The sequence below is a fragment of the Opisthocomus hoazin genome, chromosome 5 (genome assembly GCF_030867145.1).
Source record: "Opisthocomus hoazin isolate bOpiHoa1 chromosome 5, bOpiHoa1.hap1, whole genome shotgun sequence".
NCBI lineage: Eukaryota > Metazoa > Chordata > Aves > Opisthocomiformes > Opisthocomidae > Opisthocomus > Opisthocomus hoazin.
This window is the reverse complement of record NC_134418.1, coordinates 4,077,788-4,149,876: the sequence shown is the minus strand read 5'-3', so window position 1 is coordinate 4,149,876 and position 72,089 is coordinate 4,077,788. Positions and strand designations below refer to the sequence as shown.

General features: G+C 46.2%; 1 protein-coding gene across 1 annotated transcript; it reads left to right on the top strand.

Annotated features, from left to right (window-relative positions):
* The first annotated feature begins 21,389 nt into the window (after positions 1–21,389).
* Positions 21,390–71,878, top strand: ADRA1D (adrenoceptor alpha 1D). Its single transcript, XM_009934734.2, has 2 exons — positions 21,390–22,469; positions 67,383–71,878. The coding sequence occupies exons 1-2, from the start codon at positions 21,503–21,505 to the stop codon at positions 67,949–67,951; spliced, it is 1,536 nt and encodes a 511-aa protein (XP_009933036.2). The 5' UTR covers positions 21,390–21,502; the 3' UTR covers positions 67,952–71,878.
* The last annotated feature ends 211 nt before the right edge of the window (positions 71,879–72,089 follow it).

Sequence of the window (72,089 nt, the reverse complement as noted above, 5' to 3'; positions counted from 1 at the left end):
CATTTTACCAAATAGAAGTGGTTTCCTGCTGAAACTCAATGAGCTGGTTATTCCTGGTGCTATTGCAAGTTCTGTCAGTGTCAGCACAACGCAGCTTGCATAGGGTTATTATAGAAATATAATCCATAGTTACCAAATTGTAATCACAGTGCAAAAACTGTTAGCACCTGCTTCATCCACCACTACCTTATTAACCACTCTGATTAATATGAGCTGTTGGAAAACCCTCTGGGTACTGATGCTTTGATCTACATCTAAATATAGTCATAATTTTAGCAGCTGAATACTGAAACCCCCTGGGTCAAACAATCCCTTCGTAAGTAAAAAAAAAAGGTAGCAAGCCATCTCCTGGAGCATTAGCCAGGTTAGAGAGATATCACAAAGCAAACCGTCTAAGGTACCTGTTTTTATCACTGCCATTGTTTGGGACAAAGCTTTGCTCTACTGTTAGATATATCCACTGCAACTGGAAGATGGGTAACGTGTCCCAAAACCAAGCTGCTTTGTCTTTGGAATCTTTCATGTTTCCAAAATGCAACTTGGATGCCAGAATTCTTGGCCTCAGTGAATTCCAGTTGTTGTTCTGGGTTTTTTTTCCCGGTTTCACAAAAAAATTATTTTGCTTGATGGAATCTATTGTAAACCAACCCAAAGCAAAAATAATTACTGGTTTTTTATGCATAAGTACATAAATATATATAGTTGTCTACATAAATCCTCCTTATATGCTTTGCTGAGATTTTCAGCGTGGTGGTGGGGAGCAGGAACGACTCTTACTGAATTCAGGTACTGCCAAGTTGTTGTGATATTTTCTGGATTCCTGGATTAGAAGTGGATGTATGTAAACTGTTCTCGACAAACTCTCTTGGAACAGCTCTTGTGTACTCCAGACACAAAGTTTTTGATAACCATGGAAAAATATGTACAAAACAAGAAAAAAATGCATTTCAAACATTTTTTAATTGTTTGTGGATTGAAAAAGATTTCAGGCAACTCAGGTTACTTCCTTTCTTTAAAAACCCAGAGAGTGTTTATTCGTTTATGCATAGCATTCCTTTTTCCCTGCTAGACAGCTGATGTATATGATTTGTGTATCTGGGGTAAGTTGGTTTATCTGAGAACTTTAGATGGAATCAAAGGGCAAAATGTGTTCTGACGTTTAATTTTACAAGTACATTCGTTCTGCCAAATAATTAATACTTTAAATTCCTCCAAATGGGAAGTCATACTTTTGGGCCTGTAAGCAGACTTGTTATTCCTAACCATAAAGTCTGAAAAAGAACAGCTTTTTTTGCAGATATCAGTCCTTGTGGCACCTATAATTTACAGCATTAGTAAATACAAATGGAATTAATGCCAGGTAAGGTTTCCAAAGGGCCTGGGAATCGGATACACTTTCGAAAGACTGTTGACCATGGATCACAAACAGATCTGTTTAAGGGACATGCCTGGCACACTGTCTTGAAAATTTTTCTTCACCAAAGTAGCGGTGTTGAACTCAGCAGTTCAAAATGTCTGGGTAAGCGCTGGCAGGATTCACCCCTCCTTAAATTTCTACATTTTTACAGAGCTGTCTGAACATGTAGGAACAAGCCCTAACTACAGCTGACTTATTTATGTTGTTCACGCCAATCAAAATACTAAAGAACTTGGGACATTAGCACCCCTTTATCTCTTTGTCTGTACAGATCGCAATCCATAGAAAAGAGGAATTAACTCTTTCCCCCTTCCCTCCCATCCTTTTTCTTTCTTCAATTATTTTACACTTGTGATTCATTCTTTTCAGCATCTTTAGCTTGTATCATATGAAATTTGGCTTTCGGCATTATCATAGGATTGAAACTACCTTCATTTTCACCCCTTTGGTCCCTCTAAGAAACACTGAAAAAGCCATAAAAGCAATATTCTGTCCTTGAAGGTGTTCCAGAGCCAACTGAGCACAGCTCTGAGCAACCTGATCTAGTGAGACCTGTTCTGAGCAGAGTGTTGGACTAGATGACCTTTTCAACCCAAAATTTGATGCTACGGTTCTACGAAATTCTAACTGAACTACATTTCCTATGCTGGCCAATATCAGTAGTCTTTCCCAGTAGAGTGACTGAAACCTAAGGAATGTAGTAATATGAGTGTGGCATGGTGCTTAACTTTTAAATCCTTCTTCACCTTGAGCTATTTTTGGCCCCCTTCACAGAAGTGTGGCACTATCCAGAATTTGGGAAACCAGCTGACCAGCCAACATTACTGAGCTAAAGATAGCCCATATGTCACCCATTACCATCAACAGTCTTCTGCCATCTCCTCTCTGAATTAACAGTAGAGTTCATCACAAGCCACAAACTTTCTGTAGACTAAAGTTACCGAGATTTCTGTGCCAAAATCAATCTTAGCCCTGACCATATAATTAGACCACATTCCCATTGCCTCTCTTGGGGTTTTTTTGGTTACTATCCAAATCTAAAGTGTAATAAGAGGTAATAACAGTATCCCAAACCCTGAAAAATCTTAGCATGGAGAAAATTACATTAATTTCCAATACATTTACAGCAATATGATTCCAAACACTTTCAGAGTATTATGTCATATAAGAATGGTTTAAGTGAAAAAAAGGGTTGCTATGAACTTGATCGACTTTTACTTACTTACGGCCTGGTGCATTCTCATCTCTGAAGTGCAATTTCTTTTTCCACACCAATGTGAATTCCTGACAAATGTTTTTTGTGTGCCTGCCATGGCCCCAATTCTTCTCCACTGGCTGCTGCCACTCATCCACTCTCCTGCACCACACAGCTGACTATTCCTTCTGAAGGGCTAGAGTTTTACATTTGGCCTTATTGAATTGGACTTCATTTTTTCCAGACAGTTTTTCCAATCTGTCAAGACAATTTTGGATTTCAGTCTTGTCCTCCAGCTTATTCACACAGGTTGCAAATGCCATCAATCTGTACAATCTCAAAGTCATTAATAAAAAATGTTGACTGGTACCTGTCCTACGGCAGACTTATGCTTTTGTTTCTTAATACATTGTTTTGGTCTGATACTTCTCAGACAATAGTCTTAATGTTTTGCTATTTTTCAGTGAAATGCCAGTACAATAAATAGTACCATTATCCAACCCTTCTTTCCCAAAATTGCTTAGGAGACTAGCTAGTGAAATAATGTCCAGACCTTAAGTCACAATATTTGACATCTACAGTTTATTTCCTATCCTCCAGCATTATTGCTTTGTCAAAAAAAAATTAAATTTCTTTAACACAAGTTGTTCCTCAAAAAAAAAAACTGTTTTAGCTGTTATTCATCCCTCTGTTGTCTTCTTCACGCTTGCAGATTATTTATTTCAACATTATTCTGAAAACCAAAATGATATTAAGTCACTGTATCACCCCATCCTTTTTTCCAAAGACTGGCACCATGTAAGTCTTTTCCCACGTCACTCCCCACCCCATGTTCTCAAAGGTCATTACCATATCTCTGTGTTTTTTCCCAGCTATCTCCCAGAATAGACATAGGCAAATGTTGTCAAGTCAAGACTATTTGAAACACCTACCTCCTTTATCTTTTTTTCTCCCGTTATATCCTGACTTCTCGTTTCTTTTCATAATGTTAATTGTGCCAGACACCTAATCACTTTTGAGATAGCACTATTTTTCATGTCTTTGGGTGATATCTTCCTCTCCTTTGAGACGAGGAACAACTGTGCCATGGACATTCATCTCTTTCTTCATATACATTCAGATGTTTTTTTCTTATTCTTTGTCCATCTGATTTTTGTCCCTATATATTTGTGCTTGTCTAAAAAACTTGTCCATAGTGCTCCGACAAAGTTTCTGGATCCTGAATTTTTTCTACCCATCTCTGAGATCCCTAAAGGTCTGTTTGTCCAGGTCAGTTTCTTACAACTTTCTTAAGCCTTTTTTTATGTTGGGATAGTCTGTATGTCTTCCTTTAACAGAAATTTCTTTAAGCCTTGCCAGTTCTCCACAATTTTTCCACTTAAAATAGTTCCCTTCTGGGTCTTAACTACTTCGATTTGAGGAAATGTACTTTCCTGGAGACCATTATCAGTATCTTGCCTGCTTCTCCTAAGACCCATCCATACTCTTTCAGTTTCATCCAAGCTGTCCTCTATCATCATGTTCTCAGTCCGTTTCTACCTGTTCTATTAAAAGTCATAAGATCTCCTTTTCTCTTTGGGTGGGTTTTTTTTTAGTTGCTCATAAAAAAATTATTAACATCCAGGGTTTTTTTATATATCCTGCTGTACTCTTCTTTCCAGGCATGCCTTGTTCAAAGTCTTCCTTTCTCACATGCCCCAGTTGCTACCAATAGAATCATAGAATCATTTAGGTTGCAAAAGACCTTTAAGATCATCAAGTCACCACTGTGACTAATTCTGCAAATTTTCCAGAAATGGATTCAAAGTTGTAAAGTGAATCTTTCACACTGAGAGCTGGAATATGGTTGTGGCACCCGACCAAGTTAATAATCAGTGTTTAGCAAAGGAGTGAATTGTTGCTACACCACAGACCTTTCTACGAGCATATCAGTTCTGGCATCTCTCTTAAACACTAAAACCAAATCAAACATTGGATAAAGCCAACTGGTGCACGCAGCAGGAAAGGCTGCTTTACACAGCACTGGGGCTTTGCTGGAGTGTTTGTTGGAGTCATTCTCATCCTAGCTTTGTAGGAAACCCAAAGACTGTTCCAATTCCAGGCATCAACTCTAATTGCAGCTCTTGAATACGCAGATTTGCATAGACTGTGGTCAAGCTCCATGAAGAAGAGCTTTTTCCCAGTTTATTGGATGGATTGTTTATATTCCTTGTGGTTTATTTGTCTGCTTAATTAGTGCTTGAATATCTTTGCGTTGTTTTTCCTCTAGAAGCTGATTCTAGGGTATTTTAATATCCTCTAGGAAATTTCTTGTAATGCTTCAATTAAAAGCTTTCTCACACTTAGCTTATTTTAATTTAGGGCTCTGCATTCAAATGACAGAGGAACAATAAAAGGAAAATTGGTTGGATCCTACTATTTTGATAAGTTTAAAAGATGAACATTATTGATTGCATGGGTTATCTCTTTGGTTTCTCCTTATGTTCTGTAGGCTCAGATATATCATACACATCAACATTGTGTCTGAGCACTTCTTGGTAATGCATTAAGAAGCTATGTGACTTACACAGATTATTTATATGGTCATTGCTGTTCTCATCTTTCCCCTTCCACTGTGTGCATGGAGTCTTTTCCTGTTCTTTTAACTTATTTAGTAAATACACCATTTGTACTAGACATATTGTGATGCACTGTTGTTTAAAAAGTCAGGATTAAGGAAAAGAAGGATGGGGGTCCTTAGCTCAACAGCCTCGGTGACAACTTTTTGCTATGAACAAGAGGAGTTTTACCCAGCTCAGAAAAAGTGAATTGTGTCAGCAGAGTGAAAGCGTTAGCCAGCAATTCCATATTGTTGATCTTCTACATATTTCAGCCCGAACCCTTCTTCATCTCAGAATCCAATCACTAATTATCCTTCTGTATGATATAATTCACCATAAATGCAAACCTCCTTTTGAATCTTCCTGTTCACTTTCTGTCAGGCAAAGTGTTGCTGCCCCTGAATTTTGTTCAAATCTTACAACTTTATGAGTTTGCTAGGTGAGCCGTGCTCATCTCTTCTCCTTGATTTGAATGCATCTAGCTGAAACAGTAGTTTGAGTGGCGTGTTTATGACGATTCGTGGATGTGATTACCAAGAGCTAGAGGCAAGCATGCAATGCAAATGTGTGAAATAAATCAGCAAGTATAGGGCTGGTCAGCTTATCAAACATCATGTGGTTGAATGTCCCAGAAACTTGAATACGTGTCACACCCTGCACAGGCCTTGTCTGGCATGCCCTGCCTTGGCTACGCATCTCTATTAAATGACCATCACCATGATTTGCTACTGTGGAGCTGACCTAGTTTCTGGAGAGAAGCTCCAATTAAGCAAATATCTCAGCTGTGTATTTTTTCTTAATAGGAACATGTTACTTTGAGTACATTCTTTTGAAGGATATAGCATTGCTTTGGGAAAGTCAGTGCTGCAAAAAATCCACTCAAGCTGTCCAGCAGTTACTTAGGAATTAAGTATATCATATGAGAAGGAAACCACACATTTTCTAATCTTTGCCAAACACATGGAGATTCATCTCTCTTATGTTTCATGTCCTGAGATGACGACCGTGATAAGAATTGACTTAAATCCCACAGACCATGTTTTTGCTTGCAAATTGGCTTAAGCTCATCTCCTAATCAGGTAGTTGAACCACTTATGTTTCTTGGCTGAATTTCAATTTGGGTTCATCTCTTATGAAATTGTTCCAGTTCATTAACCAGTCTGGTGATCCTGAACCAGTCTTTATGGGAAAATACAACACTTCTAGCCAGGAAAGAGAAGATGACCAAGGCAGATTTAAGATAAGATCTTTAGACTCTTTGTCTTAGTCTTGTGACAGATCTTGAAGGCTGCTTCCCAGCAGAGTGTCCCAGATCCTCCCCGCCTCCTTCAGCTAGACATCTACAGCTGAGTAGCCACTGAGCCTTCCGTGGGGTCATGAGTGGTACTAGTACGATGGCAGGTCCACCTCTCTTCCTGACAGTGCTGGCACGTACAGCCTCGGAGCACTGAGCCCTTCACTCTTGCCCTAGGCTATTATCTGGGGTACATCAGTGGATGGATGGGGCAGCACAGGTTGGTGAGGCAAATCAACCTTAACAGGGCACTGCTGAGGGCAACAACATGGTTCTCCAATGTGACAGAGAGGCATCATAGGTGTGCCTCTGGTTAGGAAGGATTCTCTGTTGATGGTGTTCCTAGAGCTGGCTTTAAAAATGTCAGGCTTGTACAGAGTCAGGGAGAGTCAGAATATGGCATGGAAACATGACACTTCCCTTGTGTATTCCCACTGTTTACCATTGCTTTCAGCTGAGAAGGCTTCCTGAATCTGACACAATTTCCTCATTTAGTAACCTATTTCTTCACAGACTTGTGCAAACTCTCCCAGGAACCTTATAAACTTCCTGTACTGCAATATCATCTGGCAAGGAAGCCTGCTGCAGATACGGTTACCCCTTCTTGTCTTCTCTTAATCTGACATGCAATACTTTCATGCAATGGCCCCTAGTTCTTACTCCAGCAGACACCAGGAACAAATGTTCTTCTTCACCACCTCCTTTCCCCTTGATTTTTTATCATCACCTGTAAGTGTCTCTTTCCCAGACTGAGGAGTCCTAACCTACTTCATCAGACTTCATACAAAACTGTTACTAATAACTGCACGGATTTGTTGCCCTCCTCTGCAGTTCTCCTATATCTCCTTTGAGATAAGGGTGCCAAACTTACACATGGTATTCAAGATGTGGGACAATCCAGATTGTAAAGTCTTACGCACTGTCATAATGTTCTGTGTTTTCTTTTCCACTGCTAACATTTTATGGTGCTTTTTGTTTTATTCTATTCAGCTTTGGGCTGTTTTATAGAAATCCTAGGTATTTAAGGAAGTATTTATCATAACCCCAAGAGCTCGTTGCGTTTTTCAGTATCTAGTGTGAAAGGAGACAATTTCTGCAGTCCCTGCAGCCAATACCTAAAGGCATTGTTTCAGCTGAATGTATCACACTGTTCTCACTAGATTCAGCTTCAGCTTTTCCAGCATGCTGTAAAAATTCCCAAAACTAGTTTTGCCTTCATGAAGCCAAAGACGTTTTCTTAATCTGAATCCAGCAAGTTACTTTTAAAGAATTAGAGGATGCCCATGGTAGTATTCAAAAAACAATTACAAGGATTATGAACACAAAATGTTTTTTAACAGTAAAATGTGCCATCAGCTCCCTTCTTTATCAGTTTCATACGTTTTAAGTTTCATTGCATCAATACAATAAAAAGAAGATGATGCCTGCTGGAAACTCAGGAGACCAGAAGTCTGTTCCAAGTGTCACCAAAGTCCTGCTCCCTGGCCTGTGGCAAATTTTTGTATCTCTGGTTTGTCTCCAATTATTTATTTATTCTATTTTCAGGGGAAATCCTGAGGGGAAGAGGTTAGCACATATTCTCATGTAAGTGCCTCACTCCTCTTTCCCCTGCACCAACATGAAGAGTGGCCTTGCTGGGACCATAAGAAGGCCTAGAGTCTTTTCTCTGACAATAGTAAGCTGCCTAGGAAAATGTGTAACAGCAGAGCAGGTAAGTAGTAATACACCTACACACCGTCCAGAGTCTATAGTTGTATTACTCTTCCTCCAACCAGGGGCAGAGGTGCCTCCTCTGTGTTTGACACCCTTAACAGCCCTTTTTCCCTCCTCTAGCTCATTTCTTGGCAATTTTGGCTGCATTTTGCTTTAACAGCTAATCTGCAGCCAAGACCGTATCCATTCTCAGACACCTGTAACCTGGCAGTTGTGCCACAGTGATGGCACTGCCAAGGTGTAGCCATTGTGCAGGAAAATCCAGAGTTTCTCACTAGCATGGTGCTGCATGCAGCTATATCATAAAACAAGAAGTGATCAGAGGTGGGTCACTGGTGTACAAAGGGATTTGCATACACTGACAAGCTGAAAATAATAGAATGGGTGCCAAGAGCTCTCCTAAACAAATTATTTTCCTGGCATTCAACAAGCTATCGGCATTCATGCTAATTTTGCTTACTTTCACCCTCTCATCTGACCCCTCACTGCTGTGCGAAGGTAGTCCCATTACATGGAATTATTTGGATGTAGGAGGCACCCCTGGATGGTGAGGAGCTGAGCTGTGGTCTTTGTTGGCTCTAGCAGCTGGCTGTTTTATTCTTCGTAAACAAATATGACCTAAGGCAAACATTGGTTTTTCACATTTTCTCCAGCAAATATGGCTTTAAAAGTGGAGGGGGGAAACAAAGTCTAAGAAAGCCTCTCAGCTGTCAGTAACTTCTGTGTTAATTTTTAATGTTTTATTTTCCCTCATCCTGGAAAGAAAGTGGAGCAGTAGAAAGCACTAATCTCCAACTGCAGTAATTTCCTGAATGCCAGAGAACTGCTGTCAAAACCAAGGATTCACTCACTGCTGAAACATCTGTATTACATTACTCTACTTTCCTTTTTGCTCCTGCATCGTGGCCTGCAGTCAGCCGCTGTTCCAAACCAGAAGCTGGAAGCAGCTGCAGACTTCAAAACCTTTCCAGGCTTCCCCTGTCTAACACAGTTGCAGTGTAACTTTCACAGTAAAGGCTTCTTTTTGGATTGTATGGATGCTTCTTTATCCAAACACCACAAAGCAAAGAGTAAATCTTGTTTCCTTCCTGGAACAGAGCTGGAAAAAATCTGCGCTGGGTTCCTACCATTTTTTAATGTGGCCTTACTGATTTCTTTTTGCCTCAATTTCCCGGTAGTTGCCTTTAATCTGTATCATTTTCTTCCACTGACTCTCCAAATGCTCATAACACACACTTTTCTGGAAGTGCACTTTTCTTCTTTTCCTCTCTGTATATTTATATTCTAGTCCCTACTAAAAATAATGATGATAGTTTCAATAATGACTGATCTTTCTTGACCTGATTTAGCTCTTTAGGTAGCTGACGCAAGAAGATTATTCATTGTCTTCTCCAAAGTAATTTCCATGAGTCTTTGGGAGTCATGTCTTCTGTCTGATTGACTCATTAGATTTCAAGTTCCTTAATAGCCAAGATCAGAAGGATTGATTTGGATAGTACATTGAGGGAGTTTGCTCCTGACTTGCATGTCAGACCTGGATTTCTCTTGAGAGGTAGCAACGCATACAGAACCCACGGATTTTTCACCAGAAGAATGCATGACCCTAGCAATTGCCCTGAGATATTTATTTTGACACCTGTCATGTTGCTGGCATGTTGTGGGACAACTACCTTCTGTCAGTGTCACCACAACAAGGACTCTCTGGCATGCAAGGAAATGCTCAAAAAGCAAAAAGAGGGGTGGTACAGGGGACAGCCCCAAGCAAAGACAAACTCTGTAAAATGATGGTTGCACAGTGAACATTGCCAAGATATCTTCAGACTCTCCTTCATTCAATTCTCTCAGTCTTTGCAGCCTGCAGCCTTGTGGGGCACCTGAGCCCGCCTCGCCAGGGACCTTGGTGATCTGGGAAATCTAACAGTGGAGACAGAAAATTTGTCTCCTATCCCTGAAGGATTTTGGTTAATATCTTTGTTTCTTTGTCTTTAACTGGGGGATAACATGTAATTTCTGAAATTCATCTCTAACTCCTTCCTTCCAATAGGGACGTGTAATTTGAAAGACACATTAAGTGAGGCTTGCTCTTCATCACTGGGAACAGAGATCTGATGCCACATCGGGGGTTTGGATGTCCCACTCTCCTCCCTGGGAGATCAGGAATTCAATTACCAGGTGGTTTCTTGAAAAGGTGCAGCTTCAGAAATACCCTGGTAAAAAGCTTACCCAATAGTGTAAAAGTGAAGCACCTTGGAGCAGCACAGAAGGAGATGACTACCTCCCCTTCTCCACAGCAGCCCGGTGTCACTACCACTGGTACTGTTGCTGAACTTCCATGGGGTTTGGGAACCACTTGGAAGATCTCCAAACCCTATGGAAGTTCGTTTGAAGAAACAGGGCTCGTACGAAGATGCAAAGCCACCAGTGAAGAAATTCGGGAACCGCAGCTTGGTACAATGTCGTATCTGAAGAGACATCCTTACAGTGGACAACAGGGAAGTCTGATTCAAGGCATCTCATTTAAGCCTAGCAAGGGCATCATATGTGTTACATCCCTGGATGGGCATTCACCTGGTAAATACATCTGCGTATGGTCACTGGCTGCCAAAGCAGTTGCTCTTTCAAGCTGTGGAGTCCCAGGCGCATATTTATCTGTCACCGTCCATTCTCTTCCCTGGCTCTGCTTGCTAACAGAAAGCTCTGCCCTGGAAGGCCAAGTTCACTGACTGCAATGACAAAGCAGCACAGAAACACTTGGTGACAACTGATAAGACACTGATGCTGCCACCCAAATAGTCCAGCCATAGCAGTAAGGTGATTCCTTCAGCAAAACCTGTCTTAATGGGGCTACTCTGACCTAGTTCACCTCCAAACTAGAGAGCTATCAGTGGTGTTTTCTTGCTTTTACTAGCCAAGATGAATCTGATGTTCCCTTCTGGCCTCTAAATCAGAATGCAGCCATGCAGTCACTTTAGAGCCAGGGGGAAGAGAACAAGCCTATCCTACATGTGTCATGCTAAAAGCAGACATCTGGTTAATGCTTTTACATGCACGTTGCTATGCCTGTTGCTAAATTCATGACCACTTTTAACCCTGTAGGTTGCATCAAATTTCAGCGTTTGGACCAGTAGCTACAGATACTATTCTCCTCTTCTTTTATTAACTTTGAATATTTATACATGTACAACCTCTTTATTGGAAATCATATTCCCAGACTAGGAAACTGCCAGGTTGACATCACTCACAGGGACACTGTTTGTTGCTTTAAGGAGCAGATTTACAGAAGCTAAGCTGAACCACGTGAGAGTTCAAGCAAAAAGACGCAGATATGCATTTCTGATCTTTCATGGCAAGGTCAGGGAGGGCTGAGCTGATCAACAATGTGTTGAAACAGGGATGAGGAGATGTCCTCCTCCTGCTGTCAGTGCTGCCATAGGATTCCACTTTGCAATGGATTACATTGGATCAGAAGGAAAAAGTGAGGCATACAGAAGACATGTAACTCTCTCTGACCCTAATTACCCATGCTATAGACCCCAGAAAGTCTTTAAGATTTTGAAGCAATGAGGTGGCTGACCTGAGTCCAGACTTTGCACACTCCCAGGTAGCACATGAGTTCCCGAAACGGCCACGTTTGGAGAACAAGCACTGGGTAAGCAAGCAGAACCCGGGCTGGCTGGTGTTGCATGTCACCAGGACTGGCAAGAAAAACCTCTGCCAGGAGGGATTTTTGTCTCAGCCAGACGAAGAAGAAAGGCAGCTGAGAAGCATCTTGGTATATAGGGCCAAATTTCTCAGACGATGTGAAATATGATGGTGCCATTCTTTCTGTGAGTGTCAGAATCTGTTCCCAGAGGGCTGGTAACTGTCCTTATTTGTACTGAGAGAGACTACAGGAACAAGTCTTTGTTAGGCATTGCCACTCGCTGTTGGCATTAAAAGCAAGAATAAGAATGATGCATTGGGAGTTTTATCCCCCTGCTCCCTTTGCTTGGCAAACATTTCACGGATGCAAAACACTTGTGTGCTTTTAGCTAAGTACAAGCTCAACTTCCACCATTAAAAATTTGGCATCTGTACGGTATTAAATTGAAAAGAGAGCAGAAAAACCACCACCGGCAAATAGGAGACAAACAAAGTTAGCGGCTGGAGAAATTAATGCAAGAGACATTTTCTTCCAGGTGAGGTTTTTGCGGTAAATCACCCTCAGGTCACGGCTCTGCCTACGCCCTGTGTCGTTGCCTACAGGTAGCCAGCTTCAAGCACTCATTTTATTGACTCCTACCTCGAGGTGGACATGAGGTGAAGAAGCCAGTCAGGGGGTGAACTTGCTTAATGCCACACAAATAAATCAGCCCAGTATCTATTCCTCATCCTCTAATATTTTAGGTGGTTTAGAAAAGAAACCCCAAAACCTCACACACATCGAACCCAGACCTTTTTAGCCTGTCACGAGGTAGCTGCTGAAGTAATTTGGGTTATTTCTAACCAAAGGCAAAGTTGAGGAGCAGCACAGAGTTTGCAGAATTGAATTTTAGTCAAAGCCTATGCTACTCATTTTCATGCCATGTATTTATACTTGTTTGTATTTAATTGTGCTAAATTAGAGCGTGGGAGCCTGGGAGGTCCCTGTGTTCACTTAAGCAAGCAAACAAGCTACTGGGAGAGATTACAATGTGACCTGAATTTACAGAAATAATATACATTTTGTTGTATTTCTACGTATATATTCAAATTTCTATTTATATTCATATTCATGTTTATCATAGAATCACAGAGTCATAGAATTGTTTGGGTTGGGTGGGAGCTTACAGACCATCCAGTTCCAAACCCCTGCCATGGGCAAGGACCCCTTCCACCAGAGCAGGTTGCTCCAAGCCCCATCCAGCCTAGCCTTGAACCCTGCCAGGGAGGGGGCAGCCACAGCTTCTCTGGGCAACCTGGGCCAGCGTCCCGCCACCCTCCTAGTACAAAATTTCCTTCTTCTTCCTGATCTAAATCTACCCTCTTGCAGTGTAAAGCTATTAGTCCTTGTCCTGTCGCTGTTTGCACTTTTGAAAAGTCCCTCTCCATCTTTCTTACAGACCCCATCATCAATTTATGCATCATGCAAACTGAACTACAAAAAGGTTTTAGACTGTTGGGCTTTACTGGACTCAAGATCATTGCCTTGATTCTAATGCACACTCCTGGCCTGGACTAACACACATAGATCAATTCACCCTTCTGTTGACAGCGTAACACCATGACCAGCCGGTGTTAACCCCTGCCCTATGTGCTTCTATCCTTGTGGCCACACCACTTTCCCCCTCCTCCTTCCCTGCCGTCCCCTTTGTCCCATCCTGTTGTGATGACACATGGACAGGTCTATAGCAGGACCAAGCTTGGAGGTATCTTCACATGAGGGCACCGTGCTGGACACCACGTCGTCTCCAAGCCCGAAGATCCTCATGCCGTGCAAGTGTCCCGTGCTCCTGATTGCCACAGGGAAGTCCTCAATCCAAACAGAATCACAGAATCACAGAATCACAGAATGGTAGGAGTTGGAAAGGACCTCTGTCGGTCATCTAGTTCAACCCTCCTGCCGAAGCAGGGTCACCTACAGTAGGCTGTAGAGGACCTTGTCCAGGCGGGTCTTGAATATCTCCAGAGAAGGAGACTCCATAGCCTTCCTGGGCAGCCTGGGCCAGTGCTCCGTCACCCTCAGAGGGAACAAGTTCTTCCTCATGTTCAGATGGAACTTGCTCTGCTTCAGTTTGTGTCCATTGCCCCTTGTCTTGTTACTGGGCACCACTGAAAAGATCTTGGCCCCATCCTCCTGACACCCACCCTTCAGGTATTTGTAAGCATTTATAAGGTCCCCTCTCAGCCTTCTCTTCTTCAGGATGAACAAGCCCAGCTCCCTCAGCCTCTCCTCGTAGGAGAGATGCTCCAGTCCCCTCCTCATCCTCGTAGCCCTCCGCTGGACTCTCTCCAGTAGCTCCTCATCTTTCTTGAATTGGGGAGCCCAGAACTGGACACAGGACTCCAGGTGAGGCCTCACTAGGGCAATGTAGAGGGGAAGGAGAACCTCCCTCGTCCTGCTGGCCACACTCCTCTTGATGCACCCCAGGATCCCATTGGCCTTCTTGGCAGCCAGGGCACACTGCTGGCTCATGGTTAACCTGTCATCCACCGGGACACCCAGGTCCCTCTCTGCAGAGCTGCTTTCCAGCAGGTCCGCCCCAAGCCTGTACTGATGCATGGGTTGTTCCTCCCCAGGTGCAGGACCCTGCATTTGCCTTTGTTGAACCTCATCAGGTTCCTCTCTGCCCAACTCTCCAGCCTATCCAGGTCACGCTGAATGGCAGCACAGCCTGCCAGTGTATCTACTACTCCTCCCAGTTTGGTGTCATCAGCAAACTTGCTGAGGGTACACTCTAACTCTTCATCCAGGTCGTTGATGAAGAAGTTAAACAAGGCTGGGCACAGTACTGACCCCTGAGGGACACCACTAGTTACAGGCCTCCAACTAGACTCAGTGCCGCTGATGACAACCCTCTGAGTTCTGCCATTCAGCCAGTTCCCAATCCACCCCACCGACCACTCATCCAGCCCATACTTCCTGGGCTTCCCCAGGAGGATATTATGGGAGACTGTATCAAAAGCCTTTCTGAAGTCAAGGTAGACAACATCTACGGCTCTCCCTTCACGCCAGATCCTCTTTGCTAACCCTCCGTTCCTCCTAGCACTCCTGACATCTCTGTTTCTGTATCAAATTTCTATATGTCCTGTTTGTTTAAACAGCAGCTGTTATAACAGTGATTTTCTCAGGTTTTATCGTTATCTTATGGTTGCAGAATGGAACAACATCTCTTTGTGGGCAAAGTCCTAGTCTGGCCTCCGTTTCCAAAAGCTGCTGCTCAGGACCTTTATTTACGAGCAAAAGAGTCAACCATGAGGCAGACCTTCACATATCAAAGGGGTTTTGGTTCAGGGCTCAAACCGTACCTGCCGTTTGAGGCAGCTGATGGTCTGAATTTCTAACGGGTAGGAAAAAATACAGTAATGGCAAATAAATGCTGACGTTTGGGGGAAGTGATATTTCTCAAAGGAACAAAACTGCCAAAAGAAATATTTTTCTGTGATAACAGAGAAACCCTTCATTGCAATTTTGACCTTTTGTAGCATTTTTATTTATATATTTACTTCTGCTGTGATTTATCTTTTATGCTATTATTTATTCTATTCTGTACATCAGTGACTGCTCTTTTTACATTGTCATAAGCAATTGTTTTGCTAATTGCTAATTCTGCTGGTAATTTCTGAAGTAATTGGCCTTACGCTTTGCTCATTCCCCCCTGAAAAATAGTGTTTTGAAATGCGGATCTAAAATGTTCTGCTTGGTATTGAAGTATTTTATTATACGGCTCTTAACAGAGCAGAAGCCAAAAAAGCACATCCCTGAGGAATGCTTCATTTCGAACGCATCAACATTCTCACTGAAATAACAAACATGTCCAACCCGCCCTATAAACCACACTGATCCGCCTGCTCTGTCTACCCATCCCACCTGCCTTGGCTGTCCAAATCTCAGCATGGCACTCAGTGCTGTTCTCCTTGCACACAAAGAAATAACCTGGCCTCTTTCCTTGGCTCCTGTCCACTGTATTAGACTGTATCTGAGATCTGGGGTGGAGGCTTGCTCCTCCTGAAGCACCCATAGCCCAGGTGTGTTGATAGGCACCAATTGCTGATGGCCTGGAAGATGCTTTGCCACCTCATTTCATGCCACTTCTCGTTTTGAGTTTGGAGGGGCACCTGTTCACTTCAGTCTCGCTCCCCCACTTGCTGTGTCAGCTCTTGCACCCAGGAAGCCAAAATAATTTCTGCTCCTGAGAATCTTCACTTAATCAGAGCCAGGCTCTGTAAAAGCATCTTCATTGCACTAATACTGTGGTCAGAAATAAGGAGTTAATGTGCTTGGTAACCCTTTTCTTTTCCATCCTTTTTTTCTTTTTCACTTTATTTTACCTTTTTCTATTCAATTGCACCAAATTAAATTAAAACTCGTAAGAGGAAGGCAAGAAATTACTCTCTGCATTAGCTGCCAATAAGCCACGAAATAACAGCAAAGGAACTTTTGGCTAGACCAGGGGAGACTTTCTAACCGAGAGCATAGGGAGGCATTGGAGTCCACTGCAAGAGGAGGAAGCCACCATGAAGGGTGGGTTTGGAAGAGGCAATGCCATCCTCAGTAAAGCAGCTTGGGCCAGATCACCACTGGCTCTCCTGCATGTGGTCTGGGGACCATTGAGGGCCACCAGAACCGCTGTAGGGTAGCAACCAGTTAAAAATCAAATGAAACCCAAAGCAGACATGTTCACATGCAAAGGGAAAAATGCAAACATAGTAAATGGTGTTGATGTGAGAGTTGCTGGGATGATTCGGGGAAACAGGAGGCAAGGGGAAAGGGAAGGTGTAATACATGTCTGGGGAATTTTAAGTAGGCATTACAAGAGCATTGTCTGATTTTCTTTTCCCCCTTTTATCTGTCAGCTAATGTAAGTTATTTCCTCTCCTTATCCTTCTCGCCTCATTAATTAAGATATAAACATTCAAAGAGCAGCCTGATTTTTCCTAGTTTTCATCTAAAATTGCGACAACACAACAATATCATTAAAATGCACATTCATCACACAACCTTCACAAACCTGACTTACATCAACAAAAAGACTTCCCGCACTGGTCTAAACAACATCATCACCACACCAACAAAGGCAGTCAGTTTATGAACACTCCACCCCTCGTCCCTTCACCTCAATGCAAAGAAAAATCCCCCACAACTGTAATGCTCTCTGGCAATGTCCAGTCCGTGTTTTGCCCGTTACCTCTCCCAATTACTGCGCTTCTCTGGAATTTCTGAAGAGCACCATGCTGGACGCCACAATGGATGGCAGTAAAGGTTTGAATCATTTCCTTCAATCACTTTTAGCCCATTTTTTAATATTCTTGAAGACCTGGGGGCAGCTGGACTCAGGAGCCAGCAGAGCTAACTAGCCTCCAGCTGGATACGGCTTCAGAGGGACACACGGTGAAGACTGATCCCGGCTTCCTAGAGGATCATTGAATCACATGCCCTCAGCAAGGCAAGCCTATCTTTACAATCACTTAAATGTTATCATTCCAGCACTATTCCTCATTGAATGTGACCGGGAACCATCCCTCCCAGCTCTGGACCCGGGAGATTCTGCAGGCAGCCGCACCGCAGCTTTGCAGAGCAAGGGTGCAACCAAGGCACAGCTCTCCTTGATGTGCCCTGTATAGACCTGGAGTAATTGCAAATGTTGATCAAACTCCTTTAAACTGTGGTCTTTTGCACCAAAAAATTGCCTTTCCTTTTTCAAGACTCAGGTATAATGGTTTCTCCATCTCTCAGGTATAGTGGATTCTCCTCTGGAGATATTCAAGACCCACCTGGACAAGGTCCTGTGCAGCCTGCTCTGGGTGACCCTGCTTTGGCAGGGAGGTTGGACTGGGTGACCCACAGAGGTCCCTTCCAACCCCAAACATTCTGTGATTCTATGATAATATTTGATTAACACTGTTTATCAGGTGTATGTGTCTTTCTTTGCATTTAAACAGCCCCGTTCACACCACCATATGGCACTACCCAAGTCCTAGGATAAACTCAGCCCCAAAAGGGTAAAAAAGAGGTAGGAAAGAGATAAAACATGCCAAGAGGGGAAGGAACTGTACCTCCTTCCAGCCCAAGCCCAACAGATTGGCAAGGTCCCAGGCGCACGCAGATCTCCGTGTGTGTTTACTTCAAGCCCTGCAGTTCTTCCACGCAGACCTGCCCGAAGACTTTTATTTGCGTTGAAGTGTGTTAGTATAAACCTGCTCCTCGTTAGTTTAAATTCACCATAATAACCCTGTTTTAGTCTGAAACAAGGAGACAGATGCAAAGCAATGAGTTAACTGGATCTTCATGAGTTGATGTTGGCTAGCTGAGCTGCAGTGGTGGCACAGGATGTGCTCTCTCCCTGCCCTGGTTGGGAGGTCAAAGGCATCAGTGCAATCCCAAAGGTTTTATGCATGGTTGGGGCAGGTCGGTCAGCCTGGAGCAGCACATGAGGCGGCAGCCCCAGCCTTACTCCCATCAAAAGGTGCAGCTTCAGCTCAGCTATCCCATCCCTGAGTCCCATTCGAACCCTGCGGTTCAAGCCAGCTCCAGCCTGTCAGCCAAGTGGGCAAGTTGTCTTCGGAGAGGTCAGGAGATGAGCGGAGCTCATGCAGGGAGGACAAGACGCAGGGCAGATGCAACCTTCACCCTAACAGCATTTGCTACCATGTCATTTGGGAGGAACCTTTCTTTTCTGATCAAAAAGGTGATTAAAATTGCACTGTACATGAGAAGCTCAGTCCAGCCTTAGCTTTGGAGAAAGGCACGTTTTCTTTATCTCTGTGTGTCACTGGATAGATTAGATGAGATATATTTATCTAGACAGCAATCTGTGTAGCTGCAAAGACACAGCTACAAAATTCCATGGGTTGAGATCATCCCATGTTGAGTTTAGCATCCCAGCACTTCATTTTGGTGGCTGACATGTTTTCATCAAAACATAAGGAATATGAGTAATTTGACCTCAAGTGTTGGGTGTTTGGGATTTTTTTTTTTTTTAATTCACATTAAACAAAATTTAAAGAGTTTGTTTGGTTTGGGTGGGGTGTTTTTTTTTAGGCAAAACTATCCTTTTGAACATTTTTCTTGTATAGTATTTGTTACTGTTTGCTTGTGTTTTCCAGTTGCTCTACTTTGCTTGTTCCCAGCAGGGTCAAAAACCCAGCTCTAGGAAGGCGGGAGAAATCTCAAAGAAGAGAAAAGTGCATGAAAGAAATAAGGAAGATCAAGAATGTGTCATTTTCCTGCAACAATTGTCAAGGAAAATAAGGGAATAAATGTACTTTTACAATTTTTTGTCCACTCTCATACCCAGTGAATCAACAACAGATCTCCCAGGCTCTGACAGAACAGCAGTTGAATCACCACACTGTCCACTTGGGCTGCCCTTTCAATTCATTATTTAAGAAAGAAAAGTTGAATAATCGTGGATAAACACACTCCAGTGAAATATTTCCTGTATACAGCAGAAAGGAGCCGAGGGAGAGCCCCTGTTCAACACTGGGGTCAGTCCCATTGCAACGTATGGAGGCAGGAGAGTGGGGTCACTGGGAAGAAACCAGTGTAAACAGGATCTGCTTGTATCAGTGGGAAAAAAACCAACCCTGTTTAAATTAGCCAGAAATATGCGCCTATATGTTTTAAACCCAAGCTGCCATTTTCAAGTCTTGCAGCAGGGTTAAGTCACAGCTGCAGAGCTGCTGATCACACACTGTCCCTGGATGCAAGACACTGGTTGTCTCTTCTGCTTTTGGAAGGATCTAGAGACGAGCAGCCCATGATGGCACCTCGTGCAGACACCTGGGCTGCAGCTCCAGGATGGGAGGACCAGGCTTAGCATGGGAGGGATGCTTGCTGGAAGCCCTGGATGCAGGGCAAGAGAGGGGACCTGCCAGCGTTGCAGAGCACCCTCCTGGTGGGATGCTGGGGCTGGGGAGACCTGCCAGCCTTGCAGAGCACACTCCTGGTGGGATGCTGGGGCTGGAGGGACCTTCCAGCCTTGCAGAGCACCCTCCTGGTGGGATGCTGGGGCTGGAGGGACCTTCCAGCCTTGCAGAGCACACTCCTGGTGGGATGCTGGGGCTGGAGGGACCTTCCAGCCTTGCAGAGCACCCTCCTGGTGGGATGTTGGAGCTGGGGAGACCTTCCAGCCTTGCAGAGCATCCTCCTGGTGGGATGCTGGGGGGAACCTGTCAGCCTTGCAGAGCACCCTCCTGGTGGGTTTCTGGGGCTGGGGAGACCTGCGAGCCTTGCAGAGCACCCTCCTGGTGGGATGCTGGGGCTGGGGGGACCTTTCAGCCTTGCAGGGCACCCCCCTGGTGGGTTTCTGGGCCTGTGGGGCCTTTCAGCCTTGCAGGGCTCCCTCCTGGTGGGATGCTGGGGCCAGGGTCCACAGCAGGGGTGGTGTCCCGTGGGAAGTTCCCCCCCGCAACAACGCAGCTCCAGGACCCCGGGGAGGGGGGGGGGGGGGGCGCCGGGCAAACCCTGCGCTCTGCTGCCGCCTGGCGGCAGCGGGCGGAGCGGCGGCGGCCGGCTGCACCCCCGGGGTACTTCCCTCCCCTCCCCCGGGGTGTCTGCACCCCAGCGCTGCGTGACCCCCCCCCCCACGAGTGGATGCCTGCCCGTCCCTGGGGGTGCCTGCTCCCCACCTCTGGGTGCCTGTCCCCCAAGTGCGTGCCTGCCCTCTCCGTCGGTTCCTGAACCCCGCAGCGGCGACTGCTCCCCCCGCGAGGGGGTCTCTGCCCCCCATGTCCGTGCCTTCCCCCGCCCCCCCCCCCATCATTTGCCTCCCTCCGCCCGGTCTAAAGCTCCCGGAGCTGCTGCCGGCTTCCCCCTGCCCCGGGCTCGCCTCGTCCCGCAGAGCAGCGCTGCCACCTCCTCCTCCTCCTCCTCCCCCCCCCCCTTCCTCCTCCTCCTCCGGCACCTGACCGCGGGGCTCCCCGCACCCCCCCCCCCTCCCCCCCGGCCCGGCCCACCCGTCCCTCCCTCCCCCCGCCCCTCCGGAGCTCTCCCGTGCGAGCGGGAAGGCGAGCGGAGCCGGCGAGAGCTACCGGCCGCTGCCCAGCGCAGCCCCCCGGAGCATGCGAGGGCAGAGGGGGGGCACCCACCTCGCTGCCCCCCCGGGCGGGCCGCCGGCGGGGCTGAGCGGCGGAGAGGGCCGGTCCCGGGGAGGGGGGCAAGGCGGCCGGCCGGAGTGAAGAGGGCTGGGGGGAGCGAGGAGCAGCGCGTCCTGCCTTCCTTCCACCCCTTCATCCCTCCATCCCTCATCCCTGCGTCCCTCATCCCTCCACCCCTCCATCCCTCCTTCCCTCCATCCCTCCACCCCTCCACCCCTCATCCCTCCACCCCTCCACCCCTCCATCCCTCCACCCCTCCACCCCTCCATCCCTCCATCCCTCATCCCTCCACCCCTCATCCCTCCATCCCTCCATCCCTTCACCCCTCCATCCCTCCATCCCGACTGAGGACCCGAGCCTTGCCCCCGGGGCGGAGAGCGGGGAGTTTGGGGGGGGGAACGAGGTGCTGAACAAGTCTCAGAGGGGGCTGCGAGGATCATGCCGGGGGGGCTGCGCCTCGGCGTCGCTTTCTCCTCGCCCTCCATGGAGCCCGGACCTTTTCTACGATGATTTTCCCTGAGCTGAGCAATGGCAGCTTGAGTGGGAACCGGACGGGACAGGGCAGCCAGGGTGGAGCCAACTGGTCCTGGGGGCTGCAAGGTGAGGAGACCCTCGAGGGCAACGGCACCACACTGACTTTCGCCTTGGACGCGCAGACGGTGGGCATCGGGGTCTTTCTGGCCGTCTTCATCCTCTCAGCCATCGTGGGGAACATCCTCGTCATCCTCTCGGTGGCTTGCAACCGGCACCTGCAGACAGTCACCAACTACTTCATCGTCAACCTGGCCATCGCCGACCTGCTGCTCAGCACCACCGTGCTGCCCTTCTCGGCCACCTTGGAGGTGCTGGGCTTCTGGGTGTTTGGACGCATCTTCTGCAACATCTGGGCAGCCGTGGACGTGCTGTGCTGCTCCGCCTCCATCATGAGCCTGTGCATCATCTCCGTGGACAGGTACATCGGCGTCAAATACTCCCTCAAGTACCCCACGATCATGACCGAGAGGAAGGCGGGGGTCATCCTTGTGGTGGTCTGGCTCTCCTCCATGGTAATCTCCATTGGGCCACTGCTGGGATGGAAGGAGCCACCGCCGCCAGATGAGAGCATCTGTAGCATCACAGAGGAGCCGGGCTATGCCCTGTTCTCATCCCTCTTCTCCTTCTACCTGCCCCTCATGGTCATCCTGGTGATGTACTTCAGGATCTATGTGGTGGCCAGGCGGACCACCCAGAGCTTGGAGGCCGGGGTCAAGAAGGAGAGGAATAAATCCATGGAGGTGGTACTGCGCATCCACTGCCGCAGCGTGCTGGAGGAGACTCTCTCCAGCACCCGGAGCAAGGGGCACAACTTCAGGAGCTCCCTCTCCGTGAGGCTCCTCAAGTTCTCCCGTGAGAAAAAAGCGGCCAAGACTCTCGCCATCGTCGTGGGTGTTTTCATCCTCTGCTGGTTCCCCTTCTTCTTCGTTCTGCCTTTCGGTAAGTGACCCCGTCCCCCATCCCAGCCCCGCTGCCCACGGCAGAGCCCCCGGGAACCTGCTCTTTGGGACAAACTTTCAGGACACAACTCATGCATGGAGGTGAGGGATAGGCAACTGAATTATAGGGGAATAAACCAACAACGAATTAATTGAATTAATTAACACTTATTCAATATTTATTAATCAGTCATATAATCAATCAAAGCAATGAATAAAATAGCAGCCTAATAATTGGTTTAATTAATTCATTCTGCATTCAGCACATTAATTAATGAAGTTCAGGCTGCGGAGGAAGCAGCTCTGTTGCTAACAGGCTGTAATTACGGCACAGCGATCTCCAGAGAGCTTTGCTGTCCCTGCCCCCCGGCTCGCTTCCTCCCAGTTTGGGGGACGGCACCTGGATCTGCCTCTGTGGGCCCAGGGTTCCCACCTCTGCTGTGAACTGGTGACGGTGCTGGAGAGGAGTGAGGTTTGATCCCCCCGAGGATGTTGTCAGAGTCTGAAACTCAAAGTCCCACCAACTTCCCGGGATGCCAATGTTGTGCAGGAACCTGCAGCGGGACCAGGTCTTACCCGCAAGGGTGATGCTCCTGGGTGATTTCCCGGGACTGACCCACCTCCCGCAGGAGCTGTGCCCTTAGCTTCTGGTCACTGGGTGCTTGTTTGGGGTTGCCTTTCTGGGTTGTGCTCTAAAGTTTTGGCAAGTTGTCTGCCCGGGTGAGAAGGATGTAGCCCTCTGCGTGCAGAGGACGCTGTGCGGGCACGGAGCCCACCGGGGAGGTGTGATGTCCAAAGCAACGTCCCCTTCCAGCACCAGTGCTACCCGCGGCCCATGCCCTTCATCACCACCTCATCTAACAACAGGCACCCAACTCAAGGGACCCGATTAACCCTCTGGAGTGGTGCAGCTAAACCTAGGGGGGGAAAAAAAGGGATTAAATTAACTTCTGAATATTGACGATGGCCTTTGTGCGGAGCTCAGCAAAGCAGGGGAGTCTGCCACTCCATCTGCTGGGTGGGATCCACGTCCACCGGGGACTTGTGTCCGCATAACCCTGCAGCCGGGGAAACATTAGAGCTGGTTCTGCACTTTTTCTCAAGATTTTTCAAAATCCTCTTGCTCGAGGCTGCCTCTCCGGTCAATGAAAACAGCACCATGATCACAGGACTCCTTTTGACCTGCTGAGGTTTTGATCTCCCTCCAGCGTTGTAGCTGTCCCCCCGGGGACACCCGGAGCCCAAGGCTGTCAGACACTTCATTAAGGCCACTCAGCCCCCAGCCGCCCTCCTGTGGGATAATTCACCCGGACCGACGGTGCCATGGGAGCTGAGGTGTCCCTAGGGTGCTGGATCAGGCTTGTGGGTGTCTGGGTCTCACCATGCTGCTGCACCATCTTGTACTTCTTCTCTCCAGCTTCTCCCTCTAGGTTAGGGTGGTATTTGGTGAGTTTATCTCAGCTCTCCACGGGGGTGAAATTGCTGCTGTGAAGAGTTTTCACCCTCTGTGAGCTCAGAATTTCATGCTATAACTCAGGCAGGGAGCGGTAAGGCTGCAGAGAACTTCTTGCTCTACAAGACCAGAGATTAACTACCCCATCTGACCATGCCTCAGTTTCCCTTTCATTGAGCAGGTGCCTTGGGGGATCATTGTAGCCTGCAAATAAATAGTTTGGGAACTGTGGGGCTCAGGGAGATGCCGGTACCCGAAGGCTGAGCTCTCTGGGCAGCCCCAGCCTGACACTCGCCTCCTTGCAGGAACCAGCTCCGAACCTCACTCACATCTTTACACCTTACAGCTAACGAAGCTGGGAATTGGGATCCTGTTCCTCTGAGTTATTCCCAGTCCTTGGAAATAGAGAACAAACATCAGGCAAATACTTTTCAGTAGAAAAAATATTTTCGTTTCTTTTTTTGTGTGTTTTACCCTCTCTGTCCTCCCTTGCAACTCCTGAACCAACTTCTCGCTGATGTAAATCGTTACCTTTGCACTGAAGTCAAAGGACACACTGATTTACACCGGCTAAAAATCCAGACCTCATTCTTTAAGCACCTCCCGTGAACCCATTTGCTTCCTCCGAGCACACAACTTGCCCAGTTCTTTATAAACGCGGCTTTGATCTTTACTTCCTGCTGTATTATATATATAATATAAACACAGCAAAAGTTCCTTTATTTTATGACTACAAAATATGCTGCCTTTGATTTCACCCCCCCTTTTATTAATTGCAATTTCCTATTCAAATATGAGAATCATTCAGTGCCACCTAGATGTAGAACAGAAACTTCTGCAACGAATAATCTCTGATTTTACAGCTGAGGAGATAGGTCCGAAACTCAGAGAAACCAACAAAGTTCACTGTGAGTCCACGAACTGAAATACGCTGGGGCCAGTTCAGCTTGAAAAGAAGGCTGTAAATGGTTAAGTAGAATGGCTATTTTGCTTGCTTGTTAGACAAACTTCCGTGAAACGATTTGGGGTCAACTTATACCTTTATACACGTTTTAAATGAAAATGAAACACTGGTGAGAAACAAAAATCCCTGTCGATGGAAGGGAAAAATATTGTTTCAATTTAAGAAAAGGATGAATGGACGTTCATTAAAAAATGAGTACTCAGATACAGATACATTTAAAAATGAACTGTCACAGCAAAATTAAATGAATAAGTGTTCTATTTTCTTCCAAACATATGCAAATGTTTTGATTTTTATTTTCTATTTGACATGAATTTGCAAGAAGTTGCCGTTGGGTGACTTACACTGTTGGGTGACTGTTGTCTGATTATACTTTTAAGGGTTAAGTAAATTCGTCAACTGAAAAAAGACTCCCAACTCTACTTAGCATGGATTTAGCAATCACAATCTTCTGCACCAGCTCTGTCACCAGCGTCTGTGTGAGTCTGCACACATCTCTGCAACTTTCTGCAGAATAGTTTCACAGAATCACAGCATGATCGGGTTTGGAAGGGACCTCTGTGGGTCACCCAGCCCAACCCCCTGCCCAAGCAGGGTCACCCAGAGCAGGCTGCACAGCACCGCGGCCAGGCGGGTCTGGAATATCTCCAGAGAAGGAGACTCCACAACCTCCCTGGGCAGCCTGGGCCAGGGCTCCATCACCCTCAGAGTGAAGAAGTTCTTGCTCGTGTAAATTCCTCCATGTTAGTTACACAGGAGTAATATTTACCCCATCAGCACTGAGAAGCTGAAACAATCAATAATTTTAAAAAACAGGAGCTATGTGTGTGCTAAGTGTTGTCTGCCTTTTCTCTGTGCTTGAATAACCTACAAATATGCTTCTCTAAATCAGCTCAAGCTCCCCTATGCTTCCACAGCCTATTTATCAGCTGAGTAATTTAGTTCACTCTTGGGTTTGTGATACATGTCCCCAAGCACACGATGCCATCACCAGGAGTTTTAACATAATTAACGGTTTCTGTGGCTAATGAGACTCTTTAAGCAGCTGGTTGTTCAACAAGAGATGAAATCCTAATAGCCCACGTAGCTCTCGTGTGGGTTGTATCTTTTGCCGGGTGTGCAGTAGAGCTCTACTGAGCTGCTTTGGGGTTCCTGGGTGGTGGCTGTGTGTTTTATGCCAGGGGGCCTCCTCCCTTAGCAAAGACCTGCCAAGAGAACATAACAGGAGGTTCCTCAGAGGGGTAAGCCAGGAGTTTAAGGGTGCTTTGTAGGATAGGATTTATCTCCCTTTGTTTGTCTCAGACATCTGTGCCTGCTTCACAGCTAGCCATAGCATCATGGAGATGCTAGTCGGAAGGGACCTCTGAAGGTCCAACTCCCTCTCTGAGCAACACCAATACCAGACCAATCAGTCTTGTTCACCCAAAGCCTCCTTTCTCTTTCCAAGGAGACTTTCTCAAAGTGTGACTCACCTGACCTGTTTTGGACATCCTTAGGGTGAGATGAATTGTGCTGTCAATCTGCCTCTTCCTGTCCCTTGACTGCAAAAGCAGCCAGAAGCACTTAACCAGCCGATGATGTCTGCACCACAAGTATTTGCAGAGAGGTGGGATGTATTATAGTCTGGACCTTTTCAAGTCTAGTGGACTCAAGCTGCCCAGGTGAGAGAAAGCTCAATCCTGTGTCAGCTCAAACCTTAATTAGAGAAAGAGAATAGACAGAGAAACCCACTCAAAGTCACACAACCATAGAGGCTTCACTGGCTCTTCTGCTAATGGAAAATCCTGCTAAAAGTTAGGTGCTGGATTTGTCCTTGCAGCAGGGCATCTATGCAATGGGTCATGGAACCAGAACCCCCTATACAACACCTACAGATACTGTGATCTGCTTTCTCAAACCTGATCATGGAGGAAGTAAGTAAGAATAGGAGAAGGAATGGAGCCCTGCTCCCCACCCACTCTTCAGTGACTGGGGAGCATGCCAAGACAATGTGGGACCCCAAATGGGACCATCTCAGCAATGGAGGCAGATACCTCTCCATCACCACCCCAGAATCATCTAAGAGGAAACCACCACCCCCTGGGATCAAGGATGCACTAGCCAGTACCTGGGATGGTGATTTACACTCCTCAGTCACCCTTGTTTTTGAAGAAGCATCGTCTAGTCTGGGTGGTGGGCTCTCATGTTTGTTATTCTTTGGTTTTGGTTAGAAATCAAGACCTGTGTGAGGAAGGCGCAGCAGCACCCGTAGCTAGTGCCACATAAGGGTGAAGGCCACAACCCGAGGCTCCCTTCACTCTGTCCCTCCACAGGCAGCAGATTACCCAGACAAGGAACGACTGAAGAGATCCTGCAGTATGAGCAAAACCCTCCGTATTTGTGGTCTTATATTTGCCTTGGGGTGGTGACTTGCAGTGGAAGCTGGTATTCATTTCCAAGTAAGATTCAGAAAAACAGCGTACTGGCTTTTTCACCTGTATCCTGAAGGAACGGCAGCTGCTACACAAACCAGGCTCAGAAAGTTCTCCTTCAAGCCAAAAAAAAAATATTTTTGTAGATGCTGTTTTTCACAGGGCCGAAGTCCTTTCACAAAGCATTTTGCAGAAGATGGGCTCACAGAGGCATAGCAGTGCTCAGGCTTCAGTAACGGTCACTTGTAAAATAAATGATAGGGAAGACAATGTTGGTAGAAGCACATTTCAGATGAGACCAAGTCTGTTCTGGTAGAAGTGGAGGATCTAATTCTGTTCTGATAGAAGTGCAATTAGCATGGTTTCCTAACAAAAAATGGGCTTATGTCATAGCTCTGTGCCTGTGTGCATGTAAGCCTTTCCTTACCACCCAATGAACTCTTTCATCAATCTCAATCGCATTTGAAAAAGTGCTAAAAGTCCTTGATATATCAATTATAAAAATGGGCAGATGGATAAAGGAGTATGAACTTCTGTACTCTCCCTCCCAGAAGGAAGGTTGCAGAGTGAGTTCAGCCCCTGGGTAGACACCAGAAAATACTCACATGTCACACAAGATACAATTCCACAGAAACCCAAACTTCTTTAGTTTTGTTGTACATGGGAGGACCTGATCAAAAGGGTGATTTAATAGGAGAAGGATGAAAGACAGACCATTCAGTTACTTTGATTGTCAGGGCAGTCTCTAGTATCTCCTGAAATTTTCTGAATCATGGTGGAAGTGGCAGAATTGGCATGGAAAAAGGAATGGGCAACTGCTTTGGAATAATTAGGTATGGCCCAGAGCAGCAAATCAAACTGGAACAAGAGCAACTGCAATGGACTATTCCATCTGCCACACGTCCCCCATTGATCCTAGTCCACAGGAACCATACGTTCATTAAAAATGCCGACAAAGACACAGACCCAGATTCTCAAAAGCTGCTAGATACCAGGCTCCAGTTTGATATATCAGACAACATCCAGGCAAGAAGCAAGATTCTTCTCGTCTGCTATGCACCACAGGATGTTTCCAGCAAATGGGCTCATGCTGAATTAGCTTAAATTCTCTAAATCATAGGGCATGGATGGGTCTTCCAGCCCATCTCACTTTCCCAGGGAAAGATCACTTGGCCCCAAACCATTCCTGACCTGTTTTTCAAGACTATTTTTAAAGCATTGCAGTGCAGGCAAATCCATTCCTTTCCCAGGCAAATCATACTTTTTCTTAAGCAGCCCTCAAATGTGATTTCTCCTTCTTTTATTGTTGTTTTTCCAGTTCAGTGTCTGAAATTGCACTAGGGCTATGTTGCAGCCTACCAGAATGTCATTCCTAGGACATGATAGCAGGGAAGCGCGTGGTGAACATGGCACAGGGACACGTGGGGTTGTACAGCCCACGGGGATAGCACTGGAGAAGCAGTCCAGGCACAGGCGACCTGTCTGGGAGCCATCTGCATTGACTGTTGAGTTAGTACCGTGGAAAAGCAACCTGTGAGCTGGGTTTCTTTCCAGGGAGAACACGCTGGCATCCTGCAGAAGGACACAGGAGACAGTCACAAGTAGGGACATGGATAACAAGCCTGCAAGTGAATTGTTTAGCTAAAGCATTGGACGGTGTTGATTCACTCCTTGTGCCCTAGTGCAGAATCCACCAGAGTGCAAAAGAACAGGGAAACAATCTACGTGTGTTTCAAAATACCCAGCAAAATAACGATTACTTGGAGCCCCAATGAGTGTGTGTGGTTCCCTTCTTACTCGTTACCCTACGTAAAAGGCCAGAGAGAGACGGAGGGTTTTAGGACAGATTTTGCTGCCTGCCTCATTACAAGAGATGCAGAATTCTGGGCCTCAAATAATGATTTGGGCACCCAGATTTGAACATATGCTTTGCCTCTGCCTGGCCAAAGTAATGCAGTGATTCAGTAAAGTGAAAGAGAATAGGACCCAGATCTCCCATGACCTATGTGCAGGATTGTTCTGCTTCCAGTCCACCCACCACACCACCAAATAAAACTATTTAAAGCCAAATGTCTGTTTTCGTATCGCAGTGTCTTGACGTATCTGGAGGCAGTTGCTATAACGGAAGTACCACAAACAGGAAAAAAAACAGATTTGAAAAATTTAGAACTACTGTGATTCAGTGGGCAAAACATTATAAAATAAAATCTCTCAGCAGGAGTTTTGGAACCAATACCAAAATACACCATGTAACATTAAACACATCTATATTAAGCTGGGTCTGATGGTTTTATTATGCTTGCACACACAAAACTTTGTTCTGGATATTCTGGGAATAAGCTTTTAATTAGCCTGATCTATCTTCATTGATTCATATGTGGATAAATATTTTCTCATTAATTCTGATATTCTGGTTAATGAGATATACCAAAGATTGAGTAGAAGAGTGGGGATGCTCTTTGGTATGGTCATGCAAGGTGGTTGTTTAATCTCTTGCTATCGTCTTGGTTTTAGTTGGTTTTGCCACAACAAACAGCATGAACTAGGTAGAAGCAACTGTGTCAGGTTAGCAAGTAACAGTGTAAAACCCTGCCTGCAGGGTTTTAATTAGAAATGTGTTCACTCTAGTGAGTATATACAGCACTTTTGCTCAAGGCTCTTCAGAAAGTGAGTATATTTCCATGGGAAAGCAACCAAAATTATCTTCCAGTTGATCAACCAGGAGTTTCACTTGATGTGATTACTGTGCTGGATTCTAGGTAGGGCTGATTGTACCTATAAATGTTACAGGACCCTTCTGGAATAAAGTCCCAGTTTCTGGTGCCAGAAGTTGTCTATTAGGTAAAGTTTTCCATTCTGTGTCTTTGTACCAGGCTGAATTTGTTCTGCCAAATCTAAGACAAAATGAGACAGCCATATCTGGGAAAGATGAAGAGGACAAAACACAGCATTCAGTTCCTATAAGAGTTGTTACGGGGACAGCCTGGAGTTTAAAAAGCTCTAGCAGCACCATGCGTCAGAGCGAAAACTTGATGTTTCACTCCATTGGGGTTGAGGGGTGCTTTAGGTCAGGACAGGCAGAAGTTAGACAAAGCTGGCCCAATATGGTCAACATCTGTGAAGTGAGCATGTTTCTGTGGTGTTGGTGGTGACGGGCAGTTTAGCAAGACTAGAGCTTGCTGAGGAAGGACTTCTAAGAGCAATGATCTGATGGTGTCTGATGGGAATTTTTGCTCTTCTGCAGTCCCCTGAACTGCTCATTTCTGCACTGTTCCATCTTCTCCAATGTCAAGACGGTCCCTGGCACTGGATGTCAACAGTATATGATCTTCAGCCAGCTGGTGTTCAGCTTTCTACATAACCAACAATGAAAAATAGGTATTTGGAGGCTGAAGTTCAGCTCATCCTATTACTGATGTCTAAACTGGTCCGATAGATCACACCCCAAAAACACCAGTGTCTCCTCAGTGCCTCTGAGGGAGGTCAAAGATCCCGTACTCCAAGGGGCAAAGTGAACATCTAAACTGGCTGAGATAAACCTCGCTGTGAAGATAAATGTGGGACCAGTTTTGCCAAAGTCTGACACACATTGACCTGGAGCTGGAGCTGACAGGAGTTATTCTTTAAGGATGTGAAGTATTCCATAACACGGAGGGCTTAGGAATCCACACTCAAAATACAGACATATTTTGGCATCGCTTTGCAGATGGTAAAATGGCTCTAAAGCACATTTTGCTCCTTGGAGAACTGTGAAAATAAAAATAAGAAAAAGCAAAAATTTTACCATGTTTGCAAACTTTTTGGCCATAAGTGAGCTAAGTACCTTCAGATATCCATGAGGAAACAAATAGTTCTGTCATCAGCGCGAAGCTGAGCAGGGTGAGATTGTAAAGGGTGGAGCCACGGGCTGACCAGTGAGGAAATAGTGAGTAGCTCAACCAAGTTATTACTGAACTGAGCACCCACCTTCCCTGGTAACTGGTGTGGCAGGGACACTGCAGAGACAATAGAGCATGATCCTGAAATTAAACTCTTTAAATGTAAGAAACCAAGGTTTTGCAGATGTGATTTTCACTTCAAACTTGTCAATCTTTTGAGTCCTTAACTTTGCAACTTCCTTAGTGTTCATTTAGGGATTTTATTATATTAGGATACAGTACAACTTATCTGGAAGCCATTGTTTTCTGTGTTCAGTAGAAACCAGCGTTCACCATAGAGGTAAACAAGACAATTTTTAACACATAACCCAATTACAAAGCAAAGAATGTGAAAATATGTCAAAATATTTGTTCTGTGGGTGAGAAAATACAGATTTACAACAACTGAAGCCCAGAATAATTAGTTGCAAAGGCTGTGGTTTGTGCACCCCATTTTCAGCAATTAGTTTTCCATGGACACTGGTGGGATTTTGAGTGGTGCCTGCAGCAACATCTACCTTTTAATATAAACTCCCAAACTCAGGTGGCTGATGAGGACAGGAGCTGCCTGAGAAAACAGGGTGAATTTTTTAATTTTCTCTCTCCACTTACATTCAATTCAGGAAAATACAGTTCTTCCCCGGGATATCTCTATATGGTGCACGACATCGTTGGGTTCACACCTTGTATGTCTCTTACTTTTGTTGCCCTTTACATGGTGCTCCTCCTGTTTGGTCTAAATTCACTGGTATACCCCACTGTCTCCCACTCAGCCAAGATACAAGTGCTAGCCTAGGTTGCATCATGGGTTATATCACCCTCCAGACAAGCAGTAATAGGAAAACAACTGAACTGCAACTCTCAGAAGAATGACATTGTCACTGACAATAGAAAATATTTCAGGGTTTATTTGCTTGGTGTTTGGACAAAACAAGACTATAAATTGCTTCTGGCATGAAACGTACTTAGTGAAAAATCAGACTTTCCAGTTAATAGATGTTTCGACTTCTTTGACCAACCCAAGTTGTTCCATCTCATTATTCTTTTTACACACAAAATTTCAAAGTCCTCCTAAGGTATTTCAGTTTAAGGGTCCACAGTGGGTTTTTTCATCCATCATTCCTTACAGGATAACTTGACCTTTCTTGTGTTGAGTGGATTCTCTGGAGGCTGTGAATCAGCTTTTTTCTCTGAGCAGACCTTTTCCCAGGAAAGCTGATACTAACTACACTTTGTCAATGTGGTTTGCTGCTCTACTTTGTGGACTAATTATGTCCTTTCCATGTCATGTGATAATGAGGCAGGGTGAAGTGTGGTCTCATAACCCTGACATTGCCATTCGCTTTCTCTTGGGCTATTGTCAAGGCAGATCTGTTGCATGCATCAACCCAAAAGAGCTCTTCTGAGGATAGCCAGTGTTTTATTCTTCTGTGCATTGGCTGTTAAACGGTGGTGCAGGGCTGATGGGCCAGGCCTAGAGGAAGGACGATGGTTGCTGGAAAGTTCGAGGTGTTGTTTTTTCGTTCCTCACAGTGGGTGTTACGTCGGGGTTATCACTATGGCTGTATCCAACAGACAAATGCACCCATTCCAGGAAGCAAACCCTACACTTTCTCCAGCAAAGCAGTGCAGAGTGACTCACATCCACGTAACTCAGGGCTAGTTCTTTCTGGAGGAGACACATTTCCACAGTGACACAGGGTCCTCTACAGATATCATCAGGTGTCCCAGTGGCTTTAAGGCTTAGTTAGTGTTTTGGTCCATTTTTAATGCAAAAGGGTCTACAATAACAAACCAATTGTTGTCAACCTGTCAAAGAAGGATTTAGGTAATCCAAGTGCCCCACGCTTCAGCAGGACCCTGTGTAAGCGGCCCATCCAACCCTCTGTCCCACCAGGTTACTGTGTAGCATCAATGGGTGGTAACTCCCTCTGGGCAAGGTCTGCTCCGTGGAGTACATGAGATCACTCATCTCTCCATCACAACAGACCTCTTGAATGTGTCCATGGGGTTGGAAACAGCCAACCTCCTGCAGGTAATGTGGAGATTCTCGTTCACTGTAGCTTGTTTCTATGCAAGAATTGTGACGGGGGTCAGGCAAAGGAGTTGGAGATGTTGAAGGCACAGTAGGAGTTGAGGAAGAAGAGCAGGAGGCTTGGGGCATGGTGAAGCTAGCGAGGTGCTGGGAAGGCTGGATGGGAGTGTTTCTTGTCTCCAGTAGCCCTGAGGTGGAATGGCTTCACGGTTCACCTTCACCCTGAGGTGATTCCACAACAGAGGGATGGTTGAGCCCCAAAACAGAACTGATCCCTCTCTCTCCTGATGTTCAAACTCACAAGAGTGTTTCTAAAGGTCGTACGTGTTTTATGGTCTTGTTTTTGTTTACCCACCTGCTCTCAATTTGGTAGTGGCTGAAAGGGTTTGGGGATTTGGGAACGGGGGTAGTTCATGAGGAATAGCTACAGTATTAAAGTTCAGCAGCTGGCTGCTGTCACAGGAGAGCTGCTTTCTGATTTTGGCAGTTAGTTGCCATTCTTATTTGCTGTAAATGTTTCTTTTAAAACGCCGTTAAGAGCACTGACTGATGAACTCTTCCTTCTGAAGGCTTTGCCTTTTACGAGTACTTTCCATCCAGAGATCTCTCAACCCTTTGCATCTGTACCTGAACACACATCCCCAAATATCCTCTCCCTCCTCCTGCCTCCAAAGAAAATTCCAGCCACTGAAATGCAAAAATGAAGTCTCTAGTGGGTATTGATTTGTTGCATCAACTATCTGTCGTCTGGGCTGGTGAGGCAACCTGCCTGAGTGGCAGAGGTAGCATTCACATCTTCCCATGCAACATGTGCTGGGGACAACCTTATCCCAGTGGTGCCAGCTCCATAGTTCAAAGGACTAAATAGGAAGAAGGGAAACACACACAAATGTCATCAGTGAGGGAGACAACCCATCTGTTTCAACACTGTGCATCATCATTTTGGGCTAGGGAAACTGAGGCACCACTTACATACCTGTGGTCATTTGGTAGCTCTCCAGTACTGCTAACACACCAGCTACTTCTGCCTGTCCTGTTTTCTCTGTTTCAGTGCTGTATGAAACTGTCATATGGAAACAGAAGACCGTACTTCTCCCTGCACGGTAATTTATGGGTGCGATTAGCCCAAGGATGGATTTACTGGAGTGGCTGGAACAGGATATGGCTTTCTCGCTACTCCTAATGAATAGCCTTTCTCTAAGAGTGCTCCTTAGCTAAAGCATTTGGAGCCGAGCCAGAGAACCACCAGGTCCAGTGGCAGAAAACAAACTGCCAGCTAGCTAAAGAGAGGGCATTTCCTCCTCCCGGGAAGTTTCCAACCCGAGGCAATTCACAGCTCAGTCAATAAGGCCCCTGCAATGCAACATTTATTTTTACCCCTTCCAGTAGCTGGAAAAATAAAACCCCAAACATTTGCAAGGGATTCCTGCTGGGAGAAATCCCTGCCCCAGACCAGTGCAAGCTGCCTTTCCCATTGCTTGCGTACGTCGATGACACTCAGTAAAGCAGGACCAGCAGGAGACAGCAGGTGTTGGACTGACCCCAGCCAGCTCTCCCCAGCAAAAATCTACCCAAGAAGTTGTGCCTGGAGCAGTATGAACATGAGACGGTTGGTGACACCGGGGCTCAGGTCCTGCAGTCAGACCTGCGTCTCTTCTGTTCAGCAGTTTGTTTATTTATCCCAGTTAATGGGATCTGCATTTCTCCCAGTGAGATAAAGGCTAGCACAAATCACAAGGGTTATCTCACCTGATCTCCAGAATTAAAGAACTCTTATCTGCATTCCCCTGCAAGACTGTCACAGTGCAAGGTTGCAAGTGCTGAGAAAGCACAAGACAAGAGCCAACCTGCAAACCCTTCAAAAGATGTCCATGATGGAGGAAAAAAATACATACGGAAGTCCTGCATGAGATCTTCTATGCAAGGATCAGTTACGCAAACACCAAGCAGGGGATAGCACCCACTATGAAAGAAGGCTGCCCCACGCGTTGGAGCTGGAGCGGGGTCCAGGTCTTCTGCCACAGCCATGACCTGTGTGAAAGTGTTTAGATGGGGGAAAGCTAACAAAGAAAGAAACTTGTATAGAGGAAATTCATATCCGAACCTAAAACAGATGTTTCTAGTATAGAGATAGTGGGGATATCTTCATGGCAAGGTGCTCTTTGCTTATGGCAATGAACCAAGAGGGGGTTAGGGCAACATGAGCAGGAAAGGGATGGGAACCCTCTCTGCAGCAGGAGGATTCTCCGCAGCTGGGCATTGCAACCCGAGGATGGGCCGAGGGGAGGAGGTAACCACCACTGCGGGCTCATGCAACATCTCATCCCTGGCTGGTTTCCAGCTGCTGATTTCCTCGAACCAAGCCTGACAGGTCACTGGGAAATCACCCACAGGTAGTGATAGGGATCGTGAGGGCACTGGCCCCACAATTCAGGGGCTCAGAGCCACTGTCAAGACCCTAGGTCACCAGGTAAAGCTGGCAATGGTGCTATTTCTTGTCCTAGGTGAGAGCCCTCTCACCTGTATCCAGGCAGGGGACCTGATGTGTACCTCCACCCCGCAAGTAATTTCAGAAATGTACACGGGACACACATACATGCACAACACAATAGTGAAGACGCCATCAGCTGCTCACCTACCTGTCTGAGCACAGAAAGCAGAGTCCTTGGGTCCAGAGCAGCTGCCAGCTCCTGAACCTCTGCCGTTAAAGCCAAGTTCTTTAGGAGAGAGTTGTCAAACTGCATGAGAGAAGTTTTTCAGCCATGGGCTATTTCTGTTCCCAGGGTCCCTTCCATTGGAATTACACGGAAAGCTGTGAGGATGCGTTGTGAAGTCGAGCTGGCAGCCAGCCACAAGCTTGTCTGCCTCCTTCTGTATTGCACTCAGGCTGGGGATCTGGGCAAACATGACAGAATGACTTCACACCACAGGGTTTTCTTTCTGTGTATTCCTTGCTCAGAGTGCATGCAGAGACGGGGAGGAAGGAGCAAAACGCAGAGAGTTTTCCAAATGTCGCATGTGTCCCTGTCTTCTGCCTTGCAAAAGTCGAGTTATTTGGATTAATCTCACTGTGTTTTATTTCCAGTGAAACCACAGGGTTACAGCACTTCAGGGCTCTCTGCAGTTTGGTCTGTCTGAGATCCTTAACAATGCACAAGCCTGTTAGCCATGGGCTTCAGCCCCTCATGTCAGGTGCTGTACAAACAGTAATGTTATTTCTAGCTCAGAGGAGATCAAAGTGGTGGATCCAGATGGATGTGGGAGGCAGGAGAGCATCCAGTGGTACCTGTGCACAGGCAGACTGCAGTTTTCCAGGCATCCAGGCAAAGGGGTAGGAAATAGTGGTCTAAGTATTGGCAGGTACCTTCTGCTAGCCTAGAAAAGCAGACGAGGAGAACGATCCCATTCTCATTGCACCTGATCACCTCCATGGCCATTGCCCTCCCTTCCTGGGCCCCCTGCCCTGAATACCTCTTCACAAGTGCTTCCCTTCTCATCCATCCCTCCTGATAAATGAGGCATGTCTTTACTTCTGGTTTGCAGGTAGGCAAAGAGGTTAGGACAGGACTCACAGGTGACAACTGCTACATATAGTTGTCTATGGGTAGGTCTCTGCGTGTGAGCTGGATGTCTCAGCTCCCGTTATTGCCCATGCTTAGGGAGCTAGATCGCTAACCTGGTATGGAGTGCATCTTACTTCCCTAAGAGATGTCCAACGCTGTTCAAGATCTCCTAAGGTGGATGAGGCAATTATGTGGGGCTGTTGATTGCAAGACAGAACCTAGAGAAGCCCTGTGCTCTTCTAGAGGGACATCCAGACACCAGGAGGGACATCGCAGAGCATTTATCTCCAGTGGTACAAGACATGTAGGCAACCTATGTGTCTACTTTAGAATCGCCTGGATTGCACACTGGATTGCTTTCCCAAGACATTCAACAGAAAACCAGACATCCTCACAGAAAATACTTCTCGTAACCTGCCCACACAAACATTTCTTTCTCTCTCCCATAAACTGGAGTGTAGGTTATGCCCTGAAGCTTGGTATCTTGGTGTGTCGATACCTTCTCCTCAGATGCACCCTTCCACAGGCTAATTCTGAAGTTGTGTCCTGAAAATAAAATTACAGGGATCACTGCTCCTTTCTCAGATGGCGTAAGAGGAGCCAGTCTACCTTCCTTTACACCAAAGTCAAGAATTAAAAGCCACTAATGCTTCAATGCAGGAGTAGTAGGAAATATATAGAAAAGTGTTTGAAGAAAGGGCTTATTCTTTGCTGACTGGCAGAGACAGAGAAGAAAAGCTGTCCAATGACTGTACTGGGCTGACCTGTCTGTTTCTCCTGTAGGCTCCATCGCCTGGCGCGTGTATCCAGGACCCAGATAGTCAAAGAGACGGAAAACATGGAGTTATCTGCCAGTGGTGGGTTTAGCCTCTCCATTTCGGACATGTAGTGATAGTCAGGCTGGTTGGTAGGGCAGTGGTATGCACAAAGCTTGTCCCATAACATCTGTAGGTCTTTGCCCACTTGCCAACACTGAGAGGTGAGAAAAAGTTCAGAAACACACAGCATGACACACGTGATGCACAGGGTCTTCCTGGGCTTCATTAGTATTGCTCGATGACCCCAGTGGGCAGCGTGGCTACTGAATGGGTCCATGAACTTCCCCCAAAGCTCAGGGGAATCAGGACGTGGGCGGTTTCATTTTCCTGCTGCAATGACAGGGCAAGGGAAAGTATTTACACCCAAACCAGAGCTTTCCCAGTATCTGAGGCTGTGTGAGTCAAAGACAGCAAGGGTAGGGAGCTGAGTGGAGATTGTTTATGTTGAATGCAGCCATCAGCCTGTCAGGATTTATTCCACACTCCCAGCTGGAAAAGGTCTGTGCCTTTTCTCTGTGTACTCTCACTGCACACCCATCAGTAAGCACTCAGAGAAACCACAGGTGATTAAATTAGCAGCCTAATGTATGGAACAAAAATAATTTGCTCCAAAAACAGGCATTTACTGCTCAAAGGGGAACTGAGTGACTCACAGCAGAATTCAGACAAGCCATTGGAGAGTAACATAGCCAGAAATATGATCATGTCTGCCATTCCACCAAGTGCATTGGCAATCCCATAAGTGCCTGTTTCCTTTGAAGTTCTTCATCTTCTTCTTCTTCTCCCTCTTTTTCCTCCTATCGGTACCCTTCTGTGGCTCTGGTGTGCAAATACCACAGGCAGCTGTCACCATTTCAAGAAAGGAGTGACTGCCAGTGCAGATCACCGTGTTGCACGATCCCATTCAAAATCTCTTGAGCTTGATGTGTGTTCCAGTCCCTGACCTCTGCTGCCAGTGCCTTTGGGGAGACCATTCTGGATCTTATTGCATCTAACTGTGAGAAACTTTATTGTTTGCAGCAGGAACATGTCCATGCCTTGTTTGCAATCATGTAATTTTGTATCCCGTATCACCTTCTTCCTTAAGTAGTTACATTCTCTCTTTGGCTTTCACCCTGCTGGCAGACAGGTGGTCAGATGCCTTCTTCCCCTGTAGCCTCTTTTTGCTGCACTGAACAAGCAAAAATTCATCCTACCTAATGAATTCGCTTTTGCCTTTGTCATTCGTATTCTTCCACCAGTCCACCTGGATTTAATCCTCTTTAGGAGAAGATCACTGATGGTTTGGATGCTTTAGGAGACCAACCTCGTACTTTACACTCAAACTCTTGAAGTTGCATCAGACTAATGGGTGTCTAGGCAAGCAGTCCTTTGCAGTAATCCTGATGTCCCTGTTAGCAATGGTAGTGGCAGACCACACCTCCCACTTGGAGAAGAGATGGAGAAGGCAACAACCAGCCATTTTGGTGGATGTCCTCTGTGATTGCCACCATGCAACCTATGCAGCTTAGTGCTTTGGTTGTTAAGTCAACACTGGGTTTGGACTCTTCTGAGTCATGCCACAAAGATCTCCAAGGAAGAAGAGTATCTAAAAAATAAATGGATGCTACCTGCCATGTTCAAGTGCATGGTCAGGATTGTACCAGAGAATTTATTTCATAAGGCCATCTTTTCCACTGCCATTTTGATCCATAAGGGACTCTCCGAAGGACTCTCCTTCCAAACCCAGCTGCAAACAGCTCCCCAGGTCACTGGATGGGGCACACCTCAAAGCTGCGAGGTCCCCGTTAGCCAGTGCTGAAATGTGGATTATGAAATGCTGCTCCACTGCCAGATATGAGTCATGCTGCCTCTTGAACACTTGCTTATGGTCACCATGGTGACTGGGTCAAGCACCTCAGAAGAATGATCTGGGAAAGTCCATTTCTCTTTTCCCTTATTTATTTCTTGTCACTTCCAAAAGCCTGCCTCTCACCCTTCTCCTTCTCCAGCTCACAAGTGACCTGCACTTCAAGAATAAAGCAGCTTACAGGACACCAAAGAGTGTCTATTTTCTTCCAAACTGCAGTCATCAAAGAGACAATTCCACCACACACGTTTGAAAAAGGTGTCACAGTCCATGAGAAATCACTTTGCTGGTGAACAGAGAGACAAAGCGATTGGGCCAGCCATAGGTGATATCAGGACCTGATTTCCCCACTCTTCTCCCATCAGTGAGGTTCTCAGGTGGACAGGCATTGGAAGGTAGCATGGGCTGCAATAAAGCAGGCTCTCTTCAGTACAGGTGATCATGCATCATACCTCCACCAGCACTCAGCACCCAGCACCCAAGAAAAAGAAAATAGCTTTGCATCAGTCATAGGAGAGAAGGATCTCAACGTTAGAAGCTCCTCTTGGATTAAAACTTTAGGAACCTCTTTCCTTGGCTAGCCCTTTGTTTCTGCTTAGCCATGCTGTCCCATCCTTTCCCATCTACGCTGCCCAAAATGTCCCCTGGGAGCCACCTCCCTTTGCAAGCACCTCCCAGGCCCTTGGGCAGGGAGCTTTGCTTTTCTTCCTCCTACCCTCCTCACAGCATCGATCTGGAACCCTCTGTTCCTTGGCATTAGAAAAAATCCTGTTCAGGGGTCTGGCAGGCACCCAGGCAATGGCATGGGCTTTTTTAATGGCCCTGCAAAGTAAGACGCAGAACTTAGGTGTCTCCACTGGGGTCAGTGCCAGAGTCACCACTGTTATCACCCTCATACCTGCGTAGATCCTTGTACCCAGAGCTGGTTTTCTTCCTTCACAAGGTTGAAACCTTCCTCATTTAGTGGCTGTTGGTCTCCCCCCTACTCTGAATGCCTCTTTCAACCAACTCTGCTGGTGCTAGGGTGGTCACTCAAAAAAGTTTCAGCACTAGCAAGTTTTCCCTTGATTTCATCCTCTCCTAGGTGATCATTCTTGCATGTTGCTCCATCTCATTCCCCACAAATACAAAAACACTGTTGCAGGTTTTGATAGGCAAACTGGAGTTGGAGTCCTGCAGATTTTGGCAGAAACCACCAAGGCTGACACCAGTGCTAAGCAGTAGCTGTGCCTCTATTACCCCAAACACTGGTAAGGAGCAAAAAACATCCCGTTAGACAGATGTTTGCGTTAAATTTGGGAATGCCTGCAAAACCATGCAGAAAAGGCCCACAAATGAAAAGCAAACTGAGCTGTTTGCGTCCATTCCCAAACAGAAAAAAAAAACCCACTAAGAAAACAACAGAGAATGCAAGAATGTGATCATTTGGGAACAATTCATTATTTGTTATTCCTGCTAATAAAATCTATTTGTACTGCAGTTATGTCCAGGAGCATGCATGTAGGAGCTGGAATTCCCATAGCAAAATAGTAATTCCTCACTCTAAAGACTTTGTTGCCCTGGTTTTGTGGGCTTCACTGTGCAAATTGTTGACCTCTGGCCACTGTTAGTTTGGGGGATTATCACAAGTGGTGCACAGCAGATGCACAGTAGGATATCAAGCGTTAAAATGTGTATAATGAGGTCGTTGAATCACCAAAGGGAAATCCAGAAGGCTGATAATGGTCCTTTATGAGCAGGTCTGTTGAAGGAAAAGAGAGAATTGTTGGGTCAACAAAAGAAAATTAAACTCTCTTTTTCAAATTGACCCATAGTGTCCTATTTCCTTTTGTGTTTTGGTTTGGTTTTGTTTGATTTGTAAGTTTAGATGTAAGCAAATTTTAATATGAAGTACTTTGGCATGCCTGTTCCTCCCTACTCCAAAAGAAAAGTTTTGCCTAGAAAAGCTTCAATATTGAAGCTTTGCATTTATTTTTCAAACACTCTCATTCTCTCTCATCTGCTCTGGCCAAAATAATTTGACGAGTTTGCCCTCTGTGAAAATCTGTGTTTGTCTTCTCCAATCTGTATGCTTTTCAGTGAATGAAAGAGCCAACCAATATATTTTTGCACCGACATCATCAGATGTCTTTTTTTCTGGCAGGCCGCATGAGAACGGTGTCAGGAGAGATATCCTGGTACAGCCTGGAAAGCTCTTGGGAATCTCTGTGTATAAAATGGTTAAGAAGGTTGGATAATAAAGTGGACATATGTTATTGCTGTGAACAACCATGACACTTCTTGATTGTACCCATTTTTCAGTTTCCCTTTGCAGAACGAGTCCCAGACTGAAATGCACCTTTGTTGCAATGCCAAAAGCATTTTTAGGGGACCAAGTGTCCTCTTTCAAAGGAGAATCACAGATGGTTAGTAGTGGTAGAGAGCAAGAAAGGATGTCACCCAGCCCTTAAAAAAATAATCACCCTTGAGCAGGAGGGGTCAGTTTGACATTGTTGGCCTTCAAATTGTCAGTGTACTTGGCCGTGGGAGCAGCATCAAGGGCCAGGCGCCAGGTCAGGCCCAGCCATGGAACCAAATTCTTCCCAGTGTTGCCTCGAAATTCCTCTCTGGGACTCTGGGCATAGATGGTATCGCCCACACCTCCTCACGTGTGTCACAGCTGGGAAACCTGTGCCACGGGAAATGAGGAACAAGGCAGACTGGTGACCATGGAGGTTCCCAGGCTAAGAATCAAGGGAGCCCTGACAGTCTGCAGAGCCAGCCCAGAAGTCAGACGGTTTCCTCTCTCTCAAAGGGTGCATGCAGGGATTTCTCCATGCCAGGACATCAAAGACAAGATTATAACCAGCTGTCTCATGCAGCTAATTGATACCAGACCTCTTTATTCCTCAGGAAGGTCTCTGAGGGAACCAAGGGAGGTTGAAAGGCATGGACAAAGGAGCACGGATGTCCCAGAGTGCGAGAAGGGCAGAGGCCACCTTCACCCTGGAAACTCCTCGGGGAAATAATCTCCCAGCTGTTCCAAAAGCTGCCCCTTCCCCAAGGACAGACCCCATCAGTGGAATCTGGACTTACTTGTCACCCAGAACGCAGGGGAATATCTCGTGTCACCCAACTTCTTCCTTTTCTTGTTTAAGTAGCCTAGTGACAGGGCAGGAGACTATGTCAGTACAGACCTGAGGATGAAAGGACTGAGAGTAGCTTTGTCAAGAAGGATTTGTGGGTTCTGGGGGATGAGAATCTCAACGTGAACCAGCAATGTGTGCTCGCAGCCCAGAAGGCCAACTGTCCCCTGGACTGCATCCCCAGCAGCGTGGGCACAGGGGGAGAGAGGGGATTCTGCCCCTCTGCCCTGCTCTGCTGAGACCCCCCCCGGGAGTCCTGCGTCCAGCTCTGGAGCCCTCAGCACAGGACAGACCTGGAGCTGTTGAAGTGGGGCCAGAGGAGGCCACAAAGATGCTCCAAGGACTGGAACACCTCTCCTGTGAGGAAAGGCTGAGAGAGTTGGGGCTGTTCAGCCTGGAGAAGAGAAGGCTCTGAAAATATTTTATGTAGCCTTTCAATAACTAGAGGGGGTTTATAAGAAAGATAGAAGGAGACTGTTTACCAGGGCCTGTAGTGACAGGACCAGGGATAAGGGTTTTAAACTGAAAGAGGGTAGGTTGAGACTGGACATAAGGAATAAATATTTTACAATGAGGGTGGTGAGATGCTGGACGAGGTTGCCCAGAGGATCTATAGATGCTCCCTCCCTGGCAGTGTCCAAGGCTGGGATGCATGGAGCTTTGAGCAACTCAATCTAGGGAAAGATGTTTCTGCCCACAGCAGGAGGGTTAGACTAGATGATCTTTAAAGATCCTTTCCAATACAGACTATGCTATGATTCTGTGATTCTACGATTCTATGTCACCCCAGTGACTGGGAATCATCTGGAAACTGTGGCTTGCTCCCTTCCCTGTCTCCTCCACAGAGCCAGTGTAGGATATTCTGCAACTCAGCAGAACACCTCTGTGCTTTGATTTTGCAGAGAAGGAGAAGTTACCTTTTTAGAGAGCTCAGATGGGACACACACAAACAAACACACTTGAAATCAGAAAGTCAGCCTCCATTTGTCAAGGCATGTTTTGGTCTTCTTCAATAACTGGAAGGACTTTCGTCAAACAGAAAGTGAAATTGTTTGAGCAGAAGAATTTTGTCCTCCCTTCTCAGCAGCGATCAGAAGAATAGGAGACCTCCATTTTCCATTGCTTGCATCGCTTCTGTACTTCCAAATTGGCAGCTTAACTTTGTGCCCAGTCCAGCATGGCTGCGGATAGAAGTGTTGGCTTTTACAGCAGTCAGGGGTGTAGGGCTGAAATGGCTGATAACATCCATGCTGCTGCAAAGAACATGCAAACCTTTATGTATTTACGTCTGCAAACATGCAAATGACTATTCCAGGTACAAAACTGGCAGTTAAACTACCTGCAGGTGGTTGATTGGCATCTTATGCATGAAATTGCTTGGAAATGTGGGGATACATAAGTGAGGAAGGAAGAGTTAGAAAAGAGATAAGAAAATCATTAGGCAGAGGTTAAAATGGTGATGGAGAAAAGATCCATCTGTGCAGCCTCTCCCCTCCTCCATCATTTGTGCAGTCGTATCAGAAGGCCCTGTGCTCTCCAGTGTCAATCCAGAGTCAGCAGCAAATGCAAATCAGCCTGGTTTGACCTTCTCGTTGTAATGTTTGGGACAAGGATTCAGCCTCCTGCACATCTGCAAAGCACTTGTCATTCTCCTGGGTGCAATGGCAAGTGAAGCATTTTAGCAGATGCTGAACTCACAAGATTCCCAAGTAGCAGGTCTGGATACTGGCCAGCAAAGGAAGATTTCATTGGAAAATGTCAGTTGGAAAACCAAGCGGAAATGTCCAAGGTTTAACAACCCCTACTTCCATCTCTACTCATAGCTCCAGGGCAGCCCATTCATGCCAAGTTTCCATGGCTTTCTTACCATGCAACCAGCAGAATGAAAACCTTGGCAGCTCTGCTCTAACCCGGGGCGGATTCCTGGATCTGATGCAAGTAACCTGGAAGCCCGGAGCACCCTGGCTCCAGAAGGGGTTTTCTTACGCTTCAAGGGTTCCCACTACAAGTATGTCAATTTGGGGGACTTAAGGATACTCCAGATTCCCAGATTCATAAATATCAAGGACTGCAGGACTTCCATTGCCTGATCTCCTGGGTTGCTCAGCCTAGGGAAAGCCCAGGGAATGTAGCAGGCCAAGCACTTTGCATCTTCTGTACTCTGTGGCTGGGGAGGTTTGAGCAGAGGGAGAGGGTGAAACTGCCCAACAGTGCAGAGCAGTCTAGTGGTGGTTTACTGTTGGCGTGGTTGTCTCCATGGATTAATAAGTGTTTCCACATCAGCTAGTAGCTGTCAGGTTTCCAGTGATACATCCCTTTTAGACAACAGTGTGCACTGGAGTTTCTTAGAATTCATTTTTTAAAATTTATAGTTCCTCAGAAATTTTCATTAATTTCTTTATTGCCTTCTGGTTTTTGAAAGAAAACGAATATCAAACAGTGAAATTTCCCACAAGTCAGGCATTTGGATTTCCAGATGGCTCTGTTCCCGAGCATGGTTTGACACACTCCGCAAAAACTGAGTCTTAACAATTCCACGCTGTCACATTAAAATCATGGGGATTTGCGCTACTGGCTTTGTAGAAATATAGATGATTTGGGCTTGAAATGGTCTTAAGAGATGCTCTAGTCCCTCCCTTGACCTCAGCTCAGAGAAAACGGATATGACCTATGTAATGAGTATGTAGTAGAGTATTTCCATTACATGGGAATTTCTGGTTGCCCTGGTGCTCTGAAACTGGCTCCAGCGTGCAAGTCTGCTTTTGCTGCTTCATGTATTTCAGGCAGTATCTGCATCACTACAAGTCTGTTCTGTATCAGTTATCATTGAGGAAAAAGCCCTACCATCCAACAGCCATGCAAGTATAAACTGTGTGACATAAATTGACCCTAAATCCAACTCCTGACTAATGCTTTCAGCCTTTGCAAAGCTTGCCTCCTCTTTCCCAATAGCTCCATTGCCCCAGTCTCTTGCATCTGGCTTTCTTTGGCCTGGGATTCCCCTACACACAACACTCACATTGGCACCCTTTCCCTGAAGCTGAGCTGATGGTCTTATGGTGTGAGTTGGCTGAGAGTGTGGTGTACCAGCAGATGTTCCCGAGCACCAGAACTTTCAAAGGAGTGCAGATTATCTCGTGTGTAGGTTATATGCATGAAAACTTGGTATCTGTTATTCAGAATGAATTATTTATCTCTAAAACAGATTAAAGCCTGATTTGATACTATTTTTTTGGTACAAACGGTGAATATTTTCACTTGTTAAAAATATACCGTCATTCATGTGATGCTCAACCATACCATGTTCTGCTGTGCCTTGGCTGATTTAGTGACTTAGAAAAATCTCCGAATTTCTGACCAGACACTTGAAGCCCAGTGGAAGAGATGGCACCAACACTATGCTCTTTGTTGTTTGTGCAGAAAACGTGGCTGACCATGTTTTCAGTAGAGGTTGCACCACATACCTCCGGAGATCCCTTCCAGACTCACTTATTCGGTGTCTCTGAAATCAGATGCAACTGAAGAGCCATATAAGTCAGTAAAGCTATAACTAACCCAGTTCATTATACTTCACTCTTGGTCTCTCTATGATTCTATGAAGATGTACTAGGATATCCCAACTAGCCTCCAGTTTCAACTTCAGAATGCATCAGATCTCCTGTAGGTCCTGTGTCACAGTTGCCAGTCCTTTGTGAAAGTTTTGGATGCCCTGTGTCATGCCAAAAACCATGAGGCACCTCTGCATGGGCGTTGGAATTGAGCCTTTCACTCACATGCGGGTGGCTACATTTAGGTGTCAATTTGTGAGACTGAAGACTCCTGATAATCTGGGTCCCAGCTGTTCCAGCTCATTGAAACCATCGCTCTTCTGCTTCCTCTCTGTCATTTGGCAGATCTCCTTTTCAAACAGTCTGTTTCAGTCCAACCATGAAGACTAACAAAGTCTAGTATTGTGCAAATATTTTGTCTGCTCCCTCCATATCATTGCCTGTATTTATTCAACCAGTTCCACCTTCAAGTGAAACTTGGCTTCATGCATGCACCTAGGTGAACACTGTGCAGGTCTCTTGATTCTCCTGCTCTTGGCTGTAGGACCCACCACCTCCAGAGGCAGCTGGGATCCACAGAGCCTATCCTTGTTTTAAATGAATGTGCCACTATCAAGGAAGGACTCTGAGCTGACGTGCCCAATTCTTTACTGAAGCACAACTCAGAAGTGTAAAACTTTTCTCCTGTCCATGTTTTGCCCTAAGCATGGAGTAAAGACACATCTGCCAAAGAGCTTACTGCTTTGCTTTCCAGAAGAGAGTTGAATACAGCACCTGCCCATGCATTTCCAACTGGGGAATCACATAGACCTTACAGGACTGTGAAAAGTTGGTTGCAGAGAAGTGCAAATGCTGATTTATGGCTTCCTCATGTTTGTATTGCTGGCACAAAGCGGGTGAAATCCAGATGAACTTGGGAGGAGTCTACCCCAGCCTGCTTCCCTGTTAGCAAACAGCTGGGGGAATGACCTGACTGCCCTAAAGGCTCAACCTTCCTACTGCCTGGTGAACCTGCAATGAAACTTGTGGTTGCTCTGAGCTGCTGTTCAGGTCCAAGACAAAACTTCATGGCAGAAGAAGTTTAGAGAAAGAACAAAGTTTTGGGGACTGCAATTTTTCAGAAACAACCTAAGCAACATAACAGCTTGAAATGACTATTACAAGCTGACCTTTTATCTTCAAGGGAGTAATGGAGGTGCATGGGACCCTCTAACTGATTTTCTGGAATCTAATTGTCTTTACTGTTGCTATTGTCTCTTCTAGTACCGATGAACCTCAGCCCAGTCCTGGTTATCTATTCCTGTATCCGTATAGCATCTGTCACAAGATGATGTGTGCAGAGACATATCAGCAAATCTGAAATGGGTTTACTTGGATCCAGGATCAGTCCAGACTCAGCTCCATGCTTGGAAAGGGGCCCCTTCTTTTCCACTCAGACATGGACTTAATGGTATTAGTAACGACAGTGTATTGATGTTTTGTAGTTATTTCTAAGAGGTAGTAAAGAGGTTATCAGACCAGGGCAAACACAGCTGAGCTAATCTGAGCCTTCAGGCTTGAAGGACAACAGAGAAAAAAAATACACCTGAAAAGACTCAGCCCTAGAAATTAGACTCATGTTTGCGGGCAGTTTTGGAACCACATGAGCCCTACTTTCATGGAAAATTCATCTGTGGAGTGACTTGAGCCTTCCAAGGATCCAAAATTTCTCAGGAGTGCTAGGGAAGGCCTCACCTCCACATATCCAAGGTTGAAGGCAGAAGTGCCAGGCCACATATACTCTCTCTGTTTTGGGCCCCATACATGGGAACAGCAGCCCAAATACCTTTTTCTGCATTCACACACCCCAACACACACGTACATCAAGGTTTTAAGTAAGAGTTCAGTTAGAAAAGCAATTTTATTTTTTTTTAAACAGCAAAGGAGTTGCCTGGCTGCGAACAGTAATTACCTCCCCGTTCCTTGCTGTCCTGGGTCATGCACTCTGAAAGTCACATGCATATGCTGAAAAGACCAGGGTATCCAAGTGATGCTACATGGTCTGACGCATAATTGGGAGGTAGCATTCCTTGGCATATACAGTGTTGGAAGAGCTGGGATCAGGGGATTTATCTGCTTTCCTCTAGAGACAAATGCCAGAAGGTCACCCTGTGTGTCATCAGGCTTAGCCCAACAGAGCGCTCAGCATCCAAGGTACACTTGGAATAAACTATGTTTATTAAGGCACTGATCAGCAGTGATTGCTTGGCAGGCAGTAGAGACACAAGGCCAGGCCAGGCTCTGCAAACCCTCTTAAAGCTGCAGTTGGCTCCTCAGCACGACAGTCTGCTCCCCTCCAAAAAGGAGCACAGAGGTGAGAGAGAGATCTGAAGTGCCAGGTAGACCCGCAGATCTGACTCCTAGAAAGGAGGAGTGTTGAGACACAGGTGTGATTTTTCACAGCCTCATGCTACCCCCTTTTCCAGCCATCTGGGACAAGTCCAGCACTGCAGCTCCAGCTGGAGTTTTAGCACCAGGGAAAATGCGTTTGTTGGCCAGCAGTGCTTTACAAGATATTCACTGAAAAAAAGTCACTCCCTTCTCTCACAGTCTTATGCTGACATGAGTGTCTCCACTCCCGGCCACTGCTTTTCCACATTCATATTCAGGCTTTCAGCCTGCCTCTTCTGTACCCCAAAAAGCATCCTGGGCAATCCATCAGAGATATTTTGGGTTGGTTGTTTTTTTTTTTTAATTCTGTTAATGTTCATTTCATTTTGAAAATAGACCAGGTCTAGCTGCCCAGTCTGACCCAGAAGAGCTGCCAGGTTTTGAAAGCACCATCCCTCAAGGATTTCCCTCAGCATCTTGCAGCAAGAGGTGCAGGTGATATTCACCCTAACTGAGTCACTAAGGGGAGCAACTCCATCTCCTCTGGGTCAGCAGGAGGTAAAGCGACCTCTCAAAGACAGAAGCACGGTGGTCATTACTGAAGATCACACCTGGAGGTAGGATAAAATAATACTCCAGATGCTTCTGTGCTATAGTCATGAGATTTGAGATCTTTTTATGTGAAAGCCTGTATTGCCTACAAGCCATCTGATACCTGGAGTCAAAGGACTCAGCTAAGGTGAAAAAAAGCCACAGGAACAACCTCCTTTTTCATGGATCTGCATGGTCAGGCATGCAAGGGACAAATGGACTCAGTCTGAGAGACATTTGAGGACAACTTCCTTGCTTTCTCCCTGACCTGTCTTCATGGGGCTGAGACATCCTCCTTGAGAGAAGCTAGTATATTCCTGGGAAAATATGAGAGCAGCTGTGATGCCATCCCATCACTTGCTTTTGTCCCTGTGGCTTATCTTGAAGACTTAAGCTGGATTCTGACATGAATATCTCCATTTCTGAGGCTCTCAGCAGATATCTACCTCACTCCTTATGGGTGGAAGGGGCATGGCAAAGGAAAAGGCCACAGGCAGCCTGCACTGAAAAAGGATAGCCAAGGAAATAAGGTGGAAATCTTACCAAAAAGCCACAGAAATAAGGTGGAAACATCTTAGGAAGAGGAATCAAGTAGAGGGAATGCAGAAACAAGGCAGCCGCCTATCGATCTCCAAGAAGAGAAGCAATGCAGGGTGATGGGAGAATCAATAAGCAAAGCCTCCCAACTCCTAGTGCTGATCCCATGCACAACTCCAGTGCCACTGATAAATGATCAGAGTTTGCCAAGTGCTTGCAGGCATGGCTGCCCTGGGTTTGATTTTCCTCATTTGGGCATGGCCAGGAACAAGCGTGTGTCCTTTGGCACCTGTCCCTGTGAGAGTGAGACGCCACCACAAAGAGTCAGTCACAGGCAGAGGCCGTTTGCTTGCCCCAACAGGAGCAGGGGATATTTTGGTGGGGGCTTTAGGGCAGTCTCACCAGAGAAAGCACTAGGTAGGAAGGAGAAGGGAGATATTTCTTTTTAATAAGACATTTTGATTGTTTGAGGGTTTTTTCTTCTCTTGAACTTGGTAAAACATTTTCTGCTGGACTGAGAAGGGATAGCTCATGGGTCAGGATAAAGGTGTGTTATTAGAAAAGCTCTTTTTCGTGGAGTTTTACGTCAATACATCTGCCCTTTCAGCTCCTTTGAGGGTCCTTGGAACCACGCCCAGGTGGGCTGTGGGACCCTCAAACACGAGGCAGGGCATGTGGTCAGGCACCAAACAGCGCAGCACAAGGATGCTCCCACCAGCTGTCCCCAGAGCTGCAAAGCAGTATTAGAGTGTCATGCATTGGTTTCTTCAGCAGTGCAACAAATGCAGCTTTGAAGATGCTGGAACCGGAGTGATTGTTCACAGCTGGCTCAGGTCTCTTCTCATGGCAGCCACAGGTCCTTGCAGACCTTGACATCAGTGCCAGCAAGAGGCAGCAGCTTGCTTTGAGAGGAAAGACACAGAAAGCGCTCTACAGTGCTTATTTCTTCCCAGCTTTATTTGCTCTGGGTAATTACTAACACACCAAAGGATATTAGCTCTGGATGTGAGAATGCGGAGAAACTATCTGGTCTCAAATGCCAACATTGTAGCTCATTGTAATTAATTAAATGTTGACATGATCCCCAACAAGCAAAACCTTCATTATATTCAATTAAACCCCTTGACACAGATCCTTGACTCATTGTCAGGCCCTCTAATTAAGAGCAAATGCATAGAAATGTAGACATCACAGCATATGTGTGTCAAACCCGGGGAAAGATCTTGCAGCAGGGAAAAAAGGTCCACTGCTATTCCCAATTAAAGCAGTTTCTGGAACAGATCAACTGTTTCCCAAACAGTTCTTGCACTTCTCATGCCTGCAGACTCTCTGTGACATGATGATTTTTGCGGCTCTTTTATATTCAGGACCTACCACATTTTGGAATAGAGTTTGCTAATCAGTCTTAGTTTGTAAGGCTAGAAGGGACTGCAACGATTTACAGATGACTGCAACCCTAAGCACTTGGTTAAATAATTTCTTCAGCTCTCCCATTACTCAGCAATAGTTTTCTCCTTAGAAAGATACTCAGCATTAACTCAGGACTGCAAGTAATGGAGAATCTATGTTTCTGGTTATGCCTTTTCCAGTTGCTTTATATCCTTGCTATTAAAAATAACTGCTTGCTTTGCAGGGTAAATTTATCTAGCTAGAACTTCAAGCCATTGAATTTTTCTACCCTTATTGGCTGGATTAAACATACGTTTGCTATCAGAAACAGCTTCCCCTGTATTTCACCATAATGCATGGGCAAGTCACTTCAATTTCTCTTCAATAATGCCAAGAGATCAAGATCCTTTAATCTCATGTTCTAGGTAAAGTTTTTCAGACCTTTGCATTGTCTTGTAGAGCTCCTCAGAGCATTTTCTGTCTCCTTGGCTTCTTTTCTGCATTGTGGGCACCAAAATGGGACATGATTTTCCGTATGAGCAACGTCCATTTTTCGGTCTTCCTTGGTCTGGTTCATCTGTTCCTGTTCTTTTTTATGATCTGAGCTTGCGTTATTACTGCTAGCATGCTGTGAAACACTACTTCTATGTGGATCATACATGCCCTTTTACCATCAGCCTTGACAGCCTTTCTGTGAAGGTGGTAGCTGTAAGAACAAGTCATCAACAGTTCCTGGAAGGAAAGATATATAAAAGGTCTATAGACGTGGCTCTTAAAGACGTGATCTAGTGGTTGACTTGGCAGAGTTAGGTTTACAGTTGAACTTCATGATCTTAAGGGTCTTTTCCAACCTAAATGCTTCTATGATTCTATGATATTCCTCTAAAGAACCATTTCACCAAAATATTCCCATATGCTAGTATTCAGGGTGGGCATGAGTACCAGCCCAGAATTGACAATATTGCTAATGTATGCAGTACTGTGATTGATACTTGGAACCCTGATTTTCAGAAGATATTTTCATGCTTAATGCCCGTGAGTTTAATGAGAGTTCAGTGTGTAGCTGCCTTTAAAATCTATGCCATAACATTTACGTTAGGGTTCACCAGACGTCTTAGCTTCACCCTATATTACCAGATACTTTTCTCCAGGCACAAATAAGTTGATAGTTTTGAAGAAGCATATCACTGGTGTTGTCTGAGACAGATGGTTTCAGCTGCCAGAGAAATTGCTCTTTCAGCAGCTTGAATATCTGGAGGCAATTAGGGGGATCTGCATTTGTAGGGAAGCTGGCTCCTGTCTCACAGCAAATGTAGAGTCTCTTTACCCAGCAACAGATTCATTACACAAGACAAGACTGAACACCTCTGTTTGCAGACCTACTGACCAAGAAATCCTGGGGACCCACTGGGAGACCCCCACTGGACCCCCAGACTCTCCTCCTTTAGATGACACTGTAGGTGGAAGCGCACAAGCAAAGCAAGTTTTACATGGCATGGGGTTTTTGTCCCCTTAATATGAGGACCCATCAAAGTCTCTTAAGAGGGAGCTGGCAAGTCTAAAACTAGTTGGTGATGATGGAAGAAGAGGAGATAATAATTACCTGGGATGACACCAGTCTCGACAGAGGCTGTCCTCAACAGCAGCACTTTCCTAAGGAAGGGTGCAAAGTCCACTTAGGGTCACTTCTCTGGAACAAGAAATGAATATGCAAAATTAGCATATCAAAAAGTTAATTAGGAGTCAAGGCCACATCAAGACCAGAGTACACCCAAGATCCCATGGCTATTACTTCTAAGCAGTGAGTGAAGAGCACAGGAGGCAAAAAGGCTTGTTTATATAACGAAAAGTCGAGAGAGAGGCAGGCAGACATCTCATGGGAAGTACTCAAATTGCCATGAAAATTGAATGCAGATTTCCATCATTTCCATTTAGGATCAGAGATTAAAAAAGAAATAGAGATAGGGCAGAGATGGAGCAGGAAGCATGTCAGTGGAGAATGAGCCTCATCACCATAATGAGGCACTTTGAGAAACTCCTCTCTTCTCAGCAGAGACCCATTGCCCTGTGCAGACATTTAAAGCAGGCAATGCAGCAAGTTTGTTGCATTCACTCTCCTGAAATGTCTCCTCAAAACTCTGTGTGGCTGTAAAGCTTAAACAAAATCACCATAATACGATGGTTGATCTGCTGCTACATTTCTTGGTCCTTCCCAGCATCTCTTCGTGTCTGTCCCAGGCTCGGCTCTGTGGTTAAGACAATTAGGCAGCCAGTTTTTGCTTCTTGTGTCGTTTCAATTTCTTTTCAGCCACGACATCCAGGTGGATTTCTCAGGTAACAAAATATATTGATAGTCTGGGATTTCTGGGCCTGTCATCCTTTCCCACTGACAGGTCCTGACACCGCTGTGCATTGTTACATCTTGCTACCAGCTTTTCTGGAGACTCTGGGCATCACAGGCTCTCTCCTCCCCTGACATGATGCTATCCACACAGTCTCTCCCATCCACGCTGCCAGATGTATTGTCGGATCACAAATCCTTAGGTACAAACCTAGTGAGTGCTCTGGGCATGCAGGAAACCTCTGCTCAGCGTTGGGTAGCAAACACCGCCTTCAGGGACTGGTTTTCCCACGCTCTGTGTTTGTACAGCACCTAGCACAGAGTGTGATCCCCTCTTCACACCAACGCTAGCAATAAAAGGCACCAAGGTCAACTTGTTAGCCACTTGCCTGGCACTGAAACAACTAAACCCTCCCAAACACGGATCAGCACGTGCGTACATCCCTTTGACCATGTCCATGCCAAAGCAATGCCAGGGTCTGTGCTAACAGCCTGGGTGCCCCTATGTCAAAATCTGATCCCTTATCATGTCCCAGTTCACTGTACCCGCAGAGATATGGCTTAAGTGCATCACTGCTGAATAACTAGGTAGAAGATGGATGACACGACCTTCTTCGTGGAGACAGGGGAAAGAACCGAGTAAGAAGGATCCTTTGCAGGCAACCGATGCGGCACTAAATGGGAGACCTTATCTCTTCAAGTTAAGGCCTTCAGGAACTGTTAGGAGTGATGAGGATGTTGTTATCTCACCATTCCTGTTATATTTTTGGAGTCTTGTTACGCTGACCCATTGTTTTCTGAGGGGGGAAACGTCTCTTTTTGAAGTGCAATGTTTTTAGAGCTTGATATCAGCTGAAAACTGGCTTTCAGGGCTGGAGAGAGACAGAGAAACTCTTTGCTGTTTCATCTGAATAAATTCAAGTTGGGGGAGAAGTAGGAAATGTGATTTTTTTTTTTTAAAGTTTTCCTTCTTTTTGCCATAAACCCAGAAAGTAAGAGAAAGTGAGCAATGAGAAATTCTGCAGATTTTTCCATGCAAGCTAAAGCCAGAAAGGCTGTGCCTTGGAGCTGGGTGCGGAAACAGGGCAGGCGTTGGAGGATTTTCCCCTCCAAGCCTGAAAAGAAACAAGCTGGCTGGCTGGTCTTGAATAACCCCTGCTGAGCCTACAAAGCCGGTCCCAATTTTTCATAAGAGCTGAAAATACCAATCTCCCCCATCCTTTCTTCCCCACCCTTTCCTCTGAGACGTCACAGCCCCCGGGCCCGGTGGTGCAGCTCTCTGGAGGACTTTGGTCAGCATCCTTCACAGCCAGTGATGCTGGGAGGGGGGCACAGGCTGCGAGCGCTGCGGTGCCAGGCTCTGTGGCTGGTGACGTGCTGTCTGCCCAGTTCTGATATAAACAGAATGTCCTTGGGATCGGCATGGTGGAAATGCGCTGAGGAAGTTCTCCCACACCTCTCCTTGATAGTGTGTTTTCCAAATGCTGGCGTCCCGCCACTAGCAAGTTCTCCAGACTTAGGGCCACCAGCACTGCCAGCAAACCACTGTAGTGTCCTTCTAGATCAATGGTCTTATCTCTGTTTGGGTCCTGGCAATGCTCACCCACCCAAGATGAGTTCTGCTCACCCTGCGTTATAAATTACCGTCAGGACTCGTGCTTTTTGCTCTCTGGGAGAATTTTTTACTGGGTTGGGCCCAATTGAAAATTGCCTTTTTCCTTTGTGCAGCACAGATCTGGTCTCACTGTACATAAAATGCCATGCGTTCCCAGCAGGATTCAGCCCTTCCAAGGCCTACCTCGCAGCCAAATCTGATCTGCATATTTACGAGCTTGTAAACAGGACGGGGCGGGTGAGTTCACATTCTTAGAAAACTAAGCGCGGAGAAAAGAACTTCTGAGTTGGAAAAACAAAGACTAGTCTTGGGTCCGACCCAGCAAACACAGTGGTTTTTCCAAGACTTGGATGACTTGCTTGAGAATCATTCCCCTCCACTCCTTTTCTACAGGATTTCCCAAGCTTGCTCTTTACTTGGAAAAAATACACGTTCTTGATGTTTCTGATCAGAGTGGAGGAGACAGCTTGATAGAAAGGGACATTTTATCTTGGAGGAGAGTTGAAGCCAGGCTTCTGTTTGCCATAGACACAGAAGAATAGCAGCTACTTGCGACGGGAGGTTCAGAGAAGCTGTTAAAAGGAGTTGCATGGAAGCAGACAGTTGGAGTGCTCACCACAAAGTGCCAATAAGTCAAGAACCAGTAGTCTAGAACAGTGGTTCCTAAACTGTGATCTCCAAATCTTGATGGTCCGTGAAGGCTTGGTAAATAGTTAATGAAAAACCAGAACAGAAGGGAGCTAGCCAGTCTGAAAAAAATTATGAGGGTTAACAGGTTTTGGTTCACAAAAGTTGGAGAACTGTTCGTCTAAAGCCATGTGCTATGTCCGTTCACTATTTACAGATACAGAAGCAGAGAGCTCTTCGCAGCAAGGGCTGAAGAAACATTTTTGCTATCTTCTTGCAAAAAAAGCTTTGATGACATTCCATGAAAGGTATGTGTCAAAGGAGTTATCACAGGGCTAAGTCACAGCAGCACTTCTACTAATGTAAGCATCTTGCTGGGAAGTTTGTCATTGCTTCTCTTGTCATAATACCTAGGGTTTTCTCAGGTAGATTATTGTGGTGAATCTTCAACTGAAACCCCCCCAGAGTCCTTTCTGGCACGTCTTGTCCTTGATTATTGGAGATTATTCTTAGTTCAGTATATATTTCACTAAGTTCTCTGCCCTCTACATACAATACTTTCATCTCTCTAAATAATAATACCTATGATCATTAAGTTCTTGTTGATTTTTTGATGTAGTCCATGAAAGGAGCATTTAACAAATAAGGCAATGCAATATTTCCGAATATTGTTTAGATGTGACATTACTGTGAGGTCTGTCGGGAACCTCTCCCAACATTTGTCCCTTCCACAGTCTGCAACCTCCACCCATCTGAGGGCACCAATTCTTGCCTCTCATCCCAGGCTTTGAAAGCTAAACCCTGCAAGGTTCTCCCAGGGTATTTCAGGATGATGTCTCAGCTGGTTGGTCAGCCATTGAGGTGTCAGGGCAAAAGACTGAAACACAGACCCTCTGGATTGCAATGGAAGCCAGCTGCGACCCCACAGAAGGAGAAAATCCCCCATAACCCACACTTTGGGGGCTTTGAACAGACAGCAATGTGAAGGCGATGTTCCTAACTAACTTTACGTTGATTTTTGCCTCCACTCCCGACAAATCCCACATGATAGTTTACTTTCCCAGCTAATCCTGCAGCCCATCATGAGGGGAACAGAATCACACAGCAGGCACTGATGATAGTGTTGTTCTGTGTTGCTGGGTAGCTTCTACTTGTGGCTCCTAAAAAGAGATCACTTGAGGCAATTCTTCATTGTGGCCCTGACACCAACTTGGCACAGCACAGGTTTGTCTGGGAGATGGTCAAAGCCCAAGATAGTTTGTCAACAGTCGCATGAGATTCATTTTGCTGAGCTGAATTTGTTCTAGATTAAAAGCCAGGCATCCAGGGCTCAATTCAGTAGACTAAACACCAGTCTCTAGTGCCATCTGAACCACCCTCGGGTCTCTAAGGCACATGCACGATCTGGCTGATATGAGACAATTTACAGAAGACCCACACCCTTTTGAAATATTTGCAGTAGACCAAGAGATATTCAAGACCCACCTGGACAAGGTTGTGTGCAGCCTGCTGTAGGCGACCCTGCTTCGGCAGGGGGGTTGGACTAGATGACCCGCAGAGGTCCCTTCCAACACTCAACATTCTGTGATTCTGTGATACACTGGGGTGTCTAAAATGGATCTAGCCTCCTATGTTTAACAAACCAAGTCACATCAGCGAGGCAGCAATGCAAACATCAGGAAGCTGAGGACATAGCCTCCTACTGCAAAGAGTTGCGGTCCACTAGAAGAGAGTATTATGCAAGCCAGCAGTTAAGGACAAAGTTATGCAAGGCCAAGAACTTACATGGATCATCATCATACTGAGTCACTGGTAAGCTTACACAGGACTTGGATAAGCAGTATCTTTGCTTATTATTGTTTTGCAACCTATGCCTACAGTTGGATTTTTGCCCATGACACATTCTACCTATGGCTTACTCCTGTCGCAGATGACATCTGGTCAGCTTGTCCATAAATGCTTCCCTTCACCAAAGGGTGGTCATACTGGCTGCGTTACCCAGAAGAGTGCCCAAGATGCCGTCGTGCAGAGAAGCGACTCCCAGGCTCAGAATCAGCAGGACCTTCACACTCGGGAGGCTCCCGCATTTGCAGAATGGAGAGCCATGGGAGTGCTTCTCTCTGAATGACATGCTGATTTTTGCATTGCCCCCAAGGGAACCTAGCAACGTTGCACGGCCACTGTGTTCATTCAGATCCTGAGCCAGATGGAAATTTTCATTTCAAAGACTGCTCCAAGTGCATTTCCTCTGTTTAACCATCCAGGCAAGAATCTCACTGTGGTCTCTGTCGTGCTCTCTCTAACATCAGCATGCGAATTCTAGTCTTCTTCCTGCTCAGACAGCAAGACAAGAGCTCTCAGTTACACTGACTTCTTCCTTCTCTCAGGAGACATTATTTTTTTCCTTCATTTGCATCTGGCAAATAAGAACCTTCCTGATATCTCCCTTTGGATTTGCCAGATTGGCTAATCTGCCAGAACTTTTTCTTTTCCCCTAATTTTTTTTATGTCCATTTGCTGAGTCTCATGATTTTAAGATTTCTTTTAAAGTCCCCTTTGGGGCTGGAGTCAGGCTATTAGCTGTGAACCGCTAAGGAACAGGCAGTTGGATACACATATGTATTTCCCAAGCACAAGAAACACTGGAAAAATATTACCTTTAAGGGAGTCTGTATTAGAAGCCAGGTGAAAAAATCTTACATTTTTGTCTTCTTTTTAATCTTGTGACTCATTTTCAAAGCCCATCTTCCTACTGACCCTGTGTTCAACATTTTCTGTGGTCCTGAATCTGCTGCCCAGCGCTTCTTCTTGGAGGATGAATCCAGCAGCTATAAAGGCTACTCTTGGGCAGGGCAGTGCTGAGGTGAGTTAGTGGACAGCGTGGTTTGAGGGCATGGAGAGGACAATGTCTAACAGCAAGCTTGGGGCTGCCCTCTGTACAGCCCCCTTACAATGCTGAACCAGCCATGCTCTTAATCACAGAACAAGCAAGGCACTCATGATGATGAGCTTATCAGGTGCCCTGGGATCACTGATCACCAGCAGTCCTCAGAGCCCAGGTCTTTCCTTCAGCACAGGCATGAGAAAGCTGATGGGCCAACATTGCCTTCAACAACGTGCCAAGCAGATATTTGGTCCTGACCTTCACTCCCTCATGACAGCATTGCCTTAACCATTCTAAACACTTTGCTATAGAGTGATCTTGGCTTGCAGTATCCAAGTCCGGGTGTGGTTTCAAAATCTCTCTCCCTTTCCTCTGCCTAGTCCTGCCTGAGTAGCGTCCCCAGAGCTCCTCTTAACATGCAAGCAGCAGGCAAAAACTCTCAGTCCTCATCCTACTGACATATATACTTCAAAAGGATGGTTTTTTCTTCATGCCACAGGGCTACGGAGTTGGAAAACACGGGAATTCCTTCTTGGCCCTTCTACAGACTCAAAGCTCTGTATATCTTAGATCAGCCCCTGTGCAATGGCAGGTCACAATCCCTAGGGATAAATTAACTATTCCTTTATCATCTTGAGCAAGACTTTCTTCTTTCTATATCCCTAACGAAAGACGGAAAGCAGTATATTCAGTTCAGAGCAATGAAGCTTGGTGCATGGTGCTAGCATGGGACATTGGAGTCCTTGGAGGGAGACTGCAATGAATGTAATGACTTTCTGGGGATTTTCTGCTGCTGCTTTCAGCTGTTTATCCCCAGATGAAGGGTCAGTGTCCTCCCAGGAAACTTGGCATGCTGGACCTTCTTTGGGCCCCGTCGCCTGCCTACCGTATTACATAAGCACATTCCCAATAGTATCCAGCAAATCACAAGTTTAGCTACAACTTGCTCAGGAACCAGGCTAACTACTAGGGGCCAGCTATACTGCTAGAGGGGAAAAAAGAAAGAGAATAGAAATAAAAAACCAACAGATTGTGATCACAAGCGCCCAGAGCAAGGGCTGTAGAGCAGACTAGAACAGACTAAGTACTTTATAGCACCTGGCCCAAGGCCTTTCTCAGGCTCCATGCAGTGCCCAAGTGGTCCTACAACATAATTACTCTCTTGTGGGAGTCGTGAATCTCTGGCAGGGCAGAGGTTGTTTTGTGGCAGCCCACTAGAGTGGATCTTCAGTCTGAAACAGATGCTTTGCATCACATGTCCTGTGATGTGGCATGAGAGCATATGGAGTTAATTAAGGGTGCAGAGCCTGCCAGAACAATATTAGAGGACTGCATAGTCAAGTTGTTATGGCCTTTTGGGAACGGTCTCTGGAGTGAACTGTTCCCTGGACCAAATTTATCTGGAGAGGTCTAGCTGGACCATACTAAGCAAATTAGCACTGTGCACTATCCAAGACCTGAAATTACTCATTAGCTTTCTGTTAGGTAATAGTGTAGAGATACCTGTGTGGCTCTTCACTATGGAAGGCTCACTGGTGAAATTCGTCCAGTGATGAAAGTCCTATCCTGCACAGAAGAGCAACTGATGCATGGGAAGTTTTGGCAACTCCTCCTGAAAGGAGGAGACCACCAGATACCAAAGACTTTAAGGGTGAAATCCATCAGAAATAACTTTGGATGCCCACAGTGTAGTTACCAATGAGCCAGGAGTCTGGGTCTAATCATCTGAGAAGTAGTGTGATCCACCTGCCCAGTACAGGCTTACACTTAGGATGAGATGGATGGCTCCATTGTCACCACAGAGTCTACCAACTAAACCATAGATCGTAAGAGGAGCCCAGGGACCTACTCAGATACCTAAATTCAGTTAGGTCATTCACAAAAGAGACCCACAATTTTCAGGAAGTTTGATGTCTCGAAAACATCCTCATGGCAACGAATCCCATCAATGGTCCAGATTCATGAGATAGCTTTGAGAAAAGCTCCAATGCGAGCATTAAGGTGAATGAAGGGCAATTTCAGTCACAGTCCTATGATGTGCTTGCAACTTAAAGGACAGCTTTGGAGACATCACTAGGACCATACTGCCTAGAGATTTGGGGACACGTTTGGGGACCAAGAGTTAGACCAGTAAGTTATCAGAACAAGGCTCTGCTGCACTGTTCTTCTCTTGCTGACAGGCAAACCACACTCAGTTCTCAGATTTGAGATCCTGCTTGACAGCTTTTGTGTTTTTCAAGAGCCCTTGACCCCCCCCAGGCTGGTCTCATCTGTCTTTGCAACCTCCCCACCACCCTCAGCCTAAACCATGCTTCCCTTTGCCCCATGACACTACAGGCTGCCCTCCCACCCCATGGGGACCCTGCACACCAAATGCGCACACCCCACTATGGGCTTCGGCATTGCCAGGGGCTCTCCAGGAGCACCACTTCAGCCAGCAACTTGGGACAACACAACATAGCCAAGAAGGTCAGCAATGGGCAGAGGAGGGGTGGCTTCTCCATGCTTTTCTTCTTAGCTGGATCTGGCTGCAGAAGCTGGAGCAAGCAGGCATTCCTATGCGCAGAGAGGCACGCAGGCAGCTCGTCGGGGCTTTCACTGGCGTGACGGAAGCTGTCACTTATCTGTGACATTGTTTATGGGGTCGTCTGGAAGGCTCACAGGCCAGAGGAATTCCACTCGATATCCCAATGCCATCGTCCTCCAGGGAAAACACCAGAGTCACAGTGAACATGCTGTCCTCCTCCCCACGCCAAGCAACTCTTGGATCCATCCAAGGAGGGCAGTGAACTCACTCATCACTCAAAGACACACCACCAGCTGCAAGGAGGTGTTAACCCTCTAGGGACCCTGATACGCCTACAGATGCTCAGTGGAAGTGGTCAACAGCAGAGGGAGGAGAAGGTTGGGAAAGACTGGTCAGAAGCTGAGACTCCCAGTCCCACACACAGACAGAAATCCTTGCTGATATCCAGCCTGTTCTCCTATAGCTTGGCAGCTGCACAGGGAGATTGCCCATTATGGGGGCTCAGGAAGGAGATGGCAAGGAGGGATGCAAGCTGGGTAATGACCAGTAAGTGTCAGCTCATAATTGCTTTGGACCAGATTTAATTAATCAAGTTTGTGAGAGCCAGAAAGAAAAGAAGGAAGAGACTGACTCCTCCTTTGGCCAGGAGAGCCCACAGTGAGCTTCAGCAGCTACGGTACCTCCTACATCAAGGTTTTTTGTATATCAGCTGCAACTGTCTTGACCTGCTGCTCTGATGCATCCTGAGGGAGCCCTCATATCCCTCCTGGCCTTTGAGGCCACATTCAGGAGAAGCTTGGGTGATGGGACACCTGTCCCCACCACAGGCCTAATTCTATATATGGATTTCTGGAGCTTCCTAACCTGGAAACAGAGTAGTTTAAAACTTGGTTGGTTTTTTTTTCTTCTCCATGAGCCTGGCCAATCATTTATTAACATCCACAGTGTCCTGCTGCAGGGACAGCCACAGCTGAGCAACATGCTGTGAGATGAACCATCTCCTCTTCTTTGTGTTTAACCTACCACCTGCTAGTCTCCATCTCCTGTGATGCTGCTTGTAGTGGAAAAGGCAGTGAATAATAGCTCCCTATTTACCTTCTCCATGGCATTCCACCAACACCTGAAAGGTCACGCTCTCCATAAGCTCTTTTTGTCCAGGGCCATTCCCTATACAAAGCCCACACCAAGCAACTGTGAGGCCCATTGTCAGTGTGAACAATCCTGCTGGTCCTCTCATTTCCATTTCATGGTGGGAGAGCGTTGGGACATGACTTTGGCACTTTGTTTTACCCACCTGCTATCACATCTGCAGCACTTTTGTGCCATGGACTACTCAGGACAAGCTATAAAGCAGGGACCTTTAAAAACAAAGATCCCTCTGCCAACTGCGGCAGAAAGAAAGCCTGCTCAAAGATTCTAACTGTGTACTGGGAGCCGGGGCCAGAATTTAGATTGGACTGGGTCCATTTTCATTTGTGCATTTGTCTTTTTTCTTGTTTTGCTTTATTTTTTTGAGCACTGAACACCGGGACCAGCAACTCCTCAAACAACCCAGTGATATCACCTTGGAGTGAGTCATAGGGGTGCAGGGTGGAGAAGTGCAGACAAGGAAAGATCATGAGATTGTGCTTGCTCAAACACCCTAAAAAAATGGGTGTGTGTTTGGATACAGAGATGGGAGTTTACATCCACTAACCACCCAATGCAGGGTGTCACAGCTTCAGGGAGCATGCCCATGGCTTCAGAGATTTGTAGCTGGCTGGGTTTTTTCCTGGATATGAGCGGGGTGGCTTTACCTATGGGAAAAAAAATGTGTAGGTGCACACACAGCATACAAACATGTGCACACACACACATACACGCACACTGTAAGAACACCAAATCAATTACTTGTTTGCTTTCACTTCAGAGCACACACTTTATAGGCTCAACTTTTGCACCGCCAAAAAAATGAAATTTCCATCTTCGTTTCATGTTTAGACTGAGTCCAGTCACTTTGCACAATGGGGGCAGGCTTTCCCTGAGCTCACCTGCAGCTTTTTTAATTTCTTCATGATCTTGAAGATAATTGTCTAGAGTTACAACAGGACTTGTGGTATTTGCTCAGACCCAGCTCTATCGCTATGATTCAGATTCTGCAAGATGTGGAATGACCTTTTATAAAATGCTGAAAAGAATAAAGACCCAGAAGGATTTTCAAGCCCCCTAGCTGTATTATTACAAAATTTGTATTTATTAGGAGAAAACAAAGTCCTCAGCGTGATCTCCGTAAGCCAACATGGAGTCTTCCCAACAAGGCAGTGGGAAATATGAAGGAGGAAGGTCTGCATCCCACCCTACCTGGGATCATCCTACTCCAAGACAAAACAAGGATCCTCCATCCACCAAGAGAGCGAGCATCACTGGGTAGACAGTCAGGGTGGAGAAGGAACACCTCAGAGGTCTGTCCCTACTCCCCAGGCTGTCTCTGCATTTCACATGTGGATGTGGTTAGGTTGGACAGAGACTGCCCTGCTGAGAGCACTACCTCCAAAAGCAGCAGTCCCATTCAAGCAGAGCAAGGGCAAGCTGAGTCTCCATTGTCCTCTCCCTGTGAGGTCTCTGGGGTCCCAGATGCTCCAGCACTACAGGGGCTTGCTGGATCCCAGCACATATGCTGCACTCAGTGTCACTGCTCACCACACCAAGACCACTCCATGGGTATATGGCCCCAAGGTGGGTGTCAGCAGCTCCTCCTTTGGAAAGCACATGAAGCTTTGCCTTGAAGTGTTGAGTTGGGTGTCCAGAGGGCTGAATTTGAGTGAGCAGCAAAATCTCCCCTTTGAAACAAGACCAGGTTTCACTAACTTGTACTGTGACACAGGGCCTACAGCATTTGGGCTTCCTGTTCTTTGATATTGCCCTGTTCTGCCTTTGATGCTTCTAGGGACAGATCATCAAAAAGTGCTCTTACACTTCGACATCAGGCTAAAGTGCTGGTGCGTCACTCTGAGTTCCTGTGCCTGATGTTTTACTCCCATTTTCTATTTCTGGACCTTGGAAGCATCCAACTGTGTTTCCTGAGCTCTTCAAGTGTCCATTACTCAGCACTGTGTTCCACGCATCCAAACATCCATGCTTCTATGTAGTAACTGCTACAAAGCTCATTTCAAAACCCCTCCCTGTCTCAAAATGTTGTTGATATTTTTGTGCATGAAAGCAAGAGCTGCTTTCTTCCATACTTTACTCATTCCCTAAATAAAACCCCACCACTCTTCCTCACGTGCAGCTTTCCAGTGCTTATCAAGAGAGTCTGATGCTCCAGCATGTTCAAAGTGACCAGCCAAGAACCTGTTCTGGTCACTCCCTGCCTAGTTCTGTTCATCCCAGCGTGATCAAATGAGGAAGCTGTGGATGCACTCAGTACACGTCTCTTCCAAGGGGCATGCTTATTTGCATGGTAATGAGCATGATAATGAGACCCTTGTCTTCAGATGTACTCCAGGTTCTAGTGGGTGAAACCCAGCCAAAGTTGAAATTCAGGGAATTCACAGCTTTTTTTTTCTTTTCATTTTATGGTTTTATCTGGATGCAAAGGACAAAGCGTGTAGTACAGAAACTGCATTGTGCAATGAACTGCTAAACACTAGATAGAAATTATTATTTTAACAACCGTCAGGCTGTTTAAGCAAGCACCAATCTCTTAAGTAGCCTGGCTCAAGCAGTAATTACTAGCCTCATTTCTAAAGAGACCCTTCTTTTGTTTGCTTTGTTACCATAGCTTTTTGTTTTCTTTTCCTCTCCTCTCTCTTAAAGTTAAAAAATGCTACATACAGCTGCAGCTCCTCTGAGAACCCAGCACGCACTGCAAACAGGGTTCACAAAAACACCACGAAGGAGACTCTGGTAATTAGTCCCATTCTCCAGTGGGCAAACTGGGGCATGGAACCCCTCCCCAACAAGGGTGTGAGCAGAATGACATGCTTAGTGTACCTGTATTAGACCCAAATGCTCACACTGAGCTGTGGCAGGGTCAAGCTTGGACCACGCAGCATCACAGGGCTGAGAGCCAGGGATCTCCTTGCAGAGAGCACAGGGCTCTGGGTAGAGGCTGGTCCCCAGGCAGGATGGAGAGGAGGGAAATCTGGACAGGAAGATGAACCCATCCAACATTGCCAAACTTGAGACTGAGGAGAGGGATTGATGTTGAGTCTGGAAACCCACAGCTGGTGCGCATTCCCCAAAGCATCAGATGGTGCCTGTAGGTCCAGGGTGGTGGGCTGGGGCCAGCACAAGAAAGGGGGGAGGCTGAATTCTGTGGTCAGCTGGAGGACAGAGGAGATGCTACATGCAGTGCAAAATGGGACTGTCCTCAGCACCTATGAGGTGTTTAAAAGCTCCTGGCTAAACACACAGTGGTGGTGTTTCTGCTGTGGTTAGAATTGGGTATGGTGATTCAAGCAGCCTAGTGCCAACCTATGAAGCTCTCCACTGTCCCAGAAGAAATAAACCCCTTTAATCAAAAACAACCAAGGTGCGGTCATTACCTCAGCACTGACCCTGGTGCCCATGGTTCAAAGCCACGGGCTACAACACCAGTGGCTGCTCACTAAACTGCAAATGCCATTAACTCCACGAAAGACTCAGATCTTTCCAGCACAGAGATGTCAGTCCTTGCTTACTGTCCTTGTTCAACGCCTCCTTCAGCACATACTGACAGCCAGCGTGTACTCCAGCCCTATGACCTGGGTTGGCCTTCGGCAGATATTTAAGCTGCATGGCTGCATCTGTGCTTTCCCTGCTTAACCATCAGAAATATGCTGAGATCTATCTTTATTATACCATGACTCCGTGATGGAGTAGCCCACGTACCTAATGCTGAGTCTGGCTGTAATTTCTGCACTTTTTAGAGATGGGTGCAAGAAAGTCTTGCTGAAACAAGTGCTCTGGGTTTCCTGGATGATGTTTTTTCTCCAGAAAACAGCTTGGGGTGCTTTTATGTAGTGTCAGTCCCAAATTTTTGGCTTCTGGCACCTGTTTTACTGTTTTGACACCAGGCTTTTAAGCACAGAGAAAATAATAATGATATCCAGAGCTAATGTTATTTACTCAAATACAAATTAACTCTCAGTCACATGGCAGCATGATTTGTCATCCAGAGCTAAAATTAAAAGAAATTAAGGCTGAGTCAGAAAGTTATTTCAGATCTGAGTGGGGAATGCTAAGTGATGTGGCCATGTGGGAGCAACACTGACATCTTCTGGCTGCAGGAAAAGTCTCCCACTCTTTCACCAAGAAAACCACCGGGTACCTCCAGCACAAAAGTATAAATAGGAGTTGGGGAGGACAAAAGCGCTTTCAGGTAGCAGATACAAGTTTGGACCAATGGATATTATGCGAGCGCACCTTAGCATCACTGCAAAATTTGAACAGAGGATGTGTGATGCTGATGACCCAAAATGCATGAGCGTAGAAGGTGAAGGGGTGTTGCTGTACCATCAGGGCAGGTGACAGGGCTGTATCCACCCTTTTAATTTGCAGTGATGAACTGTGCGGTGAAATACATAGGAAGAGGCAGGCACCAAGAACTAATCCCCGCAAACCAGTTGAGCAACAATTTTCTCTCTGTGATCTAGAATGGGACAGGTCTCAGCTGCCTTCTGCTGATAAACCAGGAAGGCATAGGGTCCTCTGAACCTGTTCCCCAAAATTATACCCTCAGCCTCTGCTGCAGGGTCTCAGAAAGCAGCCCGGCCCCCCACATATGAAAGATACCTCTTGGGTGCAAGTCTCCTGCATCAGTTCAGAGCAGGATGGCTGAACCCACAGTGAGGGAAACAGATTTGGGCATGGGGCTGTTGGGTCCTGCATCAGGACTTTCTTCTTTGGACTGGACCCCCTTAAAAACACAGTGCATGCTGGATGCAGTGGGGTTAGCTGGATGGTTTTCCAGAAAGAGGTGTGAGAAAAATACTCCACCCTCACCATCCCTCATACTTGTGTAGCTCCTGTAACAATTAACAGCCTCCCTCAAGTTGTATGGCCTTCCCATGATGGCTCGCAGCTGCATTGGAGGGTGCTGGGTTCCATTGCTAAGAAATCTTTTGCAGTGAGGGCTTGGAGGCTTCTGCCAAAGACATAGTACTATCCATCATTATCACTTTAGGGTCAATGTCTTGCTTTCCTGCAGTGCCCAGATCCTTGCTCTGGTGGCAACGGCATTGCTAGCCAAGAATGTAATAGCAGAATCACATCTTCATCCTTTTCTGCAGGTCTCGCCTCTTCCAGACTGGGCTGACCGCAACCCTTGCTACCCTGCACTGCCATAGCCTTCCCCTTCCTCTAACGATATTTCTTTTAATCTCTCCAAGGTTCTTTCTTCCCTTCTCTGAAGCCCTCCGAAATGGTCTTCAAGGTCATCTTCTGGCTGGGATATTTCAACAGCTGTGTGAACCCCATCATCTACCCTTGCTCGAGCAAAGAATTCAAGCGAGCTTTCATTAGGCTGCTCAAGTGCCAGTGCCACCGGAGAAGACGGCCCATCTGGCGCGTCTATGACCACCACTGGCGAGGGGCCTCCGTAAACAGCTCGGTGCAAGACTCTGAGACGGACGTGAGGCCCAGGATTAACACCCTGAACAGCTCGTTCATATTTAACTCCTCCTTGCAGGAGAGAGCCAGTAAGAGGCGAACACTCAGCTTCAAGGGCTGGAAAATGCTCACTCCTTTCCAGAAACCAGCATCCACCCAGCTGAAGGAGAAGATGAACAGCCTTTCCAACAAAATCCGGGGTGGCTCCAGCAAAGGGGGGGTGACAGCCACCTACAAAACAGAGGTGGAGTCTGTCTCTATCGGGATCCCTCACGACTTCATGGAAACCATTGACTATCAAACCTATGACTTAACAGACTGCTGCGGGCTGCGAGAAACAGATATTTGAACACTGGAACAGCTGTCAATGGTTTCTTTAGATGTATCTAGCAGGAACATGAAGGGATACCATCTGTGGGTCTGTCAGGCAGACTGGAAGCAGCAATCAGGTATAAAATGCAGTTGCCCAAAGGTTACACAAGCATCCCCCACGTGGAGGCCCACCCCTTTTCTGGTATTATGTGTTCCTCAAACAAGAGCAAATGGCATATCCTATTTTAACGAGCCTTGGCAGGAAGTGAAGATGGGGGGGTGCATATGGCCTTAGGACAATAGATATTTCCTCCAGTGGATGGGTATCTTCAAATTTGGAAGAAGATGTGCAATTAAGGGAAACCAGGATGTCTCCTTTGCCTTAAAAACACCACCCCAAAATCTAATGGAAAGATCAATCCCCAAAAGATACCAACCCTGCCTTAGTACACATGATGATGTTTCCATCCAGAGGCAGCACCCAGAAAGGACACTGCCGAGCAGTAGTTGGTAGCTGATCCATTAGATAATGGGTTGGAAACTTGTAGGTCTACAGGGCTGGACAGGACCTCCAGCTGAGACCTTTGCTTTGGAAAGCGAGCAGACTGTGGTATTCCCAAGCAGGGTGGGGGGATCCTAGCTCTCAGCCATCATACCTGGAGCTACCACAGCTTTTCCCCTTCCACCTAACCTGGTTTTAGACCAGAGGAGCAGTCCAGACTTGTACACTGATGCCAGTGGATGTGTGGTCTCTCTGCTCTAAGTCCAACCTGTGATGCATTCCTCATTTCACTTTGCAGTGAAACACTTGCAACCCACCCTGCTCTAGTGCTTATCCCTCCGTGATACAGAGAGAGAGAGACTCCTTTTGGTGTTGGCCATCCTCAACCTTTATCTCTCCCTTTCTTGCTCTTGTTGTTGTCTCCCTCAAACAACATGGAATAAAGGTGCGTCCTAGGGGCTTTGCTCAGGTCCATACTCAACGTGTGCTGTCACTCAGGATAGGTGGGATGGCTGAGTTTGGGGCCTGTTTCTGCTACCCATAGGGTCAAAGCTAAAATGGAGCTGATGTGCAGTTGGAGCTCCCTCATGTAGATGCATCTCCTCCCCAGTCAGGGTCATGATCATGCCCCTTCTCTCAAGAGGCTTCCCACATGCCTGATACATCAAAGCCTTTGGCGGCTTTGACCAGTTTTAACCAGCTGCCCTTGGTTATGTCCACTAGCATGGTAAGGCAATGTCAACAAGGGTGTTACTTGCTTTTCTCACAGCCCCAGAGTGTGAGCTCACCTCAGAAGGGTGACATGGCCTTCTCTGGGGACTGCAGGGAGACTGGAGCCATGACAGGCCCACCTCAGCCAGGCTCACACAAACTGTGTTTTGCAACTCAGAAAAAATGGTCACCCAAACTCTGCTTGTCCATGTATTTCAAGCAATGGTTTTATCTAACTTCAGATAGGCAATGAGTCACGAAGAGACATCATCAGATTAAGCTGTGGGCAGAGGCAGGAGACATGTAGGCGATGGAAGCATATTCTGGATCTGAGGTGCAGTGTCTCCAGCCAGGTGAGTAAAGAACAGAACATGAAGTCGAGGGGTGGAGACATGACACTGAACGTGTCCTGGATGGAAACTCATCCACATCAGCACTGTCCCCCAAATCCATTAGGAGTCTTTCATGAATGTGCCTACGGCGCATCTAGCTAATCCTTTCAAGGATGGCTGTGAAAGGAGATGAAAGGCTCCTTGGCGTAGCAAAGAGGATGTTTCCTTTCTTTCTGCTGTTTATTTGCTTTAAGGGAAACTGAAACAAAGGAAAAGTTGGACTTCTTTTGTTTGTTACTTTTTTGTACATGATACAAAGAAGATTGAGATAAAACATTGATACAAAAAAAATCTGAGACATGATATCTGGAGTCGGCCCTGTCTCAACACTGTTAACACCCTTCTGCCCTTTACTCAACGTAGGACTCAGAACTAGATGAATTACTGCACAAAAACCCGTAGATATTGTCCAAATATTTCCCTCGCAGCAGCGAAGCCTGCCAAGGCACATGGGCAGCAGGAACCCAGACTCCTTACTGCCTGTATTTTTGCAGGTGAAAAGCATCTGCAAAATCAGTTGTCAGAGGTTGCCAGCGTGAGAGGTTCAACCCTACCAAAGCAAGGGCCCACTACCCTATGGGAACCTCTGTGGGGAAAGGCATGGGTTTTTTCCCCATTTCTTTGGCCTTCAAGGGAAGTTCGACCCTACGGTGGTGACAGGGTGACACAGAAAGTTGTTTTGCAGTGTGAGGACTGCAGCTGCCACTGTTTTCCCACATGGTTTTGGGATCCTGACGGGAGCACACGCTGCTGGCCCTGGGGATGTAGCAGACAAGGCATCAGGGAGAGGGCAGTCACTGAAGAGCAGAGATGCCTGCAAGGTCAGGGTGAAAGCACTAATCCTCCCTCCTTCTGCCCATCTCCAGGGACGCACATGCACACATGCCACTCTCGGAGGGACTAAATGCACCCAGCTCTGCATTTTTGTCCCCTGCTCTAGCTTTACAGGTGTAACATATGCAAGTACGTCATGTAAGCAATCTGGGGGCACAGTGCAGGACGAGCTGATACAGACATTATCAGAAGTGAAAGTCTAGTCAAGGGGGAAGATGGACATTTGCCAATAAATGCTCTGTGGTGCTCAGGAGCAGATTTTTCTGGTGTCTCTCCAAAGCCAGACACGCATAGTGGCACGTGCATCCATGACCATACAGATACACACACGTACTTTACTACCTTTATATACGTAAATGTCATCTTCAAAATGGCAAGGCAGACATTGTCCTATAAATAGAGACTTTGCAGGGCTTTTACAATTGCTGGCAATAGTTCACTCCCAAGAATGAGTTGAAATTATTACTTACCCTTCTCCCTGATCTTTTAAACATACTTACTTTTTTTTTTTTCCCAATTTTGAAATACTTACATTTACATCCTCCAGCCCCTTGAATGCATCCAGAAGGGAAAGAAAGTTTAATCTGGGGGTTTACACCCTCTCCATCCCAATGGTTTACAGGAAAGAAAATGAGGTTAAAGTCTGTTTAAGCACACATATGCATGCACACACATAAAAATGTCTCATTTACTTTCCTCCTTTGCAGCTGTGACTGCATTTGATCAGTCCCTGAGAGACACCCTAGAAGGTGCTGTAGGAAAGTCTTGAGCTCTGCTGTGCTGCATTCGAGCAAAATAGTTGTTTCTCACCGAAGCCAGGGCCCCGCTTTCATTCAGCATCTTGCATCAGAAGGGGCAATGCCAGGACTGGACTCTGATGCTGTTCTTGTAGAGCTTCATTTAGAGAGGACAGGGCAGCCTTTGCTGGCAGGGGAGGAAGGGCAATGTTGTATGAAATATGACCTGAATATCTAAAATTGTGCATTTCCCTCCGATTCCCTTAATCTCCAAGCTCTCCCAAGTTTGGAAAAACAGGCTCAGACCCTCATGTGGTAAATTTGATGTGATCCTGCTGACTCCTCTGGACGCACAAGGGTGTGACCAGCCGAGGGTATGGCCCCGTTTCTCCAAAATTGCCAAGCAGACCATTTCCCAAAGCACTCAATACCTTGGTTATCCAGCAGCTCTCACCTCATCGCGCTGGCTTTGTGTCACTATTGCATCATCAGACCTCGCTGCTTCGACAAACCAAGTGTGTAGGATGGCGAACAGCTTTCACGTCAGCAGACTCTCAAGACTCCTACTTTAGGGGAAAGGAAGGTCTCTGTCAGCCTGAGCTGGACTGCAGTTGGGTTGCATTACTATTGTTTACAGTGTGTATATAAGTGTACATTTTCTTTAGCAGACATTGGAATTTTTTATGTATAGATTTTTATTTTTCATCTCCAGATGTATTTATTAGCCAGAGTATATCTGTTTTGTGATTCAGGTTCTGTCAGATTGATGTAAGCTCTGTGAAACAGAATGCACATATTTTTGTTTGTTTGTACCAAATACATGCACAAATCTGTCTAAAACGTTGCTGTGAGTTGTTGCTGTGTCAGATTTTTAAAATAGGAGTTGTAGGGGAGGAGGGAGGGAGGAAAAAAAATACCTGCAAATTGTCTGCCTTTGTTACTTTCTTGAAGGCTTTTTTGTAATTTCACAATTATAATTGCTCCCACATGCAAGAATTT

Excerpts from the sequence above, each read along its gene's own strand:
- ADRA1D (XM_009934734.2), top strand. The coding sequence starts at position 21,503 with ATGATTTTCCCTGAGCTGAGCAATGGCAGCTTGAGTGGGAACCGGACG. Across the intron at positions 22,470-67,382 it reads CTTCTTCGTTCTGCCTTTCG|GTTCTTTCTTCCCTTCTCTG; the intron begins GTAAGTGACCCC and ends AATCTCTCCAAG.